This window comes from Sorex fumeus, unplaced genomic scaffold (genome assembly GCF_029834395.1).
Source record: "Sorex fumeus unplaced genomic scaffold, SorFum_2.1 ptg000003l, whole genome shotgun sequence".
NCBI classification, from domain to species: Eukaryota; Metazoa; Chordata; class Mammalia; order Eulipotyphla; family Soricidae; genus Sorex; species Sorex fumeus.
In genome coordinates, this window is record NW_026606060.1 from 20843083 (window position 1) to 20915171 (window position 72089).

Sequence of the window (72089 nt, forward strand, 5' to 3'; positions counted from 1 at the left end):
GCTGGAAATGTCAGGCCTTTATCTGCAAGTGCTCTGAGATATGCGGGTCCTGTGCTCATATGTGGATCCCAGTTCATGCTTTTTTTTTTCCCACCTTAGTTTTTATTTATTTATTTATTTTAATATTTATTTATTGAATCACTGTGGGAAAAGTTACTAAGCTTTCAGGTTTAAGTCTCAGTCATACAATGATCAAACACCTTTCTCTTCACCAGTACTCATTTTTCAACACCTAGAACCCCAGTATACCCCCCTCCCATCCCTCCAAATGCCTGTGAGGCAGATGATTTCTCCTTAACTCTCCTCTACATTGATTACATTCATCATTTCGACAAGATATACCATTATTGTTTAGAATTTCCCCCCAATCAGAATTGCTGAAAAGGCATTGTGAAATATTTTATTTTCTATAGTTGGTTATGAGAATCATATAATGTCACGCGGCCACGATTTGGGATTTCTGCAAAGTGCCAGATAATGACGAGATTGGTTTCTGTGTGTCTGGTGTTATGGCCGTGCCAGAGAGCCGCTCATGAGGGGTAATTCGTGACCTCGGTAGGGCGTGTAGGACATGCCAGTACCGTCCCCTTCCCATGAGACAGCAGTTGCCCCCTCACCGCCCGCTCATAACTGGCTTTCCTATAAGCTCTGAGGTGGTGGCCACCTTGCTGCCAGTGGGGAGAAAGGCGGAAGGGAGCAACACCCTTTCCCCCCTGGGGAGGCATCTCGCTGTAGTTTAATGCATGGTCCATTCACTTTTCTGCCGCAAGCTTCCAAGTTCTGGATTAAGTCCTTTTGCCTCTGGAGTCATGACCGTGCCAGAGAGCCGCTTGTGGGGGGGCTACTCATGACCTCAGTTAGGGCGTGAAGAATGAGCCGGTACCACCCTCCTTCCCATGAGACTGCAGTTGCTACATCACCTCTGGCTCATACCTGGCTTTCCAATAAGCTCTGAGCTGGCAGCCACCTTGTATGTAGACCAGATGCATTTCTGCCCAAAGCCACTGGGTTTCAAGATTTGTTTCTGAGTCTCTGGTATCATGGCTATTAATCAACTTGATCAGGAGCCAGAGAGGCCATTTGTAGGGCGGCGACTTGGGGTCTCGTTGAGATGGAGAGAAAGAGTCAGCTCCACCCTCATGTGGTGAGGCCCCGGGTGTCCCGTCAGTGCAAGTCCAAACCTGACTGTCCAGTGGTCTCTGGAGGATGGTGGTCTCAGGCCGCCAGGGGGAACAGGCCAAGGCACAAAACCTATTCCCACCTGGAGTGGCCCAGCGCCAGGAACCTACTGCAGGAACAGGATGCAATTCTGCCAAAAGCTTTTGGGTTCCGAGATTCGTTTCTGAGTCTCTGGGATCATGGCCATTAAGCAGTTTGATCAGGAAACAGAGAGGCCATGAATCCAAGTATATAGTTGAGCCAGAGGTGGTTTGTGGGTGTGTCTCCCACATACCTAACTTTTAGCCATTTACTTTCTTGGTAAACTTTGTCCCAAGTTTTTGGTGTCTGGCCAAAGGCACAGCAGCAATTTTGGGGTATCTGAAAGTCGGACGTTGCCATCAGGCTGCTGATGCACTCACCTCACAGGTACAGATTGACCTGCTGGCGGCAACATACCCCCCAGTTCATGCCTCTTGATGGGTCAGTTTCGCCCACAAATCGCTGTGTTATTTTGTGTGAGAAATTGCTATTATTAGCAGACACATTCAATGAGTGAAATGAATTGTACAAACATTTGGGGTCTTGGTTCATAAATGAGTGCTAAGGCAGAGAATATCTAACCCATTCTTCTCCTCATCTCCCCATCCTGAACCTGAGAAACTATTCCATTACTTCCCAGTCAACATAATAGCAAAAACTTTTCTTCCTCATCTTGAAACAGTTGTTTCTTTTCCAGCTCTAATTCATGACACAGATCTGAATATTCCTTGACATGCTTGGACTCTCTTCCTATATTTCATCCTCTTCCCCTGAGCTGGTGAGTTGAAAATGTGTTCAGATGAGAAAGGACAACTTGACCGAATCCTCATTGAATATTTCAGTCTCATCACTGGTGCATCCCTTGCTCACAAACCTCAAGTTCCTCCAAAGACACAGCAGCTCTCAGACATCAGATGAAAGACTCTGTGTCTTGAGAAGATTGAGGTGATAACACTACAGAACAGCCAATGGCTGCCCCCTCACAACAGATGAGGTTCACAGACATTAAATAAACACGCCTATGGGATTCAGTGTGCCACCTGGGGCGAGGTAGTCAGTGTGAGGTAGAGATAGGACTCACACAAGGAGAACTGTCACTCTGGATGGAGGTAGAGACCCATGCTGGGGGAGTCAGCATCCAGGTTCCTAAGAGTGCCATCCCACCACCCCATCAATACCACTATTCTTTCGTTCTGGAGGCTGTCCCTGGAACTGCAAACAATATTCCCTAGCAGTATCCTATGGTCCCACACCACTGAATTCAGCACCCAAAGATCAAACCAGAATTCCATGAATCATTTCCCCAAGCTGGGCAGGAGTGAGTGATAACTGAAGGAAAAACACCACAGTAAATTCTATGTACTACTAGATGAGACTCTAGACCAAACAAAATATTATCGAAAATATTTATTTATTTGGGGGTCCCTCATATCCTGTTTATAGGACCCCTTGGTTACTGTGAACAATACTCAGTCATCTGGCTGGGAAATGCAGTTCTAGGGCCACTTGACTTGAGGCATTTCTGATCAGAATAAAAGTAACAACAACTTCATCCTAAAGGCAAGGTCAGGCTCAACAAACAAGATGAGCATGAAGCCTGAGCAATAAGAGTACAGGGTAGGAAAGGAATGGGCACCCAATTGTCTGAGGTGCCCCTGAGGCAGCCCTGTTCTGAGGGTCCAGGAGTGTGAAGCTTCAGCTCTGGATCCCTCAGAGAAACACACAGGCTGGGGCTTAAACTACTCACATGGGATTCTCCCACTCTAGGCGGTTGGAGAGTGAAGTTGGAGAGTCAAGTTTGCTCAGGGTCACTTCCAGTGAGACCCTCCTCCTGTCAACAGGTGTAACTCCCTCCTATTGTCCAGCAGGTCTCTTCTGGGTGGGTGTCTGATAGGACAGAGGTGGGTTCCCTGATGCCCCTTTATCCCCATCCAATACCCCCCGTGTGACGTCCCTCATTTTACCTCAAGTGATTCGACAGATCTATCACCAACTATGAATATTAAATATGGGATCAAAACAGTTCATAGTACAAAGGCATGACAGGACTTCTATTACGTATTATTTTCTATATTTATTCGGTTATTTATTTTTATGGGATCACAGTGAGATACAAAGTTACAAAGTTATTCATGATTGGGCTTCAGTCATACAATGTTCCAACAGTCGTCCTTCAGTGTACATTTTTCGCCATCAAAGACAAAAAACTTCTATCCCAAGACCAGAAAATGGTGAAAATCTCACTACAACTCAGACTTCTAGACACTTCATACTTTCCTACCACACCACAGAGCCCCTGTCTCTGCTGACAACCGGCCTGTGACTCTCAGTATTTCTAAGATCCAGGGACTCTCTTGTGACTTATGGGGTCAGTCTTCCATCTAGTGGCCAATGTGTGATACAGAAACTCAATACGTTTCGGGTGCTGGTGACCTCTGTAGTCCTGGGGAACCCAGATTCTTTCTTAACGTCTTTGGAACAAACTGTAAAACCCATCACCAAAACAAAGTATAATGGAAATGGGCCTCGATTAAGCCAACTGGTTTGGCACCTTCAACCTCCATTCATCAGGGTTCCGTCAGAGAGAACAAGACAAACAGACACACAATGAGACAAACAAACACACAAGCAAGGACTGTCCACACATTCAAGAATTGTCTAAGCTTTAGGGGTGTGGGGCAGGCCCAGTGAGATAACAGGAAGCCGTTTATTCAATGTGATGTCGCTCCATCCAAACTGGGTCCCAACAGGTGAGTCTGTGTTTAAGTTGGCAGAGACATTAAGGACAGTTGGTAAGCAGATCCACATTCAGTGGGTGTGTGAGAGCAGAGGCCGGGGTATCTCACAGAAACAATCAGCAAGTACCCTAAAGTACAATGTCTGGGCACATTCTTGTCATTTTTTACCTGAGTTTCTCTCTACCCCTTAAAGAATCTTACCTGTTTTATTCTAGCCTTTTATGCGTGCTGCCTTTGGGTGCAATTTTGTGTGACTGAATATACACTCTCAGAACTGATATGTTTTGCCCAGGAAACTATCCCAACCTTGAGATATGTGATAAAGGGACAATTTCACACAAGTGTCTGTGAAAAAAACAAAGGAGTTCATACTGCTAATAAACTGTTAACTAGATGAGGAGAAAAAGCATGTGACTAGGACATTCTAAGAGATGTTAGTCAAAATGGGAAAGTACTAGGGACTCTGCTGCTATGATATGCCACAGATGTTATTTTTGAAAAAGAAAGAGGGTCTCAGATGTGAGGAGGATCCAGTAAGGATAAAGGTACACATGGAATGTGGGATGGCATAAAGCAGAGGGCTCCTGGATCTTCTCTTGAGTGACTAATCCAGCCTCATAATCCAGACATGCTCTGAGAATCACAGTGGCTGCATCACTGAGGATGCCTTGGAGACATGAGTTCTAGAACAAGCCCTGTGAGGATTTTTCCATTGACTCCATGAGACACCTATAGGGACAAATAAACCAGTAATGATTCATAAAGCATTCTTGATATGTCAGGATTCAACCACACGTTCTCATACATGGTCTTCTACATCACTGGTCCTGAGTGATTTATTTATTTATTTATTTATTTTTAATTCTTATTAGTGAAACACCATAAGGTACCGTTGTAGACTTACAAATTTTTGTGCTTAGGTTTCAATAATCGAATACCCATCCCTCCACCAGTGCCCATTCTCCACCACCAATGATCCCAGTATCCCTCCCACCCCATCCCCCTCATACCACCCTGCCTCTGTGACAGGGCATTCCCTTTTATCCTCTACCTCCTTTTAGGTGCTATGGTTTGCAAAAGAGGCATTGAGTGGCAATCATGTTTGGTCTATAGTCTACTTTCAGCATGCTTCTCCCATCCTGGGAGGATCCTCCCAACACCCTTTATTTGGCGCTCCCTTCTCTATCTCAGCTCCCTTTCCCCCTAGCATTTGTGGCTGGCCTCCAAGCCATGGAGCAAAATTCCTGGCACTAATCTCGGCTATTCTTGGGTGTTAGTCTCCTATTTTGTTAGTTTATGTTCCCCAGATGAATGCAACATTTCTATTTCTGTCCTTCTCTTTCTGACTCATTTCACTTAGCATGATGCTTTCCATGTAGTATCACTTGTATGTAATTTCATGACTTCATCTTTTCTAACAGCTACATAGTGCTCCATTGTGTAGATGTGCCAAAGGTTCTTTAACCAGTCATCTGTTCTTGGGCACTCAGGTTTATTCCAAATTCTAGCTATTGTAAAGAGTGCTGCAATGAACAAACAAGTGCATATATCACTTCGACTATGCTTTTTTGCCTCTCTGGCATATATTCCCAAGAGTGGTATTGCTGGGTCAAATGGGAGCTCAATTTCTAATTTTTTGAGAATCATTCATACTGTTTGCCAAAAGGGTTAAACCAGTCAGCATTCCCACCAGCATTAAGGAGGGTCCCTTTCTCACCACATCTGCATAAGCACCAGTTGCTTTTATTCTTTTGGATGTGGGCCAGTGTCTATGGTGTAAGATGATATCTCATTGTGGTTTTGATCTGCATCTCCCTGATGATGAAAGATGTAGAGCATTTTCTCATGTGCCTTTTTGCCATTCGGATTTCTTCTCTGAGAAATTTTCTGTTCATTTTGTCGCCCCATGTTTTGATGGTTGAAGGTTTTCTTCTTGTGGAGTTCAACCAGTACTTTGTATATCCTCGATATCAACCCCTCGTCAGATGTGCTTTCGGCGAATATCCTTTCCCATTCTGTAGACTGTCTTTGTATTTTGGTCAATGTTTCTTTTGAGGTGCAGAAAATTCTTAGTTTAAAGATAGTTCAATTTGTCTATCACTGTTTTCACTTGCTTTGCCAGTGGTGTGACATCTTTGAAGATAACATTTGCCTCACTGTCATGGAGGGTTTTGCCAACTTTGTCTTCAATGAACCTTATGAACTCCGATCTAATATTGAGGTCTTTAATTCATTTTGATCTTACTCTAGTACATTTTGCTAGGCAGAGATCTGAGCCCATTTTATTGCATGTAGGCGTTCAGTTTTGCCAGCACAATTTGTTAAAGAGACTTTCCTTTCTCTACTTCACGTTTCCTGCTCCCTTATAAAAAATTAGATGATCATATGTTTGGGGGGAGATGTCAGTATATTCAACCCTATTCCATTTGTCTGCAGCTCTGCCTTTGTTTTAGTATCATGCTGTTTTAATTATTACTGCTTTGTAGTAGAGTTTGAAGTTAGGGAGTTTGATTCCTCCCATTTTCTTTTTCCCATGAATTGCTTTAGTTATTCGTGAGTGCTTAATGTTCCATATGAATTTCAGGAGTGTTTGCTCCATTTCTTTGAAGAATGTCATGGGTATCATCATAGGGATCACATTAAATTTGTATAGTGCTTTGAGAATTATTGCCATTTGGACAATGCTAATTCTCCGGATCCATGAGCAGGGGATATCTTTCTATTTCCTCGTGTCCTCTTTTATTTCCTGAAGTAGCGTTTTGTAGTTTTCTTTCTACAGGTCCTTTACTTTCTTAGTTAAGCTAATTCCTAGGTAGTTGATTTTCTGGGGCACAGTTGTGAACGGGATTTTTTTTCATGTCACTTTCTTCTCTTTCACTATTTGAGTATAGGAAAGCCATGGACTTTTGGGTATTGGTTTTATAGCCTGCAATTTTACTGTAAAAGTCTATTGTTTCTAGGAGTTTCTTGGTAGAGGTTTTAGGGTTCTCTAAGTATACTATCATATCATCTGCGAATAGTGAGTGCTTGATTTCTCCCTTTCCTACCTGGATGCCCTTACTATCTTTTCCGTGCCTAATCGCTATGCAAGTACTTCCAGTACTATATTGAACAGTCGTGGAGAGAGTGGGCATCCTTGTCTCATCCCTGATCTTAGGGGGAAGGCTCTCAGTTTTCCCCCATTGAGTATGATGCTTTTTGTAGGGATTTGGTAGATGGCTTTAACTATATTGAGGAAAGTCCCCTCTATACTTATTTTGGCTAGGGTTTTCATCATAAACGGTTGCTGGATCTTGTCAAATGCTTTCTCTGCATCTATTCCTATGATCCTATGGTTTTTAATTTTTTCTTTTATTGAAATGATGGATTATGTCGATTCATTTACAAATATTAAACCATCCTTGCATCTCCAGAATGAATTACACATGGTCATGATGTATGATCTTTTTGATGAGTTGTTGAATTCTATTTGCTAGTATTTTGTTGAGAATCTTTGCATCTGTGTTCATCAGGGATATCGGTCTGTTGTTTTGTTTTCTTGTGGTTTCTTTGTTTCCTTTTGATATTAGAGAGATATTTACTTTATAGAAACTCTTTGGGATAGTTTCTGTTTTTTGATTTTCCTAGAAAAGCTTGAGAAGAACTGGCACTAGGTCCTCTTCAAATGTTTGGAAAAATCTGGACCTGGGCTTCTGTTTTGGGGAAGACTTTTGATTGTAGTTTCAATTTCCTTGATGTTAATAGGTCTATTCAGGTACTCTAGATCTTCTTGATTCAGCCTTGGGAGATTATAGGAATCCAGAAATTTATCCATTTCTTCTACGTTCTCTTGTTTCGTGGCATACAGACTTTCAAAGTAGCCTCTGGTGATCTTTTGAATTTCTTTGGTTTCTGTTGTGATATCCCCCTTCTTATTTCAGATTCGGTTTATTAGGGTTCTATCTCTCTTTCTTTGTGAGTCTTGTTAGTGGTTTATCTATCTTATTTATTTTCTTTTAGAACCAGCTCTTGTTTTCATTGATCTTTCAGATCATAGTTAGAATGATCAATGCCGCCGATAGAGACACAATACTGTATGCAGCAAGGTCAAAGAAGGAAATCACATTCAAAGGAGCACGCCTTAGAATGCAAGCCCGAATGCAATGGTGGGATATAGTGAAAAAAACTCACTGAAATGAATACTTCACCAAGAATACTCTATCCGGCTAAACTCTCACTCAAACTCAAAGGAACGGTACACTATTTTCTAGATGAACAGCAGCTCTGGAACTTCATAGACTCAAAACCAAACCTAAAAGAAGGGCTAAAGGGGCTACTATAAGACATGACACACACTACAAACATATCAGACACTTATAGAAAGATGAAACAATAGCCCATATCAGTAATCTCTCTCAATGTCAACGGTCTAAATTCACCAATTAAGAGACTCAGAGTGGCAAAATGAATTCAGAGACAGAACCCAACATTCTGCTGCCTACAAGAAACTTATCTCAACAGAAAGAACAAACACAGACTCAAAGTGAAAGGATGGAAAACAATGCTGCAAGCAAAGAGCTCCCTCAAAAAATCTGGGTTGGCCATATTAGTATCCGACAACTTCAATTTCAGGTCGAAAAAGATTAGAAGGGACAGTGAAGGCTATTTTCTCTTCATCAAGGGATACGTACAACAGGAAGAAATCACACTCTTGTACGTATATGCACCTAATGAGGGAACAGCTAAATATTTAAAACAACTGCTAACAGATTTTAAGGAGGACATTGGTAGCAACAGAATAGTAACTGGAGACTTCAACATCGCCTTATCACCTCTGGATAGATCAACAAGAACAAAACTCAACAAGAAAACATTGGCTTTGAAAGAAGTAATAGATGAGAGAGGGCTTATAGACCTATACAGGGCTTTACAACCCCAAAAGAAAGAATACACATTCTTCTCCAGTTCACACGGAACATTTTCCAAAATAGACCATGTGCTAGGCCACAAAACATACCTCAGTAGAATCAGGAGGATAGAAATAGTATCAACAATCTTTTCAGATCACGATGCACTGAGAATAGAAGTGATCACACACAGACACGGAGAACCAAAAAAACACCTGGAAATTAAACAACTCAATGTTGAACAACGAGTGGATCAGGAAGGAAGTCAGAGACGAAATCAAAAAATACCTGGAAGCAAATGAGAATGAAGAGACGAGCTGCCAGAACCTATGGGATGCAGCGAAAGCCGTGTTAAGGGGAAAATTTATAGCTCTGCAAGCATTTCTCAGGAAGGAAGAAAGGGCCCACATAAACAACTTGACTTCACAGCTCAAGATCTTAGGAAAGGATCAACAAAAGGAGCCCAAAGTAGACAGAAGGAAAGAGATCATAAAACTTAGAGCAGAAATAAACGACATAGAAACCAAAAAAAAATCTGAAAGATCAATGGTTTGTTAGTATTTTTGTTTGTTAGTTTTTTCATTTGTTAGTTTGAGGCCACAACTGGCAGTGCTCAAGACTTATTCCAGGCTTAGGGATCACACCTGGAAGGAAAAATATGGGGCACCAGGGCTGTAATTTTGTTGACCACATACAAGGCAAGAACCTTATCTGCTGTACTCTCTTTGACAGTTATGAAGACCTTGTTTTTTTCTTAATAAAATGTACATTTCACAGTAAATTCCATCATACCTTAAAATCCTGAAAAAGTTGGGTCAAAAATCTGATACTTAGATAGTAATATATCCGTTACAAATGTGGTCAAAACTGGTAGTGTGAAGTGGGTTTGCTCATCAGCAGTCAGTTCACGACAACTGGTCATTCAGAGCTCACAGCCCCCTGCATACCTGCTGCTCTACCAGGCCAGACCTGTGCCTCTGACCAGGCCCTAATGTGGGGTGTCTGCAGTACAGCTGGAGCTCTCAGGGTCCAGAGCCACAGCTGCAGCCTCCTCTCCTGAGATCCCCAGTGCCTTCCTGCCTTTGACTCAGTGACTCTGCTTCTGCTCACCAGCAAAGAACAAGTATGGCCATCTGGGGCAGGCCAGGCAGGAAGGTTCATGTTCAGGGCTGTATCGCTGTGCGAGGAAGCTGTGTACCTTGGTAGCAGTAGTAAGCACCAAAATCCTCAGGCTCCACCCTGCTAATCTGAAGAGTGAATACAGTCCCTGAACCACTGGAACTGAACCTGTCTGGGACCCCAGGCTGTCGTTTAGAAACTAGATAGAACAGGAGCCTTGGAGGTTGGCCTGGCTTCTGATGGAGCCAGTTCAGATAGGTTTTTCCATTACTATGCAGGAGGCTCTCACTAGACTTGCAGGAGATGGAGGTTGGTTCTCCCTTGATGATGGACAGGGAGAGTGGCCGCTGAGTCATCACAATATCACTTCTGAATCCTGAAAAATTGATTTTTAAAAGTGTAAGATTACATTCAAACATCAGATCAATTTGTTGCTTTATTCTGCAATTTATTTTAGGTAAAATATTGTTTTCTGAGAAAGTCATTACTTGAATGATTTATACTCATATAGCAGAAGGATATCATCACAGTGAAGAGATCTTAGGGATGGGGAAACAGGCCTCTATACCTTCCCTGGGCCATCTCCACTTTCCTGCTGCTTCTCTCACACAGTCTGACATGCAGACAGAGCACACAAGGAGACCAGTGGGTCCCACAAACACGCCCTCCTGAACCCATTCTTTCTCTTCTCCCTGCTCCCCTTACCTGGGATGCACATCAGCAGACCCAGAAACTGAGCATGGAACCTCATTTTGAGAGTTGATCTGAGAAGACTTGATAGCTGAAATCAAGATAGAACTGACTCTTATGTGAGACTGTCCAATATAGATCTTCCCCTGGGGACAGCATGCAAATAAAAGGGTGGGTGCATCAGTGTAAAAAGATCTAAAGAGTCGCTTCTCTTGAGAAAAGTGACTCCTGTGTCTTCTAGTCTATGAAAATTAGCGGAAATATTAAGTTAGCCTGCATAGTAGTGGTTATATGGTTTATTTGCTTGCTCGGGGACCACACACAGCAGTGCTCGGGGCTTACTCTTGGCTCCTCACTCAGGAACTCCTCCTAGAAGTACTTGGGGACCACATGAGATGCCGCATGCAAGGCAATCACCTTCAACACAGCGCTATGACTCTGGCCCCCTCACTGTGTCTCTCAATTTGTATATTTCTGATTTATCAGGAGCTCTAGTCATGTAAATATGTGTCTAGGTCAACCTCAGGCAAGCAATTGACAGAAAAATCTTTGTCCTATATAACTTCTCTTTTTTATTTTATTTTATTTTGTCGTTTTTGCTATTTTTGGGGTTTCACACCTGGTGATGCTCAGTGCTGACTCCTGTTTCTGCAAGCAGAACTCATTCCTGGTGGTTCTCGAAGGACCATATGGGATGCCAGGATTTGAACCCAGGTCGGCTATGTTCAAGGCAAATGTCTTATCCGCTGTCATATGGCTCTGACCCCTAGTCTCAACACTTAGCATGGACATGGGAGAATCAAATTTGTCTGTTTCTGTTGTAATCAGGTTAATTTTTTCACATTGTTATAATAAAGAATTTGGAATTGTGTTTTCCTAGGTCCTAATGAATTGAATTCATGGTGACACATATGTTCAAGGAATTTGACACAGAATAAAATAAATCCACTTCTTGCTGAAGTTGCAAACTATATCCCAAAGTGTCTATTAAGGTCATTCAAGTTGAACTACATTTTACTATATTTAAAGAAAGAGAAGTATTATACATGCATCTATAAGGCTTAAATTCAGTTACAGCCATATATCACACTGGAGCAAATTGTCTCTCTAGAGGTCAATGCAGGGGGAGCTTTTGCCATAGCAGACCCTGGGATGTGAAACCCAGGATCTGTTAGGGATTCAACCCAGAGTCTCTTAGGGGGTTCCACAACCAGCGCAGTTTATTGAACTTAAAATTTTAGGGTCTAAATCTTAAAAACTTCCAAACCATCCTTGTTTCAACAGTGTGTGGATGATGTTTTCTTTAATTATGTAAGACGGTAGCAGACTATAACAAATCGCTTAAGCAGTACATGAACACTTGTTCCAACAGGTGACTCCCCCTACTTTGTTAGGAAAACCCCCAAATTTCTGTGTCCTTGGCTTGTGCTTTTGCTTAGGTCTGTTAGCTTGTGGGGCTGGTTTGAGGAGGTGCCCTGCTAGGCTGTCTGGTGCCCTGCAGTCCTGCAGCCCTGACAGTCCACAGATAGTGAAGAAAATTCAGCCCCTCTTTCTCTCTCTCTCTCTCTCTCTCTCTCTCTCTCTCTCTCTCTCTCTCTTTTTCTTTCTTTCTTTCTTTCTTTCTTTCATTCTTTCTTCACTCCCTCTCTTCCTCCCTCCTTTTCCCCCTCCTTCGCCCCTCCCTGCTTTTTCCTCTGTCCCTCCCTCCCTCCCCCCTCCCTCACTCCCTCCCCCCTCCCTCACTCCCTCTTCCCTCCCTCCTTTCCCCCCTCCCTCGCCCCTCCCTACTTTTTCCTCCCTCCCTCCCTCCCTCCCTCCCTCCCTCCCTCCCTCCCTCCCTCCCTCCCTCCTTGCCTCCTCTTTCTTTCTTTCTTTCTTTCTTTCTTTCTTTCTTTCTTTCTCTCTTTCTTTCCTCTGTTTTTGGTCCAAACCCTATATTCTCCCGGCTCTGTGCTCAGTGATTACTCCTGATAGAACAGGGTACTATAGAATCCAGCCACATGCAAGATACCTGTCTTACCCTCTGTAGGACCTCACTGGATCGTGCATTGCTAAATATTATAGAGAACTTAATTTTGTACATAAATATATGTTAATACTAATTCTTGTTTGAAATTTCTCTGGAGACCTTTTCTCCTTAGCATAAATCGTAACTGATATAAGAACCCAGATTCCTCATCTTTAATAACTCTATTGTAGCATAGCGGTAGGGCGTTCGCCTTACAAGCGGTCAACATGGCCGACCCGAGTTCGATTCCTCCGCCCCTCTCGGAGAGCCCGGCAAGCTACCGAGAGTATTCGATATGCCAGACACAGTAACAACAAAGTCTCCAATGGAGACGTTACTGGGCCCGCTCGAGCAAATCGACGATCAACGGGAGGGCCTTTACCTTTACCTTTACCTTTACCTTACATCACCAGAATGAACATGTCTTTGTTCCTGGAATGAGGATGAGGGGAGAGAATTGGGGTGTCAGGAGTCTCCTTGTGACATCTCTCACAACCTTCCTGTGGAATCACCGTGTTGGCTGCATCTGACACTCTCAAAGGGAAGGCACAAGCAGGAGCAGGTGGTCTAGCCCAGCCTCACACAGCTGAAATCTGGGGGTTTATATTCTGGTGTGTATCACTATGGCAGGGTAACTATCATGCTGTTGTCAGTAATGAGTGGCAATATACTCAGGCTTCTATCTGCTGATGGTGAGAGTGTAATCTGTTCCAGATCCACTGCCACTGAACCATGGAGGGACGTCTGGTCCTATATCGGTAGCCAAATAGATCAGGAGCCTAAAAGCTTTCCCTGGTTTCTGCTGATACCAGGCTAACACATTGCTAATGCTCTGACTGGCCTTGTAGGTGATGGTGACTTTCTCTCCCCGAGATGTAGACACAGATGGTGGCTGGTTCATCTGGATATCACACCTGGAGCCTTAGATCGAAAATATAAACACCCATTGGGGCCATTCATCTTACTTTAAGTCATTCTTCCGTAGCTCAGGTAGCACTAGGTGCAGTAAACCCCCATTTCCCTCCTTACCCGGGAGCCAGAGCAGCAGGAAGCTGAGAAGCTGCACAGGGGCCCTCATGTCCACTCTGGGTGTGACAAACACTGACCCTGCAAGGTGACACAGACTATTATTGATTGTACAGGCATGAGCTCTGAGGACTTGCAAATGAGAAGAGGTCTGGGCATGTTGGGCAGGCAGAGGGGGGAGGGTGTGTGTGGGGACCAGCCTAGCTGCAGGGAAGTCAGGGGTGTGGGTCCCTGTGGGGAAACAGAACTTTTCCCACAGAGAACATGCTTCTTCATGGACCCTAGGGGGGCTCCAGTGTGAACACAGAAGAGTGGTTCCCTGGTCCCCTGCTTATCTCCCCCGGAGACAGGTTTTGTCAGAACACACCACTATAGGCTTCTTCAGGAATTGTACACATTCATTTGATTTCGCAAGTGCGTATATAATTGAGGCAAGGGAAGTTTTTTCTTTCCTTTGGAATTGCATTATATTTTACTAAACTTTGTAAAGAATTAAAATTTTTTTTGTTTTTCTACTTGATGGGGAGGGGACTGTCAGTGCTCAGAGAACATGACAGTCACTGAATATCACGTAGCCATCGGGATGAGAAGTTCAATGCCAGGAACCAAGGACGCAAGTTCATTGTGATGCTACAGTGCTGGAACTGTCAGGCCTTTGTCTGTAGGTGTTCTGGGCTATGTGGGTACTTTGATCACATGTGGACCCCAGCTCATGCTTCCTGATGGGTCACTCTCCCTCACCAATCGCTCTACTATTTTGTGTGAGAAATTATTATTATTAGCACACAGGGATGCAATGCATGAAAAGAACATTGTGCTCAGAAGTGGCTGAGACAGTCCAACTTGACTGACTCCTCAGTATCCTTTGTCTCATCACTAGTGTGTCCATTGCTCGTAAACCTCCTTTTGCTCTGAAGACACAGCAGCTCTCAGACACCAAATGATAGACTTAGTGTTATGAGAAGGTTGAGGTGATAACACTACAGAACAGCCAATGACAGCTCACTCACAGCATATGAGATTCACAGACACTAAACAAACACGTCTATAGGTTGCAGGGTGCCATCTTAGGTGAGGCATTCAGTGTGGGGTAAAGACAGGACTCACACAGAGAATTGTCATTCTGGGCTGGGGCAGAGATCCATGCTGGGGGAGTCAGCATTCGGGTTCCTAAGGGTGCCATCTCACCACCCCATCAACATCACTTTTCTTTCATTCTGGAGACTGCCCCTGAAACTGTAAACTATGATCTCCTATGGTCCTCCACCACTGAATTCGGCACCCTACAGACTAAATCAGACCCCCATGAACCACTAGTCCAGCAGGACATACACATAACGAAGTACTGAGTATCCTGCAGAGGGTCTGAAATGTTTCCCAGGAAGCAGCAGTTCCCAGGAAAGCCCTGTAGTGATAAAGGAGTCTAGAGGAGACAGTTTGCTTTCCAGTGATCAGCCTGTGACTTTGCCCCCCCTCCCCCGCCGAGTTCTTCTGTCAGACAGGAGCACTCCCAGGGCTCCCCTTCTGCAGGGCCCAGGACAGGACCCTCCTGGGCCATTTGCTGCCTCACACCTGACTGAGTAGGAGAGATCTCCCCTCCCTGCTACCATTACTCTTCATGCAGCAGGATCCTGCTCCCAGTGGACCTCATCTGCCTTCCTGAGGGAGCTTCGAACCAATCCCTACTTACTGTTCCCTGCACCACATTTACCAAAAACTGGGGTCAGTTATCGATTGGATATAAGAGAAACCTGGGCCCTAGCTCTGCAGGCAGCACATCAGACTGAATGAACTGATTTTAAGGTATTAATGTAGTGGTTTTCCTGTTTTCATGTACACTAAGATGTCAGTGAGGACACTGGGTTGCCCTTTTCAGTCTCCCTAACGGTTTGCCATCCCAACATAGTGTGATGCAGGATAAACTAGGGTTTTAGTTCAGAACAGAAATGTAGAGAATCCACACACACTTCAGGCTTCATCAGAGAGGCATAGAAGTGTGGCAGTGATATGGAGGAGAGGGGAAGGGAACAGGAGGAGAAGAAAGAGTGAAATTTCAGAGCTGTTCTTCTGTCATGTTGCTATCAGAGACTCTAAGACCACAGACACCCCAGAATAGGAGCATCTGTGAGGAGGGGTATTGCCCAAGGGGTATCTGTCACCAGGAGCACTATCCTGATGATGGTGAGAGAGTCTTGTGTCTGGACTCAGTGTCCCTTTCCTGGCAGAACACCAGGACAGGCTATAAGTAAACTATAGCCAGGATAAAATTATGATCTTTCTCTGATTATTTGATTTCTGGGACTCCGTGCCAGGCTGTTTTGACTCAGGCCGCCCCAGAGGGGGCGGGTGAGAGCCCTCCCCACCCCAAGGGAACCAGGCCCAGCAGGTGACCTTCACTACCCAACCACCTCCACGTTCCTGGCCACTTTCCACACGCCCGATCGAGCCTCACATATGAGTGATCATATTCCTGGACCACGCGGTCACGTCAAATAATAAGACTCATAGAGGGAAATGTATATATATTTCTCCCCTTAGAGGAGAAATGCCCGGCAAGCTCCCGAGAGTATCCCACCCGCATGGCAGAGCCTGGCAATAAGCCCGCGGCGTATTCAACATGCCAAAAACAGTAATGATAATAGGTCTCATTTCTCTGACCCTGAAAGAGCCTCCAATTGTTGGGAAAGATGAGTAAGGAGAGGCTGATAAAATCTCAGGGCTGGGATGAATGGAGACATTACTGCACCTGCTCGAGTAAATCGATGAACAATGGGATGAGAGTGATACAGTGATGCAGTGATTTCATTTCTGTACCTGGTGTGGTACAGTAGCAGCTTACCAATAGTGCAGCTGTGTTTTGTCCCTCTAGGCAATCCTTGGCCGGCTGAGCAGAACATTTCAGTGTAAGAGCTGATGATTTGCAGCTTTTGGGGGGTTATTGTGCTGGAGACCACCAGGGCACACCCTCATGCCTGTGCCTGCCAAGGTCAGCCAGGTGGTACTCAGAGACTTTCTGGAATGCCCCATAGACACTCGGGGAATCTGTGGTGCCAGGAATCACCTGGGTGGATTGAGACACAAACCGCAAACCCTGTACTTTCTCTACTCATTGGCTTGGGCTTACTTCAGGATGAGATGCTCCTCACACTCTTGTGGCCCTGAAGGTGACAGGGACACCCTCCTAGAAACAGTCGGAAAGGCGGGAAGGAGGCCACACTGACATCCTGTTGTACAAGCAAACAGGATTATCCCTACATTAATACTTAGAAATTAGTAGATTGAACTTCTATCTGATGTTCAATGTCTTCTGATGTGTTCTCCTTATACTTTGTATAAAAACTGTAGTTTGCAAAGTTGTTTGTGATGATTTCTTATATACATTCTATATTCCAACACCATTCCCACCACCATTTCACCATCTCACCATTATTTCCATTATTTTCAATTTTACAAGTACCCCTTCATCCAGACCCCATAGAATTCCTTCAGTAACTCATTTTATATAGCTTGTTTTTTAAAAATTTGCCAAAAAATCAAAAAAGTTTTCTTAGATGAAAGTTAGTGAAAATTTTTGCATCTCGCCATGCAACCATTAAGCCCTTCTTAAGAGATCACTATAAAGTTGTACATATTAGCCTTCTGTGTTTTCATTTTGTTAATTAAGATTGTCTGTCTTCTATATCACCTCACATCCAATCTGTTGTGCTAGTCCTGGTTTATCAGTGTTGTGGAGTTGAGGTGTTGCTCCAGGAAGTTAAATATTGTTAATGGGATGATACAGTTACAGTTAAATATTTAACTGGGTCGCATATTTTGGTCATATGAGTGACTACTAGGGCCTCCATAAATAGAGGGAGATCAGGGGAGGTAGCCTACCCCGACCCTGTGAAAGCTTAGAGTTCAGTCTCAAAACCCACATATATGCCCCATATGACTTAGCTTTATGTTGAATCGAGAAGAATCTCTGAAACTTGTTGATGTCTTTCAAGATTTATTCACAAGTCTCTGGATCATGGCCAGTGAATCCTGATCAGTGAACAAAATATTCAACAGTTTTATGTCAAAGGACATATTTCAGTCAATAAACTGAGGATGAATACTAAGGCTCTTTTTCTCAGCAAGCAGAAAAAAGTGGTAAAGATGAAGAAAATAGAAAAGCCCCTTTTCCTACACTCTCCTTCTTCCCCACTACTGTGATATTTCCCTGAGGCAGACCCACTCAGAGGGTGCCGGGTGTGAAACATCAACTCAGGCTCCCTCACAGAAACACACAGGCTGGGGACTCACACCACACACACTGGATACTTTCACTCTAGGAGTCAGGAGAGGGAAGGTTAAGGTCTCAAAAGCTCCCTTTTCGTGAGACCTTCCTCCTGTCAGCAGTAGCCCATCCCTACTCTGAGGGATGACCCTGGAGTCTCTATACTTTCATCTAATCCCCCTATGTGACCACAGTTTACTGTAAGTGACTCTAAAGATATATGTCCAATAATGAGCAATAAAAATGGGATGAAAACGGTCCATAGAAGACATTGTAGGACAGAACTTCTGTGACTTTTATTTATTTACTTATTGAATCAGCATGAAATACACAATTACAAAATCATTTGTTCATGATCAGGTTTCAATCATAGAATGATTCAACAGTCAACACATCACTAGTGTACATTTTCCACCAACAATGACAAAATCACTTCTATCCCAATGTCAGAAAAGGGTGAAAATGTCACTGCAATTTAGACTCTAGCAGCCTTCATACTTTCCCACATCACTAACAGAACACCCTGTCCCTCCTGACCTGGTACCCTCTCAGTTTTCCTAAGATCCAGTGTCCCTCGCTTGTCACTTATGGGGTCTTTCTGCCATCTACTGGGCAACTCTCATACAGCAACTTAATAGGTTTCAAGTGCTAGTGCTGGTGGTCCCTGTGATCCTGGGGCATCCAAAGAGACTTTTCCCAGGTGTTTGGAAAAATGACAAACAGGTGTTCAGGAATTCACAAGGACATAGGTACATCCCAGGTGTTATAAACCCAGAAGATGTCATGGGTATTGTTTTAGAAAAAGCAGAAGGGTTGCAGAGACAAGTAGGAGCCTCTAAGGATAATGGCACATGTGGGGGCAGGATAAAAGAAAGCAGAAGGTTCCTGGGTCCTCTCTAGAGTGGCTAATACAGCCTTATTCCTCCTTCAGGATAACCTAGAACTGCTCTGAGAACCAGAATGGATGCACCACTGAGGAGCCCTCCTGACCTTGAACTCTAGACCAAGACTGATGAAGTTTGTTCCTATGACTCTATGAGAAAGCCAGGTATAATTCAATAATTTTTGACCCAAAATGCTTTTTTGGTGTATTAAAATTCAAACCCAGAGTTTCATTCATGGGAAACACGTTTTTTATATCGAAGTTACGTGCCTGGTCCTAGAGTGAATTTTGGCTTGTGCTTTTCCAATGTGCGAATTTCTCTACAAATTGTTCTGTAGGAGAGACTTGAAATGCAACTAGTACAACTCGGTAGTAGTTTTACTTCTGAGGTCATTATATTATTAAACTATGCAGTTGTGTCTTAAATGTAGCCTTGCCTCATATCATACATTGTACAAATCTGTTGTAGATTATTCACCAGTAACAAAGCGTTTGTAGGAAGTAATAAATAGTACCAGGATTATCAGGCTGCCAATTGTTAATCACAGAGTAGTTTTCCTGCTCATGTCACCAGTCTGGGGTGTCAGTGACAAACATGGATAAATCATGCAGTGGGTGATTGTAACCTGCCCTCATATGTACTCCTTCCTTGGTGTATTGGAGAAAGAAGCTGCATGGTTTTTTGGGGGGCGGGGGTCTGTAATGTTGTAAAGCATTAAAGAGTTGAAGAAAAAAAAACACAGAAACAATTGTAAAGTTTGTCCACCCTCTAGTCTTTGCAGTAATGTATGATGCCCGTTTTGAGCTTGCTGAGAGAGTTGCCTTTGCTTGCGGATGAATGACTTTGCTCCAACATGATTACTGAACATTTACTGGATGTTGCTTTGGAACTAAGAATATAATTAGGATGGGGGCTGGAGCGATAGCATAGCGGTAGGGCGTTTGCCTTGCACACAGCCAACATGGCCAACCCGAGTTCGATTCCTCTGCCCCTCTCGAAGAGCCCGGCAAGCTACCGAGAGTATCTCGCCCGCACGGCAGAGCCTGGCAAGCTACCCGTGATGTATTCGATATGCCAAACATAGTAACAACAAAGTCTCCAATGGAGACGTTACTGGGCCCGCTCGAGCAAATCGATGAACTACGGGAGACAGTGACAGTGACAGTGACAATTAATTTGTATCTGGGTACATCTGAAATTGATAGTTATTCTATTGTATGATTTTATCTGTAATCAGCAATGTGGCAAGGCCTCTGGTACACCAACCACCCTGACCAGGATCATAAAGGGCGTATCTGCAGTACACCTGGGGATCTCATAGTCCAGAGCCCACAGCTGCAGCCTCCTCCCCTGAGAGCCCCCAATACCTTCCTCTCACTTAGAATCTGAAACTCACTGCTGCTGTCTGCTTACCAGCAAAGAACACGTGTGGGCATCTGTCCCAGGCCATGTCCCAGGTTCGTTTTGGGGCTGTATCATTGTGAATGTAAACTTCATAAAGTGCATGCAGTAGTAAACTCCAATGTCCTCAGGCTACAACTTATACTGGACTTGTGCTCCCACTAAAGAGAACCTGATCATTTGTGTAAAATCAGTTGCTGAGAGCTACTTTCATATATTTACACTGACATGCACAGGACTCACTACTCCTGTTGACCACGGAACAGTAACTCAGTTATTGTCCCTGCACTTCTAAGATCCAGGCTCTCTGCCTTGTCAGTTCTGGGTTCTGTCACCCATCTGGTGACTGAAATGATTTCAGATGCTTATGCCAGTGATGCTGTTACAGATTTTTAATAAATGTTTGAAATAAATATTGCAATATATACTATCAGTTCAATTATTAGGAACAAAAATGACTCCCTGTCTAAATAAACTGCTCACATAGTTGAGAAGTAACGACTAACAGAGGACAGGAATTCACGCAGTTATGTATGTCACCAGGAATTAAGCGATAGTTTTTTCATTCTCACATGACATGGATGTAATTTAAAAAAGATTTTCAGGAAGGAGGAGGAAATGACAGGTGAGCACGGGTAAAATGTCAGGAAGCAGAGGGCTCCTGACCCCTGATATAGACTTCTCAGCCCAGCTTAAAGCCTATTCCGAGAACCAACCAGATCAGATCAGAGACCCGTAGATTCTACACCAGTAAGGAGGCCTCTGGGCCATCAGCTAATGGACTCGCTGGCTGTTTTCATAGGATGATGCCTATGCCCATCGCAGTTTCAAAACCAAATGGGAAGATCAAACTATTAGTGCCCAACAAAAATATTTTAATTTTTAGATGTCCTAATGAACCGGGACCTCAGACATGTGAAATGTCTTCCAAGTCATTTGCATTCCTGGGACTAGATTATTTTTAACATAATAAAACTGTGCTCTGTGAAGAGCTGTGCCCACATATGGACTTTGGATACTTGAAATGTATCATGTGAAATTAATAGCTGATTTTAAGTGTAATAAAAATAGTAGTTTAGTCCAATTTAATTCTTTCCACACTATTGGGTCACATAAATCATGAGGTTTTATGCAGTAAAACCCAGCCCTATCTCCAGGACAACAGTGTCCAATAGTTATTCCTGTTCCCTTCAGCCAACTGTGTGTTATACACGTGTCAGTGTGGATACTACATGTGGCAGATCTCTGGGAACTTCCCGGGTTTCTGCTATTGCTGGACACATATTGAGACTCTGTTGAGCCCCGAGGGAAGATGGATATTGGGCCCACAGGCTGCACTAGAACCTAGACATGGAGATTGAACTCCAGGGAGTCACTGTGTTGATTTTATCCCCAAGAACTTGCTGGTACCATTAATGTGCTAGAGCAGGCAGGGCTGTGACTCTGCATGGGCTGAGCCAAGTACTTATCTCAGTGCCCAGGTCACAGGCACCTGCCCGTTCTCAGCTGGAGCCAGAGCCCAGGGTTTGGGGGACTCAGAGCCCATGTTCAGGGAACAGCAACTCCATGGCCCAGGGGCTTCCTGCCCACAGGCCAGGATCAGTTTGGTAAAGGCTCTCTATGGTTGGTCTGTGCTTAGGGAAAGTGGAAAACAAAACGTGGAGTGCAGATCTGGGCATCTGTCTTTTGAAAAGAGGTCGACACAATCCCAACAAGGTCACCCCATATTTTATGTTCCCAATCTAGGGATCAACTCCCTTGACTGAGGGATTTTGATTCTGACATCTTAATGGGAAATAAAACAATTTTAGTGAAGGAACTGTGGTATACTACCCTGGATACCATAGAAGTTGTAAAGGGGTGTAAACTTCATTTCAATTGTGTGGGTGAGGTGGGAATTCAGGTAAGTAATAGACCATTAGAAAAGAAAAATGTCAACACCCTGTACTTAGACAAAAGTCTTATACTGAGGCCTCATGGGAAATACCCTGGATCACATTGTCTGAGCTCCCCTGCAGGGCCAGGCCTTGAAACCCTCAGAGGGAATGTAAATCTAAAGAAATCATTTTTACCTTAGGATATCATGTCATGGGAGAATGCACCCTGTGAGATGCCTTCAGTGAGAGGCTATGAAGCTGCTAACATGTCCTCAAAACGAGGTGGCAATATGTGTGATTATTTTAAAAAATGTCCTTTAAAGCATGGTTTCTAAATATCTTTATCCCTGAACAGATACACAGGAAAATAAGTGCTGGCAAACTTCATTAGAAGAAACTGTCCACCTGTCTTCAAAGGCATTCTTATGAGCAATGTCTGAGAGTTTTTTTGCCTCTAAATCCTTACCAACTTTTCGTAATTTGGTGTTTTTTCTAATTTTATCTTTTCTAGTAGATGTGTCCTGGGAGTTCCTTGTGGTCTTAATGTGTGTTTATTTAATAAAAGTGATATTGAAAAAAAATAAAGCATGCTTTCTAGACCTTCTAGAGTGCCCAGGACAGCACATATGAACTCTGAGACTGTCACCTACTTCACGATCACGATCACGACCACCCTGTTGTTCGTCGATTGCCTCGAGCAGGTGCCAGTAACGTCTTCTTCGTCCTAGCCCTGAGATTTTTTTTTTTAAGTGCCATATTCAAGGCTTTTTCAGGGTTAGGAGAATGAGACCCATCATTGTTACTGGTATTTGGCATATTGGGTATACCACGGGGAGTTTGCCAGACTCTGCCGTGTGGGCATGTTACATTTGGTAGCCTGCCAGTTTGACCGAATTAGGAATGAGATGATAAGATGTCGCGCGGAGCTGAGTGTGATGATCTCTGGATCCTGGCCGTTGTTGGAGTTACACGGCAGTTGGTGGGTGTAACTGTCTAGTTACTGGCAGGTCCAGTCCCAAACTGTACAGGCTTGGAGATCTCAGCCCCGGGTCCCACACACCTGGGTTCCTCTGTCAGTTCTTTTATGCGTGAGGCTCATCCAAGTGTGTGGAGAGTGCTCTCAGCAAGGCCTTGGCTGGGCCTCGGTGGTCTTCAGCTGTTGGGCCCTGGTGGAGACAGTCAGGCATAGGGTAGGAGACTCTGTCTTGTTCTCTCCCAGGAGCTGAGTGTGATGATCTCTGGATCCTGGCCGTTGTTGGAGTTACCTGCTTACTTCAGGAAAATAATCTCTGTAAATTTAATCAGCAGATCTGTTGTCATGTCTCTGCTGCTGTGATGAGATTGAGAATAATAGAGTTTAAACATGTTCATTCAACATGCACCAGAACTGTCCAGGTGCGCAATGATGAACAGTGTCATTCAGAATTCATACATGCTGGCATAGGCACTCTAGATGGCCTAGAAACCATGCTTTCAAAGACATTCTGATACACTCTCAGCAGTGGAGGTGCCAGGAGGAGCCTCTGGGGCAGCCCAGCCTCACAGAGCTGATCTCTGGGGGGTTTGTGTTCTGGCCTGTATCACTGTGGGAGGGTAATTATTAGACTGTTGACAGTAATAAGTGGCAGCATCCTCAGGCTCCAGGCTGCTGATGGTGAGAGTGAAATCTGTCCCAGATTCACTGCCGCTGAACCGGGATGGGACACCTGACTCTAAATTGGTCGCATAATAGATCAGGTGCCTGGGAGCTTTCCCTGGTTTCTGCTGATACCAGTGTAAACTATTGCCAATGCTCTGACTGGCCTTGCAGGTGATGGTGACTTTCTCTCCCAGAGGTGCAGACACAGGTGGACTCTGTGTCATCTGGATATCACACTGAGAACCTGGGGTTGAAAATAAAAACACACGTCATCACCACCATTCATTATACTATAAATTATTTTCCCTGAAGCACGGGTAGCATTAGATCCAGTAAACCCTCGTTTCCCTCCTTACCTGGGAGCCAGAGCAGCAGGAAGCTGAGGAGCTGCACAGGGGCCCTCATGTCCACTCTGGGTGTCACAGACACTGACTCCACTGACTCTGCAGGGTGACACAGACTAATATTGAGTGTCCAGGCATGATCTCTGGGGACTTGCAAATGAGTGGAGGCTGGGCAGGCTGGTAGGTGGGGGAGGGGGTAAGGGTGTGTGGGGACCAGCCCAGCTGCACGGAAGTTAGGGGTGTGGGTCCCTGTGGGTAATCAGAATTTTGTCAACAGGGAACATGCTCCTCCCTTGGTCCCACGAGGACCCCAGTGTGAGCATAAAGGGTGGGTCCATGGTTCTCTGTGTTAGCACAGCTTCTTTCTCTGCCTCAGATACAGGCTCTGTCAGACCACATTATAGACTTCCTCAGGAATTGTACACATTCCTTTCATTTCTCATCTGTGGATATAATTGAGGCAAGGGAAATTATCTCTTTGCTTTAGAATTGCATTATGCTTTACTGCACTTTCTAAAGGATTAAAATTTTATGTTTTCTTATTTGATGAGCAGGGGTGGGGGGGGGGGCCCTGTCAGTGCTCAGAGAACCTGATGGTCACTCTAAACATCACGTAGCTAGAGGGATGAGCTGTTCAATGCTGGGTACCAAGGACGCAAGGCTAGTGTGATGCTGCAGTGCTGGACCTGTCAGCCTTTCTCTGCAAGTGCTCTGGCTCAGGATGGTCCTGTGCTCACATGTGAACCCCAGCTCATGCCTCCTGATGGGTCAGGCTCCCTCACCAAGCACTATATTAGTTTATGAGGGAAATTGTTATTATTAGCAGACAGGAATTCAATGAGTGAAAAGGATTGTACAAATATTTGAGATCTTGAGTCATAAATGAGATCTAAGATAAAGAATATCTGATAGTCCAACCCTTTCTCCTACTCATCACTCCATCCTATACCTGAAAAACTATCCTTTACTTCCACATCAAGACAATAAAAATTTTCCTTCCTCATCTTGAAAAACTTATTTCCCATTTCTTGCCTCAGAACTGAAAATTCCTTGACCTCCATGAACTGTCTTCCCATCATTTATCCTCTTATGGTGAGCTGGCCACTTGAGACTGTGTTTTTATGCGGTGGCTGTGAGGGTCCTACTTGACCGACACCTTATTGAATATCTTCTGTCTCATCACATGTCTGTCCCTTGGTTGAAATCCTGCTGTTGTTCCAAAGACATAGGAGCTCTCAGACAGCAAATGAAAGTCTTAGTGTCTTGAGAAGATTGAGAAACAGTGAATGACACCTATTCATAGCACATGAGATTCACAAACACTAAAAAAAAACTGTATGAGATACTGGGTGCCAACTGGGTGAGGCAGTCAGCATGGGGTGAGGATAGAACTCACACAAGACGTGTCACTCAGGGCTGGGGCAGAGATCCATGCCGGGGAAGTCAGCATCCAGGTTCCTAAGTATGCCCTCCCACCACCCCATCAACATCACTGTTCTTTCATTCTGGAGATGCCCCTGGAACTGCAAATGCAGCTCTCCCTGCACAGTTCTATGGTCTCCACAACACTGAATTCAGTACCTGACAGACCAAACCAGACCCCCATGTACCACTAGCCCAGCAGGACATATATATGCCAAAGTACTGAGTTTCCTGGGGAGGGTCTGGAATGTTTCCAAGGAAGCAGCTGGTCCCAGGGGAGGCCTGCAGTGATCATAGTCTAGAGGAGATGGTTATCTCTACAGTTATCAACCTGTGACTGGGACTTCCCTGAGCTCCTCTGTCAAACAGAAGCAGCTCTTGGGGCTCCCTTTCTGCAGGGCCCAGGACAGGACCCTCCAGGACCATTTGATGGCTCACACCTGACTTGAGCAGAAGAGATCTCCCCACCCTGGAGCCATTGCTCTTCATGCAGTAGGATTCTGCTCCCAATCAGCCTTATCTGCCCTCCTTAGGAAGCTTCAAACCAATCCCTACTTACTGCTCCCTGCACCATATTTACCAAAAGCTGAGGTGAATAATGGACTGGATGTAAGAGAAACCTGAACCCCAGCTCTGCAGGCAGCACAGCAGACTGAATGAACTGATTTCCAGGTATTAATGTAAGAGTTGGCCTGTTTACATGTAAACTAGGATGTCAATGAGAATGCTGTGTGGCCCTTTTGCAGCCTCTCTGGATGTTTCCCATTGCACCGTAGTGTGGAACACAAAAATCCGGGGTCTTAGTTCAGAACAGAAATTCAGAGAATCCACACACACTTCAGGCTCCATCAGCGAAGCAGAGAAATGTGGTGGGGCTGGGTGTGGAGAAGAGGGGAAGGGAATCAGAGGAGAAGAGAGACTCATATTTCAGACATGTTCCCCTGTTATGCACTATCAGAGACCCCAAGTCCACAGAGGCCCCAGAACAGCAGCTGCTTGGGAGGGGGTAGTGCTCCAAGTGGGTTATCTGTCACCAGGGGCAAGTTCCTGGTGACGGAGAGAGAGTCTTGTGTCTGCAGTCACTGTTCCATCCCTGGTAGAGCACCAGGAGAGGCTATAAGCAAACTCTAGTCAGGGAAAAAGTTATAATTTCTTCTGATTATTTGATTTGTGTGTCTGGGTGTGGTGCAGTAGCTGCTCCTCAATGTTTCATGTGCGTCTTGCCCTACAAATAAATTCTTGGACAAATGAACCAACCACTTCAGTATAAGAATTGATGATTTGCAGCTTTTGTTGGTTTATGGTGTTGGAGAGCACCAGGGCACGCCCTCATGACGGTGCCTACTAAAATCAGCCATGTGGTACTCGGAGACTCCTATGAATGCCCCATACATACTCTAGAAATTTGTGGTGCCAGGATTCACCGCAGTGAATTGAGGCATAACCGCAAGCCTTGTACTTTCTCTCCTCACTGGCTTGTTCTTATCTCAGGATGAGATGCTCCTCACACTCTGTGTGGCCCTGAATGTGACAGGGACTCTCTCCTGGACGAAAAAGGGAGGTTGGACAGGGCCACACAGTGTTTGCACTGACACCTACTGGACAGGCAAACCGATCATCCCTACATTAATACCTGGAAATTATTTCATTCAGATGCATTCCCCTTACACTTTATGTAAACACTGTAGTTTACCAAATTGTTCATAATGATTTCTCATAGATGTTCAGCATTCCAACACCATTTCCACCAGCACTGCACCATCCCACCACCATTATTTCCAATTTTTTAAGCATCTTTTCAGCCTGACCCCATAGAATGCACAAAATAATTCACTTTATATTGCTTGTGGTAAATAACTTGCTGAAAGAATGACCAAAAATGTTTCCTTAGAGGAACTTTATTGAAGAGTTCTGTGTCTCACCATGCAGTCATTAAGCCCTTGTACAAGAGATTACTATGATGTTGTGACAGTATAGCCTTTGCTTTTACATTTTGTTAATTGAGATTGGTTGTTTTCTACATTACATCACATCCAATCTGGTGTGCTACTCCTCATTTATCCGCATTGTAGAGTTTTAAATGTTGCTCCTAGAATCAAAAATGTGTTATGGAATGATACTGATACACTTAAATATTTAACTAGGTAGCTGCTTTGGGTCATGTTTATGACTACTGGGGATTCCCAAACTATAGGGAAGTGGGGGCAGGTATTCCATCCCAACCCTATGACAGCCTGGAGATTTCAGTCAGAAAACCTTCAAACCTGAGTTTTTCAAATTTTTGAGGCTTATTGATGAGCAACTGACTCTGGCTGGGTGCATGGCAGTGATTGTGAAATGTGAAGGTTTTTTGACTGCTTGGGGTTCACCGAGCCCCCTCCAGGCTGCCCCTTATTACACAGGACTATGGGGGCTCTGGAAGAATCTCTGCAACTTATCGATCTCTTTCAAGAATTTATTCATGACCTCTGCCTTCTCTCCCTTTGCGGCTCGGTGGTTGCCATCCTCCAGAGGCCATTGTACAGTAAGGTTTGGACTCACAGTGATGAGACACGCCAGGCCTCACAGGATGGGGGTGGATTCAGCCCTTTCCTCCCTGCCCAGAGAGACCCTGAGTCGCTGCCCACAAATGGCCTCTCTGACTCCTGATCAAGCTACTTAATGTCTATGAACCCAGAGACTTAGAAACAAATCTCGCAACTCAGCAGGTTTTGGCTGAAATCCCTCCAGATTCAGTTGTTAGAATTTTGGAATTCCAAAATCGCATGACCACTACTGTGGCCACAAGACATAGTATGTTATTTATGGTAAACAATAGAAAACAAATTATCTTCTGTTGCCTTTTCAGCAGGTCTGTGTGTTGGGGTAAATTCCCAGAAAATAATGGTGTGTCTGTCATCAAAATATCGAATGAAGTCAAAGTAGAGAGAGAGTAATGTAGAGTCATCTGCCCCACAGGTAGGGGGAAGGTGTAGGATTGTGGGGATACTAGGGTTTTGGGTGGTGGAAAATGGACACTGGTGAAGGGATGGGTGTTTCATCATTGTATGACTAAGACTTAAACGCAAAAGCTTTGTGGCTGCTCTCACAGTGATTCAATAAAAAAATTTATAGAAAAGGAAAAAAAAGTGATGTGTAGTTCATGCCCTGTTCAATCAACATAATCAATGGCTGAATAAATAGCAATATTCCTACACTAAAAAAAGAAAAGGGAAAAAAACATTTTATTCATGAGTCTCTAGATCATGGCTGGTGAATCCAGATGAATTTTCTAATAGGAAAACAAAACATTCAACAGCTTTATGTTTAGGGACATGTTGGTCGTTTAACCAGAAACCACGAATGAATACTAAGGCTCTTTTTCTCAGCAATCAGAAAAGCAAGTGGTGAAGATGAAGAAAATAGCAAAACCCCTGTCCCCCCTCATCTCTTCTTCCCCCACTACCCTGATCTGCCCTGAGGCAGACCCTGCTCCAAGGTGCTGTGGTGAAGCATGAGCTCAGGCTCCCTCACAGGAATATACAGGCTGTGGGCTCACACCCCCACACAGGGGATTCTCACATTCTGGGAGGCTGGAGAGTGAAGTCCAAGGTCCAATAAGGTCACTTCCGGTGACAACATCCTTCTGTCAGCAGGAGCCCCTCTCTCCTTTTGTCCAACAAGTCATTCCTGAGTGGGTGATCTGGGGACAGAGGAGTTTTCTTATTGCCTGTACACTCACACCTAATCCCTCTTTTGACCTCATTTTACATAAGTGACTCTACAGATCTATCTCCAATTATGAGCAATAAATAGGGGATCAGAAAAGTCCACAGAAGACAGACAGGACAGAAATTCTGTGACTATTATTTATTTATTTATTGACTCTAGTGGCACCAAAGATATATTTCCAATAATGAGCAATAAAAATGAGATGAAAACAGTCTGTAGAAGACAGGCATGATAGGAGTTCCGTGACTTTTATTTATTTATTTATTGAATCACCTGGAGCTGGAGCGATAGCACAGCGGTAGGGCGTTTGCCTTGCATTCAGTCAATATGGCCGACCCGAGTTCAATTCCTCCGCCACTCTCGGAGAGCTCGGCAAGCTACCGAGAGTATTCGATATGCCAGACACAGTAACAACAAAGTCTCCAATGGAGACGTTACTGGGCCCTCTCGAGCTCGAGCAAATTGAATCACCATAAAAAACACAATTACAAAATCATTTGTAATTGATCAAGTTTCAATCATAGAATGGTTCAACAGTCAACACTTCACTAGTGTACATTTCCCACCAACAATGACAAAATCACTTCTATCCCAATGTCAGAAAACGGTGAAAACGTCGCTGCAACTCAGATTCTAGCAGCTTTCATACTCGCCCACAACACCAACTGAACACCCTGTCCCTCCTGACATGGTACCCTCTCAGTTTTTCTAAGATGCAGTGTACCTCTTTTGTCACTCATGGGGTCTGCCTGCCATCTACGGGTCAACTGTCATACAACAACTTAATAGGTTTCAAGTGCTGGTGCTGGTGGTCCCTATGATACTAGGGCATCCAAAGAAACTTTTCCCAGGTGTTTGGAAAAATGACAAACAGGTGTTCAGGAATTCACAAGGACATGGTACATCCCAGGTGTTATAAACCCACTAGATGTCATGGGTATTGTTTTAGAAAAAGCAGAAGGTTTGCAGAGACAAGTAGGAGCCTATAAGAATAATGGCACATGTGGGTGTGGATGGCAGAAAGCTGAGGGCTCATGGGTCCTCTCGAGAGTGGCTAATATAGTCACATTCCTCCTCCAGGATAACCCAGACCTGCTCTGAGAACCAGATTGGATGCACCACTGAGGAGCCCTCCTGACCTTTAACTCTAGACCAAGACTGATAAAGTTTGTTCGTAAAACTCTATGAGAAAGCTAGGTATAATTCAACCATTTTTGACCCAAAATGCTTTTTTGGTGTGTTATAATTAAAACCCAGAGCTTCATTAATGGGAAACATGTTTTTTTATATAGAAGTTACATGCCTGGTTCTATAGTGAATTTGGGCTTGTGCTTTTCCAATGTGCGACTTTCTCTCCAAATTATTCTGTAGGAGAGACTTGAAATGCAACCAGTACAACTCAGTAGTAGTTTTACTTCTGAGGTCATTATACTATTAAACTATGCAGTTGTGTCTTAAATGTAGCCATGCCTCATATCATACATCGTACATAACTGTTGTAGATTATTTACCAGCTAACAAATTGTTTGTAGGAAGTAGTAAATGGCACCAGGAATATTAGGTTGCCAATTGTTAATCACAGAGTAGGCCCCCTGCTCATGTCACCAATCTGGGGTGTCAGTGACAAATATGGATAAATCATGCAGTGGGTAATTGAAACCTGCCCTCATAAGTACTCCTTAGTGTGGGGAACAGAATCCCTCTCCCTTGGTGTATTGGAGAAGGAAACTGCATGCTTTTTTTTGGGGGGGGGGTGTAATGTTGTAAATCATTAAAGAGTTGGGAAAAAACACACAGAAACAATTGTAAAGTTTGTCCGCCCTCTGGTATTTGCAGTAATATATGCTGCCCGTTTTGAGATTGCTTAGAGAGTTGCCATTGCTTGAGGATGAATGACTTTGCTCCAACATGATTACTGAACATTTACTGGATGTTACTTTGGAACTAAGAATATGATTAGGCTGTTTCTTTATACCTGACTACTTATGAAAATGATAGTTATTCTATTGTATGATTTTATCTGTAATCAGCAATGTAGAAAAGACTCTGGTACACCAACCACCCTGACCAGGACTATGAAGGGTGTGTCTGCAGTACAGCAGGGACTCTCATGGTCCAGAGCCCACAGTTGTGGCCTCCTCCCTGAGGTCCCCAATACCTTCCTCTCTCTTAGAATCTGAAACTCACGGCTACTGTCTGCTCACCAGGAAAGAACACATGTGGGATCTGTCCCAGGCCATGTGCAAGGTTTGTTTCGGGTCAGTATCACTATGAATATAAACTTCATAAACTGCATGCAGTAGTAAACTCCAATGTTCTCAGGCTAACAACTTATACTGGACTCGTGCCCCTACTGAAGAGAACCTGATCATTTGTGTAAAATCAGCTGATAGCTACTTTCATATATTTATACTGACACGAACAGGACCCGCTGCCCCTGTTGACCCTGGGGCAGTAACTCAGTTATTGTCTCAGCACTTCTAAGATCCAGGCTTAATGCCTTGTAAGTTCTAGGTTCTGTCCCCCATCTAGAGGCTGAAATGATTTCAGATGCTTTTGCCAGTGATGCTGTTAGAGGTTTTTAATAAATGTTTGAAATAAATATTGCAATATATATTATCAGTTCATTTATTAGAAACAAAAATTACTACCTGTCTTAAATAAACTGCTCACATAGTTGAGAAGTAATGACTAACAGAGGACAGGAATTCAGGCAGTAAGTATGTCACCAGGAGTTAAGCGCTAGTTTCTTTCATTCTCATGTGACATGGATGTAATTTGAGAAAGATTTTCAGGAAGGAGGAGGAAATGACAGGTGAGCAAGTGTAAAATGTCAGGAAGCAGAGGGCTCCTGACCCCTGATATAGACTTCTCAGGCCAGCTTCAAGCCTACTTTGAGAACCATCTAGACCAGATCAGAGACCCATATATTCTACAACCAGTAAGGAGGCCTCTGTGCCATCAGCTAATGGACACACTGGATGTGTCCATAGCATGATGCCTGTGCCCATCACTGTTTCAGAAACCACATGGGACGAACAAACCATTAGTACCCAACAACAATTTTTTAATTTTTAGATGTCCTAATGAACTGGGACCTCAGTGACATGTGAAATGTCGTCCAAGTCATTTTCATTTCTGGAACTAGATTATTTTTATATTTATTTAGCACAGCGGTAGGGCGTTCGCCTTGCACGCAGCCAACATGGCCGACCCGAGTTCGATTCCTCCGCCCCTCTCGGAGAGCCCGGCAAGCTACCGAGAGTATTCGATATGCCAGACACAGTAACAACAAAGTCTCCAATGGAGACGTTACTGGGCCCGCTCGAGCAAATCGATGATCAACAGGAGGGCCTTTACCTTTACCTTTTATTTATTTATTTATTTATTTATTGCTTTTTGGGTCACACCGGCAATGCTCAGGGGTTACTCCTGGCTCATGCACTCAGGAATTGCTCCTGGCGGTGCACGGGGGACCATATGGGATGCTGGGAATCGAACCTGTGTCTGCCATGTTGGCTGCATGAAAGGCAAACGCCCTACCCGCTGTGTTATTGCTTCACCCCCTAGATTATTTTTATCATAACAAAACTGTGCTCTGTGAAAAGCTATGCCACATATAGACTTTGGATACTTAAAATGTATCATGCGAAAATAATAGCTGATTTTAATTGTAATATAAAATATTAGTTTAGTCCAATTTAATACTTTCCACACTATTGGAACACATTAATCGTGAGGTTTTATGCAGTAAAAAATAGCCAAATCGCCAGGACAACGGGTCCAATATTTATTCTTGTTCCTTTCAGCCAACTGTGTGTTATACACGTGTCAGTGTGGATACTACATGTGGCAGATCTCTGGGATCTTCCCGGGTTTCTGCTGTTTCTGGACACATGTGGAGATTCTGTTGAGCCCTGAGGGAAGCTGGATGTTGGGCCCACAGGCTGCACTAAAACCCAGAAAAGGAGACTGAACTCCAGGGCGTCACTGTGTTGATTTTGACCCAAGCTCTTGCTAGTGCCATTGATGTGCTAGAGCAGGCAGGACTGTGACACTGCACAAGCAGATCCTAGGTCCCATCTCAGTGCCTGGGTCACAGGAACCTGCCCCTGAGCCCCCACATTCCCGTTCTCAGCTGGAGCTAGAGCCCAGGGTCTCGGGGACACAGAGCCTGTGTTCAGGCAAAAGCAACTCCATGGCCCAGGGCCTTCCTGCCCACAGGACAGGACCAGATTGGCAAAGGCTCTGAATGGTTGGACTGTGCTTAAGGAAAGTGGAAAATAAAATGTGGAGTGCAGATCTGGGCATCTGTGTTTTGAAAAGAGGTCGATACGTCCCCACCACTGTCACCCCATATTTTATGTTCCCAGTCTAGGGATTCAAACCCAAGGAAAGTGAATATTGCTAGATAATTGGGCTTTTGGGCAATGATACTGGGAAAATATCATTAGTAATGTGGAATTTCCTAAGGTACAAATGATTTCCGTAGATTTACATTTCCTCTGAGGATTTCAAGTTCTGGCCCTGCAGGGGAGCTCAGGCACTGTGATCCAGGGTATTTCCCAAGAGGTATAAGACGTTGGTCTAAGTACAGAGTGTTGACATTTTTCTTTTCTAATGGTCTATTACTTACCTGAATTCCTGCCTGCCCCAACACATTGAAATGAAGTTTACACACCTTTACAACTTCTACGGTATGCAGGGTAGTATATCTCAGTTACTGTCACTAAAATTGTTTTATTTCCCACTAAGATGTCAGGATCAAAATCGCTTAGTCTAGGGAGTAGATCTCATCCCCCTCTGCTCCCCTCTCCCCACAAACAAACCGCAGGATTGTGAGGGTTTGTCCCATGGTGAGACACATGGTTTCTCCCTCTGACCCACATCAGACAGGACATCATGTCATGGGAGGATGCACCCTGTGAGACACCTTCAGTGTGAGGCTATGAAGCTGCTAACGTGTCCTCAAAACTGGGTGGCAATATGTGTGATTATTTTAAAAAATGTCCTTTAAAGCATGGTTTCCAAACGCCTTTATTTACCTGAACAGACACACAAGAGGATAAGTGCTGGGTCAAACTTCATTAGAAGAAACTGTCCACCTGTTTTCAAATGCATTCCTATAAGCAATGCCTGAGAGTTTGTATGCCTCTAAATCCTTACCAACTCTTCGTAGTTTGCTTTTTTCTAATTTTGTCTTTTCTAGTGGATGTGTCCTGGGAGTTCCTTGTGGTCTTAATTTGTGTTTACCTAGTAAAATTGATATAAAAAAATAAAGCATGGTTTCTAGACATTCTAGAGTGCCCAGGACAGCACATATGAACTCTAAATGAGACTGTCACCTACTTACTTCAGGAAAATAATCTCTGTAAATTTAATCAGCAGATCTGTTGTCATGTCTCTGCTGCTGTGATGAGATTGAGAATAATAGAGTTTAAACATGTTCATTCAACATGCACCAGAACTGTCCAGGCTGTGCAATGATGAACAGTGTCATTCAGAATTCATACATGCTGGCATAGGCACTCTAGATGGCTTAGAAACCATGCTTTCAAAGACATTCTGATATACTCTCAGCAGTGGAGGCATCAGGAGGATCCTCTGGGGCAGCCGAGCCTCACACAGCAGATCTCAGGGGGTTTATGTTCTGGCCTGTATCACTGTGGGAGGGTAATTATTAGACTGTTGACAGTAATAAGTGGCAGCATCCTCAGGTTCCAGGCTGCTGATGGTGAGAGTGAAATCAGTCCCAGATCCACTGCTGCTGAACCGGGGTGGGACATCTGGCCCTAAATTGGTCGCATAACTGATCAGGAGCCTGGGAGCTTTCCCTGGTTTCTGCTGATACCAGTGTAAATTATTGTAAATGTACTGACTGGCCTTGCAGGTGATGGTGACTTTCTCTCCCAGAGATGTAGACACAGGTGGACTCTGCGTCATCTGGATATCACAACGGGATCCTGGGGTTGAAAATAGAAACACACATCATCACCATCTTTCATTGTACTATAAATTATTTTCCCTGAAGCACGGGTAGCATTAGATCCAGTAAACCCTCGTTTCCCTCCTTACCTGGGAGCCAGAGCAGCAGGAAGCTGAGGAGCTGCACAGGGGCCCTCATGTCCACTCTGGGTGTCACAGACACTGACTCTGCAGGGTGACACAGACTAATATTGAGTGTCCAGGCATGATCACTGGGGACTTGCAAATGAGTGGAGGCTGGGCAGGCTGGTAGGTGGGGGAGGGGGTAAGGGTGTGTGGGGACCAGCCCAGCTGTGTGGAAGTTAGGGGTGTGGGTCCCTGTGGGTAATCAGAATTTTGTCAACAGGGAACATGCTCCTCCCTTGGTCCCACGAGGATCCCAGTGTGAGCATAAAGGGTGGGTCCGTGGTCCTCTGTGTCAGCACTGCTTCTTTCTCTGCCTCAGATACAGGCTCTGTCAGACCACATTATAGACTTCCTCAGGAATTGTACACATTCCTTTCATTTCTCATCTGCGGATATAATTGAGGCAAGTATAGTTTTCCCTTTGCTTTGGAATTGCATTGTGCTTTACTGCACTTTCTAAAGGATTAAAATTTTATGTTTTTCTATTTTATGTGCGGGGGTTGGGGGGGGCCTCTGTCAGTGCTCAGAGAACCTGACGGTCACTCTAAACATCATGTAGCTAGCGGTATGAACAGTTCAATGCTGGGTACCAAGGACGCAAGGCTAGTGTGATGCTGCAGTGCTGGACCTGTCAGGCCCTTATCTGCAGGTGCTCTAGCTCTTGTTGGTCCTGTGCTAACATGTGGACCCCAGCTCCTGCCTCCTGATGGGTCAGTCTCCCTCACTAAGCACTATATTAGTTTATGTGGGAAATTGTTATTATTAGCAGACAGGAATTTAATGAGTGAAAAGGATTGTACAAACATTTGAGATCTTGAGTCATTAATGAGTGATAAGATAAAGAATATCTGATAGACATCTTATTGAATATCCTCTGTCTCATCACAGGTTCACCCCTTGCTTGAAATTCTGCTGTTGCTCCAAAGACATAGGAGCTCTCAGACACCAGATAAAGTCTTAGTGTCTTGAGAAGATTGAGGAACAGTGAATGACACCTCCTCATAGCATATGGGATTCACAGACACTAAACAAAGACCTATATGAGATACTGGGTGCCACCTGGGGTGAGGCAGTCAGCGTGTGGTGAGGATATAACTCACACAAGAAGTGTCACTCAGGTCTGGGGCAGAGATACATGCTGTGGAAGTCAGCATCCATGTTGCTAAGTGTGCCGTCCCACCACCCCATCAATACCACTCTGAAACAGATCTTGGAACCCAGCGGCTTTTGGTAGAAATGCATTCAGTCCCTTCAGTAGTTTACTGCCATCGGGCCACCTTACCTGGGAATAGGTTTCATGCCTGGGCCTGTTCTCCCTGTTGACTTGGTGGCTGCCATCCTCCAGAGGCCAATGTACAGTCAGGTTTGGGCCCACAGTGAAGACACACGTGGGGCCTCATGGGATGGGTTTGGAGCCAGTCCTTTCCTCCTTGCCCCAAAGAGACCCCAAGTCACTGCCCACAAACAACCTCTCTGGCTCCTGATTAAAGAGCCTAATGGCCATGATCACAGAGACTCAGGAAAAAATCTTGGAACCCAGCAGGTTTTAGCAGAAATCCCTCCAGATTCAGTTGTTAGATTTTCGGAATTCCAAAATCGCATGACCACTACTGCGGCCACGAGACATAGTATGTTATTTGAGGTCAACAATAGAAAACAAATTATTTTCTGTTGCCTTTTTGGCAAGTCTGTGTGTTGGGGTAAAATCCCAGGAAATAATGGTGTGTCTGTCGTCAAAATATAGAATGTAGTCAAAGTAGAGAGAGAGTAATGTAGAGTCATCTGCCCCACAGGTAGGGGGAAGAGTGTAGGATTGGGGGGATACTAGGGTTTTGGGTGGTGGAAAATGGACACTGGTGAAGGGATGGGTGTTTCATCATTGTATGACTGAGACTTAAATCCAAAAGCTTTGTGCCTGCTCTCACAGTGATTCAATAAAAAAAATTTATAGAAAAGAAAAAAAAGTGATGTGTAGTTCATCCCAGACGCTGCCGAGTCTGGGAAACTCCCCGTGGTGTACCCAATATGCCAAATACCAGTAACAATGAAGGGTCTCATTCTCCTAACTCTGAAAATGCCTTGAATATGGCAGTTTTTCAAAAATCTCAGGGCTAGGACGAAAGAGAAGTTACTGGGGCCTGCTCGAGGCAATCGACGAATAACAGGATGGTTGTCATTGTGATTATAGTTCATGCCAGTTCAATCAACATAATCAATGGCAGAATAAATAGTAATACTCCTACACTAAAAAAAGAAAAGGGAAAAAAAAGAATTTATTCATGAGTCTCTAGACCATGGCTGGTGAATCCAGATGCATTTTCTAATAGGAAAAGAAAACATTCAACAGCTTTATATTTAAGGACATGTTGGTCGTTTAACCAGAAACCACGAATGAATACTAAGGCTCTTTTTCTCAGCAATCAGAAAAGCAAGTGGTGAAGATGAAGAAAATAGCAAAGCCCCTGTCCCCCCTCATCTCTTCTTCCCCCACTACCGTGATCTGCCCTGAGGCAGACCCTGCTCCAAGGTGCTGTGGTGGAGCACGAGCTCAGGCTCCCTCACAGGAATATACAGGTTGTGGGCTCACACCCCACACACGGGATTCTCACATTCTGGGAGGCTGGAGAGTGAAGTCCAAGGTCCAATAAGGTCACTTCCGGTGACATCATCCTTCTGTCAACAGGAGCCCCTCTCTCCTTTTGTCCAACAAGTCATTCCTGAGTGGGCGATGTGGGGACAGAGGTGTTTTCCTATTGCCTATATACTCCCACCTAATGCCTCTGTGTGACTTCATTTTACATAAGTGACTCTACAGATCTATCTCCAATTATGAGCAATAAATAGGGGATCAGAAAAGTCCACAGAAGACAGACAGGACAGAACTTCTGTGACTTTTATTTATTTATTTATTGACTCGAGTGGCACCAAAGATATAATTCCAATAATGAGCAATAAAAATGGGATGAAAACAGCCGATAGAATACAGGCAAGGCAGAAGTTCCATGACTTTTATTTATTTATTTATTTATTTATTGAATCACCATAAAATACACCGGGACCTTAAACCCAAAATCTTTGTGATTCAATTAAAAATTTTATAGAAAAGAAATAAAGTGATGTGTAGTTCATGCCCAGTTCAAGCAACATAATCAATGGCTGAATAAATAGCAATATTCCTACACTAAAAAAAGAAAAGGAAATAAAAAGAATTTATTCATGAGTCTCTAGATCATGGGTGGTGAATCCAGATGCACTTTCTTATACAAAAACAAAACATTCAACAGCTTTATATTTAAGGACATGTTTGTCTTTTAACCAATAAACCACGAATGAATACTAAGGCTCTTTTTCTCAGCAATCAGAAAAGCAAGTGGTGAAGATGAAGAAAATAGCAAAGCCCCTTTCTCCCCCTCTACCGTGATGTGCCACTGAGGCAGACCCTGCTCCAAGGTGCTGGGGTGAAGCATCAGCTCAGGCTCCCTCACAGGAATATGCAGGCTGTGGGCTCACACCCCATATAGGGGATTCTCACATTCCTGGAGACTGGAGAGTGAAGGAGAGTGAAGTCCAAAGTCCAAAAAGGTCACTTCCGGTGACATCAACCTTCTGTCAGCAGAAACCCCTCTCTCCTTTTGTCCAACAAGTCATTCCTGAGTGGGTGATGTGGGGAGAGAGGAGTTTTCCTATTGCGTATATACTCCCACCTAATCCCTCTGTGTGACCTCATTTTACATAAGTGACTCTGCAGATCTATCTCCAATTATGAGCAATAAATAGGGGATCAGAAAAGTCCACCAAAGACAGACAGGAAAGAACTCCTGTGACTTTTATTTGTTTATTTATTTATTGAATCACCGTGAGATACACAATTACAAAATTCTACATGATTGGGTTTTAGTCATGGAATGGTTCAACAGTCAACCCTTCTCTAGTGTAAATTTCCCACCAACAATGACAAAAGCACTTTTATCCCAATGGCAGAAAATGGTGAAAAGAACGTTGCAACTCAGACTTTAACAGCTTTTAAACTTTTCCACCACATCCATAGAACACCCACCCCTCCTGACAGCTGACCTGTTACTCAGTTTTTCTAAGATATGGCATCCCCCTTTTGTCAATTATCATGTCTGTCTGTCCTCTAGTGGTGTCATACAGCAAGTTAATAGGTTTCAGGTACTGATGGTCCCTGTGATCCAGGGGCATCCAGAGAAACTTTTCCCAAGTGTTTGGAACACACAATGTAAATTTTGTCACCAAGCTAGACTACATGGAAATTTACCGCACTAAAGCCAATCGGATTGGCACCTTCAATCTTTGTCCATCGGGTGTCTGTGACAAAAAGAAGTCAAGAGACACACAAGGGGACAAACATACATACAAGAACTGTCCAACCTTTTTCAATTTATTCAAAGCAAAGTCACTCCCCCACCCAGGGTCCCAGCAGGTGAGCCAGTGTTTCAGTTGGCAGGGAAATTAAGGACAGTTTTGAGCACATCCACATTCAGTGGGCATGTGAAGAGCAGAGGCTGGGGTATCTCACAGACACAATCAGCAGGTACCTTACAATACAAAGTCTGGACATTTTCTGATTATGCTATTGCCTCTGATGCCCTGTACAGTTCAAGGCCCTCTACTATTTGTTTTTCTCCATTTCAATGGACACCTATGCTGCCATTGTGTGTATATATTGTATGCCCAATTATACAATCTAAGACAAGAACCATTTTACCTAGGGGATTATTCTAACCTGACTAATGCAGTCTAATTTCTCCCTCCACGATAAAACAGACCAGGTCCGAGAACCACAGTGGAATCACCACTGAGGAGTCCTCCTGACCTTGAGTTCTAGACAAACAGGTGACCAAGAGTTTAGAAGAGCTCTCAGTCACACATAGGTATTCTCCAGGTGCTACGATGCCAGGAGATGTCATGGTGTTATTTTGGAAAAAGGCAATTCTGAAGATACTAATGACTTCCAGAAACTTATATTGACTCTGAGTGTTTCAAGAGTCTTAGAAGCAGGAAGCACAGTCACTGTGATCAATTGTATATTCCTTGTGGGGGACAGAGAATAAGATGTTGGGCTAACCTGTAGAGATGAAATTTTTCTCTTTCCCATGATTTCTCTTTTGCCTTCAATGTCTCTAAAACTTTCATGTCAGACACTAAATCTAAACTTCACTTCACATTCAAATGGTAATGAATACAAAAAGCAAAGGTCCAGTGGATCTAATGTGTTTTTTTCAGTAACAGCTATGGCCCAGATTTCCACAGTCACGGGAGCAGATCTAAGTGGCTGCCCAAGTCTGCAGTTGCTGAGCCCTGGCAACATGCTGTTTCTCCCTCTGGCTCACAGGAGAAGGTTCCTAGGCAGGGCGACCAGGCACCCTGTGGGGTGTACTTGGTGTAAGGCTGTAGGTGTGTACCTATCACAACACTTTGGGGTGATAATGTGTGTGTTTGTTATATTAAAAACCTATTAAAACAATGATTGGTGGAGTTTCTGGAGTGTCATTTACCTCACATAGGAACTCAGAGTGACATTTCACCCATGGTCTTTAGGAAAAATTATCTCCATAAAAAAATCAGAGATTTAGAATGATATCATTAGGGAGAGAGTCCAAAGACTAGATGAGTCCCATAACTTCCATCACATTATGGCTTAACTGCATTTGATGCTCTCAGCAAGGGAGACCCCAGGACTAGCAGCTGGGCCAGCCCAGCCTCACACAACTGATCTCTGGGGGGTTATGTTCTGGCCTGTATCACTGTGAGAGGGAAACTACTATGCTGTTGACAGTAATAAGTGGCAGCATCCTCAGACTTCAGGCTGCCGATGGTGAGAGTGAATTCTGTCCCAGATCCACTGCCACTGAATCGGGAAGGAACATCTGGTCCTAAACTGCTGGTACCATAGATCAGGAGCCTGGGAGCTTTCCCTGGTTTCTGCTGATACCAGGCTAAATTACGGTAATTATTCTGACTGGCCTTGCAGGTGATGGTGACTTTCTCTTCCAGAGATGCAGACATGGATGGAGTCTGGGTCATCTGGATATCACACCAGGAATCTGGGGTTGAAAACAGAAACACACATCATCACCACCATTCATTGTACTTTAAATTATTTTCCCTGAAGCACGGGTAGCACTAGGTCCAGTAAACCCTCGTTTCCCTCCTTACCTGGGAGCCAGAGCAGCAGGAAGCTGAGGAGCTGCACAGGGGCCCTCATGTCCACTCTGGGTGTGACAGACACTGACCCTGCAGGGTGACACAGACTATTATTGAGTGTCCAGGCATGAGCTCTGAGGACTTGCAAATGAGAGGGGGCTGGGCAGGCTGGGCAGACAGGGGGAGAGAGTGTGTGTGGGGACCAGCTCATCTGCATTGAGGTCAGGGGTGCGGGTCCCTGTGGGGAAGCAGAACTTTGCCCACAGAGAACATGTTCCTCCCCAGGCCCCAGGAGGGCCCCAGTGTGAGCACAGAAGGGCGGGTCCCTGGTCTTCTGAGAGTCATGACACAGCGTCTTGCTCTCTCTGCCCCAGGGACAGGCTCTGTCAGACCACACTGTCACATATACTCTCAGGAATTGTACAGACTCTTTTACATCACAGCTGTGGAAATAACTGCGGCAAGAAAATTTCTTCTTTGTTCTATAATCCCAAGATATTTTACTACCTTTGGGATAGAAATAAATTTTATGCATTTACTTTTCTTTGGTATGTATGTGGGTGGGGAGACTCTAATTCAGTGCTCAGAGTACCTGATTGTCACTCTGAACATGACTCCCCCTTCCACGGTCCATGGAAGCAATGCTCTGGAAATGTTAAAACTCCTTGCAGGTGCTCTGGTTCGTGTGGGCCCGAGGATCAATCGTGAGTCCCAGCACACACTTTGCCAAGATATCAGTTTCCGTCGCCAATTACTGGTGTTCTATTCTGTGACAGATTGTTATAATTAGCACACAGAAATGCAATGAATAAATAGAATTGAACAAAAGTTTTGTCATGATGCTTAAATTAGTTATAAGAGAATATTTGACAGCCCAGCTCATTCTCCTTCTAATCCCTCCATCCTTCACGTGTGAGATTATTCCACTACTTCCATCTCAGACTAGAGCAAGGGATTTTCCCTCTTCTTCTTTAAAAATTTGTTCTCTTTCCACCTCTATTTCATGACACAGATCTGACAATTCCTTGAACTCTTTCCTTCCTCTTTCCCTGAGTTGCCCAGTTGAGAATGTGTTCTGATGGGATAGCTAAGACAGTCCAAGTTGACTGACTTCTCATTGAGTGTCCTCTGTTCCTTCACTCGGTGCATCTGATATTCACAAATCTCTTGTTGCTTCTAAGACACAGCAGATATGAGACCAGATGTAAAACTTAGTGTCTTGAACAAGATTGAGGTGATAACAGTCTGGACGGCAAATGAGGAATCCTCACAGTAACTGGGATTCACAGACACAAGATGAACTTCTCTGTGGGGTGCAGTGTGCCACATGGGGTGATGCAGTCAGTGTGGGGTGAACTTTGAACTCACAAAGAGAACTATCACTGGCTGGGCAGAGATCATGCTGGGGGAGTCAGCATTTGGGTTTCTAAGAGTGTCATCCTAATACACCATCAACATCACTGTTCTTTCATTCTAGAGGCTGCCCCTGGAACTGCAAACCCACCTCTGTGCAAAGTCCTATGGTCTTTCTATCATTGAATTCAGTACCCGATAAACCAAACCAGACCCCCATGAACCACTAACCCAGCAGGACATGTACATGCCTAAGTACTGAGTATCCTGGGGAGGGTGTGGAATGTTTCTCAGGAAGCAGCAGGTCCCAGGGGAGTCCTGCAGTGATCGCAGAGTCCAGAGGAAAAGGTTTCCTCTCCAGTGATCAGCCTGTGACTGGGGCCTCCCCAAGTTCTTCTGTCAGACAGGAGCAGTTCCCAGGACAGGAACTGCAGAACCCAGGACAGGATGCTCCAGGGTCACTTGCTGTCTCACACCTGATGAGCCGGAGAGATCTCCCACCCTGCCGCCATTGCTCTTCATGCAGCAGGATCCTGTTCCCAATGGGCCACATTTGTCCTCTTGAGCGAGTATTGAACCAATCCCTACTTCCTGCTTCCAGCACCACATTTACCAAAAACTGGGGTCAGTAACAGACTGGATATAAGAGATTCCTGGGCCTAAACTCTGCAGGCACCACAGCAGACTGAATGAACTGACTTACAGATATTAATGTAGGGGTTGTTCTGTTTACATGTAACTGAGATGTGAGTGAGAGCACTGTGTGGCCCTTTGTGAGCTCCCTGTCTATTTCCCATCCCATCATAGTGTGACGCAGGAAAATCTGGGGACATGGTTCAGAACAGAAATTCAGAGAATCCACACACTTCAGGCTCCATTAGGAAGGCAGAAGAGTGCGGTAGTTTGTGGAGGAGAAGCAGACAATTGAATGGGAGGAGTATAAAGAGTGAGATTTCAGAGCTGTTCACTTTCATGTTGCTATCAGAGACCACACAGGCCCCAGAATAAGAGCAGTCGGGGGGAGGCATAGTGCTCCAAGTGGGATATCTGTCACCAGGAACACTGTCCTGGTGAAGGTGAGAGAGTCCTGTTTCTGCACTCACTGTTGCATTCCTGGCAGATCACCAGGACAGGTATAAGAAAACTATATAACCAGAATAAAATTATGATTTTTCCCTGATTTTTTTGATTTGTGTATCTGGATGTGGTGCTGTAGCAGCTCACCAATGCTGGAATTTTGTTTTGTTCCTCTAGGCAATTTTGTTTTATGTTTTTTTTCTACTTTGATTACATTCATTGTTTCGACAAAAGATGCACCATTATTATTTAGAGTTTACACCCCAAATCAGGCATGCTGAAAAGGCATTGTGAAATAATTTGTTTTCTACAGCTGGTCACAAGAATCAAATGATGTTGCATGGCCGTGATTTTGGATTTCTGGCATTTTACTTATTAAGCCTGGAAGTATTTCTGCTGAGAGTCAGATAATTATGAGATTGGTTTCTGTGCTCCGGAGCCATGGCTGTGCCGGAGAGCCGCTTGTGGGGGGCAACTCGTGACCTCTAGGCAATTTTGGCCAGCTGAACCAACCAGTTCAGTGTAAGACTGATGATTTGCAGCTTTTCGGTGCTGGAGACCACCAGGTCACACCCCCATGCCTGTGTCTACCAAGGTTAGCCAGATGGTACTCAGAGACTTCCAGGAATTCCCCACATATATTCAGGGAAACCGTTAGGCCATGAATCACCTGGGTGGATTGAGACATAAGCCACAAGCCCTGTGCTTTCTATCCTCACTGGCTTGAGCTACTCTCAGGATGAGATGCTCCTAACACTCTGTGTGGCCCTGAAGGTGACAGGTTTCTCTCCTGGGAAGCACTCAGGAAGGCTGGAAGGGGCGACACAGTGTCCCTACAGATATCTTAGTGGATAAGCAAACCTGATCATTCCTACATTATTGCTTAGAATTTAGTTCATTCAGTTTGATGTGTTCCCTTTATATATTCATATAAAAATGGTGCTTTTGTTTATGATGATTTCTTAGAGACTCTCAGCATTCCCACACCATCCACCATCATTATTTTCCATTTTCCCAAGAACTTCTTCAGCCTGATCCCGTAGAATTCCCTCAGTAATTCATTTTATTTACCTTGTCTTTAAATAATTTGCTAAAAGAATGATCAAAACAGTTTTCTTAGATGACAGTTAGTGAAGATTTTTGTATCTCACCGTACAGCCATTAAGCCCTTATATAAGAGATCACTATGACATTGTGGCAGGTTAGCCTCCTATGTTTACATTTTGTAAATTGAGATTGGCTGTCTTCTGTATTACCTCACACCCAATCTGGTGTGCTTCTCCTGCTTTATCAGTGTCGTGGAGTTGAGATGTTGCTTCAGGAAGTCAAAAATTTGGAATGGGATGATACAATTGCAGTTAAATATTTTACTGGGTGGAGATTTGGGTCATGTGCATGACTGCCGGGGCCTCTAGAATTACAGGGAGATGGGGGGAGGTAGCCCACCCCAACTGTGTGAAAGCCTAGAGTTCAGTCTCAAAACCCAAATATCCGAGTTTTTCAACAGATTAAGGTTTTGGATGAGACTCGTCTTGAACAGTGGGCTCCTGCAAGGAGCATGGCAGCCATTGTGGAATGTGGAGATTTTTTTTCTTTGAGAATTTTTATTAATTTTTAAAAATTTTTATTAGTGAGACACCATGAGGTAGAGTTGTAGACTCACAGATTTTTGCGCTTGGGTTTCAGCCATACAATGATCAAATACCCATCCCTCCACCAGTGCCCATTTTCCACCACCATGGATCCCAGTATCCCTCCCACCCCCCATCACCTCCATCCCACCCTGCCTCTGTGACAGGGCATTCCCCTTTGTTCTCTCTCTCCTATTGGGTCCTTTGGTTTGCAAAAGAGGCATTGAGTGGCAATCATGTTTGGTCTATAGTCTACTTTCAGCATGCTTCTCCCATCCTGGGAGGATCCTCCCGACACCCTTTATTTGGTTCTCCCTTCACTCACTGAGCTCCCTTTTCCCCTAGTATGTGTGGCTGGCCTCCAAGCCATGGAGCAAAATTCCTGGTACTAATCTCGGCCATTCTTGAGTGTTAGTCTCCTATTTTGTTACATTATGTTCCCCAGATGAATGCAATCTTTCTATGTCTATTCCTCTCTTTCAAGCTCATTTTGCTTAACATGATACTTTCCATGTAGTACCACTTGTATGGAAATTTCATGAATTCATCTTTTCTAACAGCTACATAGTACTCCATTGTGTAAATGTACCAAAGTTTCTGTAACCAGTCAACTGTTATCGGGCCCTCAGGTTTTTTCCAGATTCTGGCTATTGTAAAGAGTGCTGCAACGAACAAACAAGTGCAGATGTCACTTCGACTATACCTTTTTGCCTCTCTGGAATATATTTCCAGGAGTGGTATTGCTGGGTCAAATGGGAGCTCAATTTCTAAGTTTTTTAGAATCGTCCATACTGTTTTCCAAAAGAGCTGAACCAGTCAGCATTCCCACCAGCAGTGAAGGAGGGTCCCTTTCTCACCACATCCACTCCAGCAACAGTTGCTTTTGTACTTGTGGATGTGGGCCAGTCTCTGTGCTGTAAAATGATATCTCATTGTAGTTTTGATCTGCATCTCCCTGATGATTAATGATGTGGAGCATATTTTCATGTGCCTATTAGCCATTCGGATTTCTTTGAGAAACTTTCTGTTGATTTCGTGGCCCCATTTTTTGATGGGGTTGGATGTTTTCTTCTTCTGGAATTCAAGCAGTACTTTGCATATCCTTGATATCAACCCCTTGTCGCATGTGTATTTGGCGAATATCCTTTCCCGGAATGTGGAGATTTTGACTGCTGGGGTTCACCCACTCTCCTCTGGGCTGCCCTTATGACTCAACCTTACATTGGGTCCAGAAGAATCTCTGCAACTTTTTGATCTCTTTCAAGATTTATTCAGGAGTCTCTGGATCATGGCTGATGAATCTGATGCACTGTCTGATCAGGAAACAAAATATTCAATAGTTTTATCTCAACAGCCATGTTGATCTTTTTGCCAATAAGCCAAGTATGAATACTAAGGCTCTTTTTCTCAGGAAACAGAAAGGTAAGTGGTGAAGATGAAGAAAATAGCAAACCCCCCATCCTCACTCTCCCCTTCTCCCCCCCCCCCCACTACTGTGAGGTGCCCCTGAGGCAGACCTTACTCAGAGGGTGCTGGTTGTGAAGAATCAGCTCAGGCTTCCTCACAGGAACACACAGGCTGCGGGCTCACACCCTACACACGGGATTCTCACACTCTGGGAGGCTGGAGAGGGAAGATCACGGTCCCTCAAGGTCACTTCCTATGAGAACTTTCTCCTGTCAGCAGGAGCCCCTCTCTCCTCTCATCCAATAGATCCTTCCTGAGTATAGAGCTGTGGGGACAGAGGGGATTCCCTGGAGTCTCTATACTACCACCTAATCCCCTTCTGTGACCTAATTTTACTTTAAGTGACTCTAAAGATCTATCTCCAATAATGAGCGATAAATATGGGATCAGAAGAGTCCACAGAAGACAAGCAGGACAGAAATTCTTTGACATTTATTTATCTATTTATTTAACGAATCACCATGAGATACACAATTGCAAAACCTGTACATGATCAGGTTTCACTCATAGAATAGTTCAACAGTCAACCCTTCACTAGTGTACATTTCCTACCACCAATGGAAAAAAAGCACTTTTTAAAAAAATTTTTCTTTCTTTTCTTTAATTTTATTGAATCACCATGAGGTAGTTACAAGCTTTCATGTTTGGATTACAATCACACAATGATCAAACACCCATCCTTTCACCAGTGCATATTCCCCACCACCAATATCCCTGGTATACCTCCCCTTTACCACCCTCCCTCTGCCTCTACGGCAGACATGATTCCTCATACTCTCTCTCTACTTTTGGGCATTATGGTTTGGAATACGACCCTGAGAGATTCTCATGTTTGTTCCTTTATCTACTTCCTGCACACATCTCCCATCCCGAACGATTCCTCCAGCCATCTTTTTCTTAGTGATCCCTTCTCTATTCCAGCTGCCCTCTCCCCTTTGCTCATGAGGCAGGCTTCCAGCTATGAAGCAATCTATCTGTCCCCTGTATCTACTGTCTTTAGGTGTCAGTCTCATGTTTTGTTGTTTTATACTCCACAAATGAGTGCAGTCCTTCTGTGTCTGTCCCTCTCTTTCTGACTCATTTCACTTAGCATGATACTCTCCATGTCTATCCATTATAAGCAAAGTTCATGACTTCATCTCTCCTGACAGCTGCATAGTATTCCACTGTGTAGATGTACCAAGTTTCTTTAACCAGTCATCTGTTCTAGGGCACTTGGGCTATTTCCAGAATTTGGCTATTGTGAACAGTGCTGCAGTGAATATATAGGTCAGGGTCACGGTCACAGTCATCCTGTTTTTCATCGATTTCCTCGAGTAGGCACCAGTAACATCTCCTTCGTCCTAGCCCTGAGATTTTAGAAAGTGTCATATACCGAATATGTAGGTACAGATATTGTTTCTACTGTGCTTAGAAAAGCGCTTTTATCCCAAAGTCATAGAAAGATGAAAATGTCGCTGCAACTCAGACTCTAATAGAGTCTTTCATACTTTCCCACCACACCCATAGAACCCCTTTCCATGCTGACAAGTTAAGTTACTCTCTCAGATTTCTAAGATACAGCAACCCGTTTTGTCACTTATGGGGTATGTCTGCCATCTACTGGTCAACTGTTATACAGCAATTTAATAGGTTTCAGGTGCTGGTATTGGTGGTGCCTATGATCCAGGGGCATCCAGAAAGACTTTTCCCAAGTATTTGGAACACACAATGTAAAGTTCGCCACCAAGCCAGACTATGTGGAAATGCACCATGCTAAAGCCAATTGGATTGGCACTTTCAACCTTTTTCCACCAGGGGTCGGTGACAAGAATGAGAACAAGAGACACACAAGGAGACCAACAAACACACAACAAGGACTGTGCAAGCATTACAGGGCCTACGAAGCGCCCTAAGTTCACAGGTAGCTGATTATTCTATGAAAAGTCGCTGCCAAAAGGTGAGATAGGGTTTAAGTTGGCAGGGACATTAAGGACAGTTGGTGAGCACATTCACATTCAGTGGTGCATGAAGAGCAGAGGTTGGGGTATCTCACAGAGACAATCAGCATGGACCTTAAAATACAGGTTTCTGATGCTCTAATTATATTCTTGCCTTTGATTCCCTGTACAGCTCAAAGACCATAAACTTACACTCCTTTTCAAGACGTGTCTATGCTGCCATTGGGTGTATATTTCGTATGCCCAAGTATACCATTTAAGACCTAAACCATTTTACCCAGGAGTCTATCCTGACCTTCGGTTTTTTACTATGAGTACAATTTCCTACCAGACTATTGGGAAACAAAAACTGATTCCTATCCTTTATAACTTGTTTAAAAAGCTGAAAACAATGACAAACAGATGACCAGGAGTTTACAAGGCTCTCAGTCACACATAGGTACAACCCAGGTGCTATGATTCCAGGAAAAGTCATGGGTATTGTTTTGGAAAAGGCAGAAGTTCTCAGAAATGAGGAGGAGCCTGTAAGGATAATAGCACACATAGGGGTGGGATGGAAGAAAGCAAAGGGCTCCTGGCTCCTCTGTAGAGTGGCTAAAGCAGCCTCATTCCTCCTTCCAGGATAATTCAGACCTGTTCTGAGAACCACAGTGGATACACCACTTAGGAACCCTCCTGACCTTGAGCTCTAGACCAAGACTGATGAAGTTTGTTCCTATGACTCTATGAGAAAGCCAGGTATAATTCAACCATTTTGACACAGAATGCTTTCTTGGTGTGTTATAATTCAAACCCAGAGCTTCATGGGAAGCACGATTTTTATATATGAGTTACATGCCTGGTTCTAGAGTGATTTTTGGCTTGTGCTTTTCTAGTGTGTGACTCTCCCCGAAAATGATTGCATAGGAGAGACGTGAAATAGAACTAGTACAACTCGGTTTACTTCTGAGGTCATTATAATTTTAGACTGTGGAGTTGTGTCTTAAATGCAGCCATGTCTCCTATCATACACATAGGACTCTGTTGTAGACTATTTATCAGCTAACAACTTGTTTGTAGGAAGTAATAAATAACATCAGGACTACCAGGTTGCCAACCCTCTAGTCTTTGCCGTAATATATACTGCTCATTTTGAGATTGCTGAAATTGCTGCCTTTGCTTGAGTACGAATGACTCTGTTCCAACATGATTACTGAACATTTATTGGATGTTTCTTTGGGACTAAGAATGTGATTAAACTGTTAATTTATACCTGACTAGTGACTCTAATGTATGATTTTATCTATAATCAGCAATGTGCCAAGGCCTCTGGTACACCTACCACCCTGCCCAGGATCATGAAAGGTGTGTCTGCAGTACAGCAGGTGCTCTCATGGTGCAGAGCTTACAGCTGTGGCCTTCTCCCATGAGACCCCCAATACCTGCCTCTCACTTAGACTCTGGAACTCATTGCTGCTATCTGCTTACCAGCACAGAACAAGTGTTAGCATTTGGCCCAGATCATGCTAGGAGTTTCGTTTCAGGGCTGTATCACTGTGGATGGAACCTTCATAAACTGCATGCAGTAGTAAACTCCAATGTCCTCAGGCAGATAACTTATACTGGAATTGTGTCTCCACTGAAGAGAACATGATAATTTGTGTACATTTCAGCCTCTGAGAACTATTTTCATACATTTATCCTCACATCCACAGGACCCACTACCCCTGTTGACCACGGGACACTAACTCAGTTATTGTCCCGGAAATTCTAAGATCCAGGCTTTCTGCCTTGTCAGTTTTGGGTTCTGTCTCCCAGTTAGTGGCTATTTTCTGATACAGCAACTGAAACGATTTCAGATACTTGTGCCAGTGATTCTGTTAGAGACCTTTTATAAGTGTTTGAAGTAGATATTACAATACATATTATCGGTCCAGTCAGTAAGAACAAAAATGACTCCTCTTCTAAATAAACTGCTCAACTAGTTGGGAAGTAACGACTAATAGGGGACATGAATTCAGACAATATATGTGTCACCAGGAGTTAAGCTCTAGTTTCTTTCATTCTCACATGATAAGGAGGTAATTTGAGAAAGATTTTCAGGAAGGAGTAGGAAATGACAGGTGAGCATGGGCAAAATGTCAGGGACCAGAGGACTCCCTGACTCCTGATGTAGACTTCTCAACCCAGCTTCGTGCCTCCTCTAAGAACCATCCAGACCAGATCAGACACCCATAGATTCTACACCAGTGAGGAGGCCTTTGGACCATCAGCCTATGGACATGCTGGCTTGTCCATAGGCTGATGCTTCTTCCAATAGTTGCTTTAGAAACCAAATGTTAGAAACAAAACCAAGCATTAGAGGTCAACAGCAATATTTTAATTTTTAGATATTCTAATGAATTAGAGCCTCAGACATTTGAAAGATGGTCCCATCATCTGCATTCCTGGCACTAGATTATTTTTAGCATAATAAAATTGTGTCTGTGAGTAGGTGTACCCACATATGGACATTGGACTTGAAATGTATCATTTGAAAATAATAGCTTTTTTAAAATGCAATTTAAAATATTAGCTTTGTCCAATTTAACACTTTTCACGCTATTGAGCCACATTAATCATGAGGTTTAATCATAATTTAATCATGAGGATTAATCATAATCATGAGGGGCCTGAGCGATAGCACAAGCGGTAGGGCGTTTGCCTTACACGCGGCCAACATGGCCGACCCGAGTTCGATTCCTCCGCCCCTCTCGGAGAGCCCGGCAAGCTACCGAGAGTATCTCGCCTGCACGGCAGAGCCTGGCAGGCTCCCCGTGACGTATTCGATATGCCAAACACAATAACAACAAAGTCTCCAATGGAGACGTTACTGGGCCCGCTCGAGCAATCATGAGGTTTTATGCAGTAAAATCCAGCCATATCTCCAGGACAGCATGGATCAATTATTATTCCTGTCCCTTACAGCCAATTGTGTGTTATACATGTGTCAGTGTGGATGCCACATGTGGCAGATCTCTGGGAACTTCCATGGTTTTTGCTGTGGTTGGACACATATGGAGACTCTGTCAAGCCCCTGAGGGAAGATGGATGTTGGGCCCACAGGCTGCACTAGAACCCAGACACAGAGACTGGACTCCAGGTATTTCCTGTGTTGATTGTGTCCCCAAAGTCTTGCTGCTGCCATTGATGTGCTAGAGCAGGCAGGGCTGTGACACTGCAAGAGCTGAGCCAAGATCTCATTTCAGTGCCCGGGTCTCAGGCACCTGCCCCTGAGCACCCCATTCCAGGTCTCATCTGAAGCCAGAGCCCAGGGTCTGGGGGACTCAGAGCCCGTGTTCAGGGAGCAGCAACTCTATGGCCCAGGGCCTTCCTGCCCACAGGCCAGGACCAGTTTGGCAAAGGCTCTGAATGGTTGGTCTGTGCTTAGGGAAAGTGTAAAACAAAACGTGTAATGGGCGTCTTATCTTTTGAAAAAAGCTCAACATTTTTACCACCAATGTCAGCACATATTTTATGTTCCCATTCTAGGCATTCAAATCCAAGGAAAAGCAATATTCCTGGATAAATGGTGGGCTTTTGCGGAACGAGATTATGAAAAACTAATCAGTAATGTGGAGTTTCCTAAGTTAGCAATGATTTCTGTAGATTTACATTCCCACTGAGAGCATCAAGTTCTGGCTGTGCTGGGAAACTCAGGCACTGTGATCCAGGTATTGCTTAGGAGACCTTAATATAAACGTGGGCTAAGACATAAGGAGAGGAGAAAGGCAATATTAACTTACAGTACAAGTTCAATGTCCTAGAAGGATGAGACCTTACAAATTGGTTGGGGAAGAGAGCAAAAAGAAGTAGTTACAGACAAACAAAGTAATGGCAGTGACTCGGGAGCACTGTGATGGGTGCAACCTGATAAACCTAAGCTCCATGTACTCCAACACTTTGTGACATCTCTCACAACCTTCCTGTGGAATCACTGTTTGCCTGCATCTGACACTCTCAAAGGGAAGGCACCAGGAGGAGCAGGTGGTCCAGCTCAGCCTCACACAGCTGAACTCTGGGGTTTTATATTCTGGTGTGTATCACTCTGGGAGGGTAACTATCATGCTGTTGACAGTAATGAGTGGCAATATCCTCAGGCTTCAATTGAAAGAATCCATATTAGGGCATTAAATTCTTGCATGCTTCAGCTAACCTGCTACACTGCTTTCTGTTAAACTGCTTGGCTGCTTCACATTTGGGGGAAGGGAGGGAACCTGGAATGTGAACTGGGCACAACTACTTGTAAACCCAAGAATGGCAGGCTTCAGGTGTATTTACCATCCCAGGGATGTACTGTCTCAGCAAAGACCCCTGTCGACGTCTTGGGTAAAGGATAACTTAGGATGCGTGCAGACTGCCCATTCTCCAGGAATGTATTGTCTTAGCTAAATGTCCTGGGTAATGGATAACTCAAAATGCGGGAGATGACCTAAGGCTTAATGATTCCAGCTATAACCTTGCTTGTACTGACAATCAATGTACGTAAAGGCTGATCTTTGAATCTATAGGCTAAGGAGTGATGTAATTTTAAATGGATTGGTCAAGAAAGTATATGTTGTTACAAATCTATTGGCTATGAAATGCGCGGGCTTTGTTGTAATGGTTGATGAAGGTCTATATAAGATCCCCTTTGAAGAAGCTCGGGGCTCTATCGGCCGCTGCCCACTCTGAGGTATGCGGTGAGCCCCAGCATGCTGGTCTAAATAAACCCCGATTTTACTCCTGCAGGAATTGTGTCTGTCTGGTCTCTCCGCACCTCCCAGGGCCAGGGGACTCCCGATCTCAACACAATCTGCTGATGGTGAGAGTGTAATCTGTCCCAGATCCACTGCCACTGAAACAGGGAGGGACTTCTTGTCCTATACTGGTAGCCAAATAGATCAGGAGACTAAAAGCTTTCCCTGGTTTCTGCTGATACCAGGCTAAGACATTGCTAATGCTCTGACTGGCCTTGTAGGTGGTGGTGACTTTCTCTACCAGAGATGTAGAAACAGATGGAGGAAGGCTCATCTGGATATCACACCTGGAGCCTTAGATCGAAAATATAAACACACGTTGTGGCCATTCATCTTACTTTAAGTCGTTCTTTTGTAGCCCAGGTAGCACTAGATGCAGCAAACCCTCATTTCCCTCCTACCCAGGAGCCAGAGCAGCAGGAAGCTGAGGAGCTGCACATGTCCACTCTGGGTGTGACAAACACTGACCCTGCAGGGTGACACAGACTATTATTGAGTGTCCAGGCATGAGCTCTGAGGACTTGCAAATGAGAAGGGGTCTGGGCAGGTTGGGCATGCAGAGGGGGGAAGGTGCGTGTGGGGACCAGCCTAGCTTCAGGGAAGTCAGGAGTGTGGGTCCCTGTGGGGAAACAGAACTTTCCCCACAGAGAACATGCTTCTTCATGGGACACAGGGGGGCTCCATTGTGAACACAGAAGGGCAGTTCCCTAGACCCCTGCTTCCCTCCCCCGGAGATAGGTTTTGTCAGAACACACCACTATAGGCTTCTTCAGGAATTGTACACATTCCTTTGATTTCTCAAGTGTGTATATAATTGAGGCAAGGGAAGTTTTCTCTTTGCTTTGGAACTCCATTATATTTTACTAAACTTTGTAAAGAATTAATATTTTATGTTTTTCTATTTGATGGGGTGAGGACTATATGTCAGTGCTCAGAGAACATGACAGTCACTGAATATCACGTAGCCATCTGGATGAGCACTTCAATGCTGGGGACCAAGGTCGCAAGGCCATTGTGATGCTGCAGTGCTGCAACTGTCAGACCTTTATCTGCAGGTTCTCTCGGCCATGTGAATCCTATGCTCACATGCAGACCCCAGCTCATGCCTTCTGATGGATCAGTGTCCCTCACCAATCACTCTACTATTTTTTGAATATTTTGTGAACTGTTATTTTTAGCACACAGGAATGCAATGAGTGAAAAAATCAATGTGCTCAGAAAAAGTGACTGAGATAGTCGAAGTTGACTGCCTCATCATTGAATATCCTCTGTCTCATCACTGGTGTGTCCCTTGCTTGTAAACCTCCTGTTGCTCTGAAGACCCAGCAGCTCTCAGACACCAGATGATAGACTTAGTGTTTTGAGAAGATTGAGGTAATAACACTACAGAATAGCCAATGACAGCCCACTCAGAGCATATAAGATTCACAGACACTAAATAAATACATCTATGGGTTGCAGGGTGCCATCTTAAGTGAGGCATTCAGTGTGGGGTAAAGACAGGACTCACACAGAGAACTGTCACTCTGGGCTGGGGCAGAGATTCATGCTGAGGGTGTCAGCATCTGGGTTCCTAAGTGTGCCATCTAACCACCCCATCAACATCACTATTCTTTCATTCTGGAAGCTGCCCTGGAACTGCAACTATGATCTCCTGTGGTCCTTTACCACTGAATTGAGCACCCGACAGACTAAACCAGACCCCCATGAACCACTAGTCCAGCAGAGCATACACATGACGAAGTACTGAGTATCCTGCAGAGGGTCTGGAATGTTTCCCAGGAAGCAGCAGGTCCCAGGGGAGCCCTGCAATGATAAAGGAGTCTAGAGGAGACAGTTTGCTTTCCAATGATCAACCTGTGACTGGGGCCTCCCCGAGTTCTTCTATCAGAGAGGAGCAGCTCCTGGCGCTCCCCTTCTGCAGAGCCCAGGACAGGACCCTCCAGGGCCATTTGCTGCCTCACACCTGACTGAGAAGGAGAGATCTCCCCTCCCTGCCACCATTGCTCTTCATGCAGCAGGATCCTGCTCCCAATGGGCCTCATCTGCCCTCCTGAGGGAGCTTCAAACCAATCCCTACTTACTGTTCCCTCCACCACATTGACCGAAAACTGGGGTCAGTTATGGACTGGATATAAGAGAAAACTGGGCCCCAACTCTGAAGGCAGCACAGCAGACTGAATGAACTGATTTTTAGGTATTAATGGAGGGATTGTCCTGTTTTCATGTACACTACGATATCAGTGAAGACACTGGATTGCCCTTTTCAGCCACCCTGACTGTTTCCCATCCCAACATAGTGTGATGCAGGATAAAATCCGGTTTTAGTTCAGAACAGAAATGTATAGAATCCACACACACTTGAGACTTCATCAGGGAGGCAGAGAAGTGTGGGGAGGTTGTGGAGGAGAGGAGAAGGGAACGGGAGGAGAAGAAAGAGTGAAATTTCATAGCTGTTCTTCTGTCATGTTGCTATCAGAGACTCTAATACCATAGACACCCCAGAATAGGAGCATCTGTGGGGAAGGGTATTGCACAAGGGGATATCTGTCACCAGGAGCACTATCCTAATGATGGTGAGAAAGTCTTGTGTCTGGACTCACTGTCCCTTTCCTGGCAGAGCACCAGGACAGGCTATAAGCAAACTACAGTCAGGATACAATTATGATCTTTCTCTGATTATTTGATTTCTGGGACTCCGTGTCAGGCTGTTTTTACTCAGGGCGCCCCAGAGGGGATGGTGAGTGCCCTCCCCACCCCAAGGCAACCGGCCCCAGCAGATGACCTTCACTACCCAACCGTTGCCATGCTTCAGGCCACTTTCCACACACTCCAACCAAGTCTCACATATGAGTGCACATATTCCTGGACTACGCAGTCACTTTACATCATAAGACTCATAGAGGAATATATATATATATATATATATATATATATATATATATATCTTAGAGATCTTGGCAAGCTCCTGAGAGTATCCCACCCACGCAATAAGACTGGCAATAAGCCCATGGCATATTCGATATGCCAAAAACAGTAACAATAACAGGTCTCATTCACCTGACTCTGAAAGAGCCTCTAATCATTGGAAAAGATGAGTAAGGAGAGACTACTAAAATCTCAGGGCTGGGATGAATGGAGACGTTTCTGTGCCTGTTCGAATAAATCGATGAACAATAGGATGACAGTGATACAGTGATACAGTGATACAGTTTTATGTCAAAGGTCACATTGTACATTTCTGTACCTGGTGTGGTGCAGTAGCAGATTACCAATACTATTGCTGCGTTTTGTCCCTCTAGGCATTTCTCGGCTGGCTGAGCAGACCAATTCAGTGTAAGAGCTGATGATTTGCAGCTTTTTGAGGGTTATGGTGCTGGAGACCACCAGGGAACACCCCCATGCCTGTGCCTGCCAAGGTCAGCCAGATGGCACTCAGAGACTTCCCGGAATGCCCATAGACACTCGGGGAAACTGTGGTTCCAGGAATCACCTAGGTGGATTGAGACATAAACCGCAAGCGCTGTACTTTCTCTCCACACTGACTTGGGCTTGTCTCAGGATGAGATGCTCCTCACACTCTGTGTGGCCCTGAAGGTTATAGGAACACAATCCTAAAAAGAGTCAGAACGGCGAGAAGGGGGCCATACTGACATCCTATTGTACAAACAAACAGTATCATCACTACATTAATTATTAGAAATTATTAGATTGAACTTCTATCTGATGTTCAATGTCTTCTGATGTGTTCCGCTTATACTTTATATAAAAACTGTGGTTTGAAAGTTGTTTGTGATGATTTCTTATATACATTCTATAGTCCATCACCATTCCCACCACCATTCTACCATCCCACCACCATTATTTCCATTATTTTCAATTTTACAAGCACCCCTTCATCCAGACCCCATAGAATTCCTTCAGTAACTCATTTTTGTATAGCTTGTTTTTAAATAATTTGCTAAAAAAATCAAAAAAGTTTTCTTAGATGAAAGTTAGTGAAGAGTTTTGTATCTCACCATGCAACCATTAAGCCCTTCTTAAGAGATCACTATGAAGTTATGACATATTAGCCTTCTGTGTTTTCATTTTGTTAATTAAGAATGGCTGTCTTCTATATTACCTCACACCCAATCTGGTGTGCTACTTCTGGTTTATCAGTGTTGTGGAGTTGAGGTGTTGCTCCAGGAAGTCAAAAATTGGTAATGGGATGATACAGTTACAGTTAAATATTTAACTGGGTCGCAGATTTGGGTCATATGAGTGACTACTAGGGCCTCCAGAAATACAGGGAGATGGAGGGAGTTGGCCCACCCCGACTCTGTGAAAATCTAGAGTTCAGTTTCAAAACCCACATATATGCCCCTTATGACTCAGCTTTATATTGGATCGAGAAGAATCTCTGAAAATTCGGAGCCGCGTGGGACGGGCACAGAGGCCCAGCTCTGGGCAACAAAGCTGAACGGCTCCAATTCCAACAGGTACAGCCCGCCCCCAAGGGCCTGGGTTCCTCTCTGGGCACGCGCAGCTAGAAACAGCCCCGAGACAGCCGGTTTTCAACCCCTGAGCCGCGTGGGACGGGCACAGAGGCCCAGCTCTGGGCAACAAAGCTGAACGGCTCCAATTCCAACAGGTACAGCCCGCCCCCAAGGGCCTGGGTTCCTCTCTGGGCACGCGCAGCTAGAAACAGCCCCGAGACAGCCGGTTTTCAACCCCTGAGCCGCGTGGGACGGGCACAGAGGCCCAGCTCTGGGCAACAAAGCTGAACGGCTCCAATTCCAACAGGTACAGCCGCCCCCAAGGGCCTGGGTTCCTCTCTGGGCACGCGCAGCTAGAAACAGCCCCGAGACAGCCGGTTTTCAACCCCTGAGCCGCGTGGGACGGGCACAGAGGCCCAGCTCTGGGCAACAAAGCTGAACGGCTCCAATTCCAACAGGTACAGCCGCCCCCAAGGGCCTGGGTTCCTCTCTGGGCACGCGCAGCTAGAAACAGCCCCGAGACAGCCGGTTTTCAACCCCTGAGCCGCGTGGGACGGGCACAGAGGCCCAGCTCTGGGCAACAAAGCTGAACGGCTCCAATTCCAACAGGTACAGCCCGCCCCCAAGGGCCTGGGTTCCTCTCTGGGCACGCGCAGCTAGAAACAGCCCCGAGACAGCCGGTTTTCAACCCCTGAGCCGCGTGGGACGGGCACAGAGGCCCAGCTCTGGGCAACAAAGCTGAACGGCTCCAATTCCAACAGGTACAGCCCGCCCCAAAGGGCCTGGGTTCCTCTCTGGGCACGCGCAGCTAGAAACAGCCCCGAGACAGCCGGTTTTCAACCCCTGAGCCGCGTGGGACGGGCACAGAGGCCCAGCTCTGGGCAACAAAGCTGAACGGCTCCAATTCCAACAGGTACAGCCGCCCCCAAGGGCCTGGGTTCCTCTCTGGGCACGCGCAGCTAGAAACAGCCCCGAGACAGCCGGTTTTCAACCCCTGAGCCGCGTGGGACGGGCACAGAGGCCCAGCTCTGGGCAACAAAGCTGAACGGCTCCAATTCCAACAGGTACAGCCCGCCCCCAAGGGCCTGGGTTCCTCTCTGGGCACGCGCAGCTAGAAACAGCCCCGAGACAGCCGGTTTTCAAACCCTGAGCCGCGTGGGACGGGCACAGAGGCCCAGCTCTGGGCAACAAAGCTGAACGGCTCCAATTCCAACAGGTACAGCCGCCCCCAAGGGCCTGGGTTCCTCTCTGGGCACGCGCAGCTAGAAACAGCCCCGAGACAGCCGGTTTTCAACCCCTGAGCCGCATGGGACGGGCACAGAGGCCCAGCTCTGGGCAACAAAGCTGAACGGCTCCAATTCCAACAGGTACAGCCCGCCCCCAAGGGCCTGGGTTCCTCTCTGGGCACGCGCAGCTAGAAACAGCCCCGAGACAGCCGGTTTTCAACCCCTGAGCCGTGTGGGACGGGCACAGAGGCCCAGCTCTGGGCAACAAAGCTGAACGGCTCCAATTCCAACAGGTACAGCCCGCCCCCAAGGGCCTGGGTTCCTCTCTGGGCACGCGCAGCTAGAAACAGCCCCGAGACAGCCGGCTTTCAACCCCTGAGCCGCGTGGGACGGGCACAGAGGCCCAGCTCTGGGCAACAAAGCTGAACGGCTCCAATTCCAACAGGTACAGCCCGCCCCCAAGGGCCTGGGTTCCTCTCTGGGCACGCGCAGCTAGAAACAGCCCCGAGACAGCCGGCTTTCAACCCCTGAGCCGCGTGGGACGGGCACAGAGGCCCAGCTCTGGGCAACAAAGCTGAACGGCTCCAATTCCAACAGGTACAGCCGCCCCCAAGGGCCTGGGTTCCTCTCTGGGCACGCGCAGCTAGAAACAGCCCCGAGACAGCCGGTTTTCAACCCCTGAGCCGCGTGGGACGGGCACAGAGGCCCAGCTCTGGGCAACAAAGCTGAACGGCTCCAATTCCAACAGGTACAGCCCGCCCCCAAGGGCCTGGGTTCCTCTCTGGGCACGCGCAGCTAGAAACAGCCCCGAGACAGCCGGTTTTCAACCCCTGAGCCGTGTGGGACGGGCACAGAGGCCCAGCTCTGGGCAACAAAGCTGAACGGCTCCAATTCCAACAGGTACAGCCCGCCCCCAAGGGCCTGGGTTCCTCTCTGGGCACGCGCAGCTAGAAACAGCCCCGAGACAGCCGGCTTTCAACCCCTGATCCGCGTGGGACGGGCACAGAGGCCCAGCTCTGGGCAACAAAGCTGAACGGCTCCAATTCCAACAGGTACAGCCCGCCCCCAAGGGCCTGGGTTCCTCTCTGGGCACGCGCAGCTAGAAACAGCCCCGAGACAGCCGGTTTTCAACCCCTGAGCCGCGTGGGACGGGCACAGAGGCCCAGCTCTGGGCAACAAAGCTGAACGGCTCCAATTCCAACAGGTACAGCCCGCCCCCAAGGGCCTGGGTTCCTCTCTGGGCACGCGCAGCTAGAAACAGCCCCGAGACAGCCGGTTTTCAACCCCTGAGCCGCGTGGGACGGGCACAGAGGCCCAGCTCTGGGCAACAAAGCTGAACGGCTCCAATTCCAACAGGTACAGCCCGCCCCCAGGGCCTGGGTTCCTCTCTGGGCACGCGCAGCTAGAAACAGCCCCGAGACAGCCGGTTTTCAACCCCTGAGCCGCGTGGGACGGGCACAGAGGCCCAGCTCTGGGCAACAAAGCTGAACGGCTCCAATTCCAACAGGTACAGCCCGCCCCCAAGGGCCTGGGTTCCTCTCTGGGCACGCGCAGCTAGAAACAGCCCCGAGACAGCCGGTTTTCAACCCCTGAGCCGCGTGGGACGGGCACAGAGGCCCAGCTCTGGGCAACAAAGCTGAACGGCTCCAATTCCAACAGGTACAGCCCGCCCCCAAGGGCCTGGGTTCCTCTCTGGGCACGCGCAGCTAGAAACAGCCCCGAGACAGCCGGTTTTCAACCCCTGAGCCGCGTGGGACGGGCACAGAGGCCCAGCTCTGGGCAACAAAGCTGAACGGCTCCAATTCCAACAGGTACAGCCCGCCCCCAAGGGCCTGGGTTCCTCTCTGGGCACGCGCAGCTAGAAACAGCCCCGAGACAGCCGGTTTTCAACCCCTGAGCCGCGTGGGACGGGCACAGAGGCCCAGCTCTGGGCAACAAAGCTGAACGGCTCCAATTCCAACAGGTACAGCCCGCCCCCAAGGGCCTGGGTTCCTCTCTGGGCACGCGCAGCTAGAAACAGCCCCGAGACAGCCGGCTTTCAACCCCTGAGCCGCGTGGGACGGGCACAGAGGCCCAGCTCTGGGCAACAAAGCTGAACGGCTCCAATTCCAACAGGTACAGCCCGCCCCCAAGGGCCTGGGTTCCTCTCTGGGCACGCGCAGCTAGAAACAGCCCCGAGACAGCCGGTTTTCAACCCCTGAGCCGCGTGGGACGGGCACAGAGGCCCAGCTCTGGGCAACAAAGCTGAACGGCTCCAATTCCAACAGGTACAGCCCGCCCCCAAGGGCCTGGGTTCCTCTCTGGGCACGCGCAGCTAGAAACAGCCCCGAGACAGCCGGTTTTCAACCCCTGAGCCGTGTGGGACGGGCACAGAGGCCCAGCTCTGGGCAACAAAGCTGAACGGCTCCAATTCCAACAGGTACAGCCCGCCCCCAAGGGCCTGGGTTCCTCTCTGGGCACGCGCAGCTAGAAACAGCCCCGAGACAGCCGGCTTTCAACCCCTGAGCCGCGTGGGACGGGCACAGAGGCCCAGCTCTGGGCAACAAAGCTGAACGGCTCCAATTCCAACAGGTACAGCCCGCCCCCAAGGGCCTGGGTTCCTCTCTGGGCACGCGCAGCTAGAAACAGCCCCGAGACAGCCGGTTTTCAACCCCTGAGCCGCGTGGGACGGGCACAGAGGCCCAGCTCTGGGCAACAAAGCTGAACGGCTCCAATTCCAACAGGTACAGCCCGCCCCCAAGGGCCTGGGTTCCTCTCTGGGCACGCGCAGCTAGAAACAGCCCCGAGACAGCCGGTTTTCAACCCCTGAGCCGCGTGGGACGGGCACAGAGGCCCAGCTCTGGGCAACAAAGCTGAACGGCTCCAATTCCAACAGGTACAGCCCGCCCCCAAGGGCCTGGGTTCCTCTCTGGGCACGCGCAGCTAGAAACAGCCCCGAGACAGCCGGTTTTCAACCCCTGAGCCGCGTGGGACGGGCACAGAGGCCCAGCTCTGGGCAACAAAGCTGAACGGCTCCAATTCCAACAGGTACAGCCCGCCCCCAAGGGCCTGGGTTCCTCTCTGGGCACGCGCAGCTAGAAACAGCCCCGAGACAGCCGGTTTTCAACCCCTGAGCCGCGTGGGACGGGCACAGAGGCCCAGCTCTGGGCAACAAAGCTGAACGGCTCCAATTCCAACAGGTACAGCCCGCCCCCAAGGGCCTGGGTTCCTCTCTGGGCACGCGCAGCTAGAAACAGCCCCGAGACAGCCGGTTTTCAACCCCTGAGCCGCGTGGGACGGGCACAGAGGCCCAGCTCTGGGCAACAAAGCTGAACGGCTCCAATTCCAACAGGTACAGCCCGCCCCCAAGGGCCTGGGTTCCTCTCTGGGCACGCGCAGCTAGAAACAGCCCCGAGACAGCCGGTTTTCAACCCCTGAGCCGCGTGGGACGGGCACAGAGGCCCAGCTCTGGGCAACAAAGCTGAACGGCTCCAATTCCAACAGGTACAGCCCGCCCCCAAGGGCCTGGGTTCCTCTCTGGGCACGCGCAGCTAGAAACAGCCCCGAGACAGCCGGTTTTCAACCCCTGAGCCGCGTGGGACGGGCACAGAGGCCCAGCTCTGGGCAACAAAGCTGAACGGCTCCAATTCCAACAGGTACAGCCCGCCCCCAAGGGCCTGGGTTCCTCTCTGGGCACGCGCAGCTAGAAACAGCCCCGAGACAGCCGGTTTTCAACCCCTGAGCCGCGTGGGACGGGCACAGAGGCCCAGCTCTGGGCAACAAAGCTGAACGGCTCCAATTCCAACAGGTACAGCCCGCCCCCAAGGGCCTGGGTTCCTCTCTGGGCACGCGCAGCTAGAAACAGCCCCGAGACAGCCGGTTTTCAACCCCTGAGCCGCGTGGGACGGGCACAGAGGCCCAGCTCTGGGCAACAAAGCTGAACGGCTCCAATTCCAACAGGTACAGCCCGCCCCCAAGGGCCTGGGTTCCTCTCTGGGCACGCGCAGCTAGAAACAGCCCCGAGACAGCCGGTTTTCAACCCCTGAGCCGCGTGGGACGGGCACAGAGGCCCAGCTCTGGGCAACAAAGCTGAACGGCTCCAATTCCAACAGGTACAGCCCGCCCCCAAGGGCCTGGGTTCCTCTCTGGGCACGCGCAGCTAGAAACAGCCCCGAGACAGCCGGTTTTCAACCCCTGAGCCGCGTGGGACGGGCACAGAGGCCCAGCTCTGGGCAACAAAGCTGAACGGCTCCAATTCCAACAGGTACAGCCCGCCCCCAAGGGCCTGGGTTCCTCTCTGGGCACGCGCAGCTAGAAACAGCCCCGAGACAGCCGGTTTTCAACCCCTGAGCCGCGTGGGACGGGCACAGAGGCCCAGCTCTGGGCAACAAAGCTGAACGGCTCCAATTCCAACAGGTACAGCCCGCCCCCAAGGGCCTGGGTTCCTCTCTGGGCACGCGCAGCTAGAAACAGCCCCGAGACAGCCGGTTTTCAACCCCTGAGCCGCGTGGGACGGGCACAGAGGCCCAGCTCTGGGCAACAAAGCTGAACGGCTCCAATTCCAACAGGTACAGCCCGCCCCCAAGGGCCTGGGTTCCTCTCTGGGCACGCGCAGCTAGAAACAGCCCCGAGACAGCCGGTTTTCAACCCCTGAGCCGCGTGGGACGGGCACAGAGGCCCAGCTCTGGGCAACAAAGCTGAACGGCTCCAATTCCAACAGGTACAGCCCGCCCCCAAGGGCCTGGGTTCCTCTCTGGGCACGCGCAGCTAGAAACAGCCCCGAGACAGCCGGTTTTCAACCCCTGAGCCGCGTGGGACGGGCACAGAGGCCCAGCTCTGGGCAACAAAGCTGAACGGCTCCAATTCCAACAGGTACAGCCCGCCCCCAAGGGCCTGGGTTCCTCTCTGGGCACGCGCAGCTAGAAACAGCCCCGAGACAGCCGGTTTTCAACCCCTGAGCCGCGTGGGACGGGCACAGAGGCCCAGCTCTGGGCAACAAAGCTGAACGGCTCCAATTCCAACAGGTACAGCCCGCCCCCAAGGGCCTGGGTTCCTCTCTGGGCACGCGCAGCTAGAAACAGCCCCGAGACAGCCGGTTTTCAACCCCTGAGCCGCGTGGGACGGGCACAGAGGCCCAGCTCTGGGCAACAAAGCTGAACGGCTCCAATTCCAACAGGTACAGCCCGCCCCCAAGGGCCTGGGTTCCTCTCTGGGCACGCGCAGCTAGAAACAGCCCCGAGACAGCCGGTTTTCAACCCCTGAGCCGCGTGGGACGGGCACAGAGGCCCAGCTCTGGGCAACAAAGCTGAACGGCTCCAATTCCAACAGGTACAGCCCGCCCCCAAGGGCCTGGGTTCCTCTCTGGGCACGCGCAGCTAGAAACAGCCCCGAGACAGCCGGTTTTCAACCCCTGAGCCGCGTGGGACGGGCACAGAGGCCCAGCTCTGGGCAACAAAGCTGAACGGCTCCAATTCCAACAGGTACAGCCCGCCCCCAAGGGCCTGGGTTCCTCTCTGGGCACGCGCAGCTAGAAACAGCCCCGAGACAGCCGGTTTTCAACCCCTGAGCCGCGTGGGACGGGCACAGAGGCCCAGCTCTGGGCAACAAAGCTGAACGGCTCCAATTCCAACAGGTACAGCCCGCCCCCAAGGGCCTGGGTTCCTCTCTGGGCACGCGCAGCTAGAAACAGCCCCGAGACAGCCGGTTTTCAACCCCTGAGCCGCGTGGGACGGGCACAGAGGCCCAGCTCTGGGCAACAAAGCTGAACGGCTCCAATTCCAACAGGTACAGCCCGCCCCCAAGGGCCTGGGTTCCTCTCTGGGCACGCGCAGCTAGAAACAGCCCCGAGACAGCCGGTTTTCAACCCCTGAGCCGCGTGGGACGGGCACAGAGGCCCAGCTCTGGGCAACAAAGCTGAACGGCTCCAATTCCAACAGGTACAGCCCGCCCCCAAGGGCCTGGGTTCCTCTCTGGGCCACGCGCAGCTAGAAACAGCCCCGAGACAGCCGGTTTTCAACCCCTGAGCCGCGTGGGACGGGCACAGAGGCCCAGCTCTGGGCAACAAAGCTGAACGGCTCCAATTCCAACAGGTACAGCCCGCCCCCAAGGGCCTGGGTTCCTCTCTGGGCACGCGCAGCTAGAAACAGCCCCGAGACAGCCGGTTTTCAACCCCTGAGCCGCGTGGGACGGGCACAGAGGCCCAGCTCTGGGCAACAAAGCTGAACGGCTCCAATTCCAACAGGTACAGCCCGCCCCCAAGGGCCTGGGTTCCTCTCTGGGCACGCGCAGCTAGAAACAGCCCCGAGACAGCCGGTTTTCAACCCCTGAGCCGCGTGGGACGGGCACAGAGGCCCAGCTCTGGGCAACAAAGCTGAACGGCTCCAATTCCAACAGGTACAGCCCGCCCCCAAGGGCCTGGGTTCCTCTCTGGGCACGCGCAGCTAGAAACAGCCCCGAGACAGCCGGTTTTCAACCCCTGAGCCGCGTGGGACGGGCACAGAGGCCCAGCTCTGGGCAACAAAGCTGAACGGCTCCAATTCCAACAGGTACAGCCCGCCCCCAAGGGCCTGGGTTCCTCTCTGGGCACGCGCAGCTAGAAACAGCCCCGAGACAGCCGGTTTTCAACCCCTGAGCCGCGTGGGACGGGCACAGAGGCCCAGCTCTGGGCAACAAAGCTGAACGGCTCCAATTCCAACAGGTACAGCCCGCCCCAAGGGCCTGGGTTCCTCTCTGGGCACGCGCAGCTAGAAACAGCCCCGAGACAGCCGGTTTTCAACCCCTGAGCCGCGTGGGACGGGCACAGAGGCCCAGCTCTGGGCAACAAAGCTGAACGGCTCCAATTCCAACAGGTACAGCCCGCCCCCAAGGGCCTGGGTTCCTCTCTGGGCACGCGCAGCTAGAAACAGCCCCGAGACAGCCGGTTTTCAACCCCTGAGCCGCGTGGGACGGGCACAGAGGCCCAGCTCTGGGCAACAAAGCTGAACGGCTCCAATTCCAACAGGTACAGCCCGCCCCCAAGGGCCTGGGTTCCTCTCTGGGCACGCGCAGCTAGAAACAGCCCCGAGACAGCCGGTTTTCAACCCCTGAGCCGCGTGGGACGGGCACAGAGGCCCAGCTCTGGGCAACAAAGCTGAACGGCTCCAATTCCAACAGGTACAGCCCGCCCCCAAGGGCCTGGGTTCCTCTCTGGGCACGCGCAGCTAGAAACAGCCCCGAGACAGCCGGTTTTCAACCCCTGAGCCGCGTGGGACGGGCACAGAGGCCCAGCTCTGGGCAACAAAGCTGAACGGCTCCAATTCCAACAGGTACAGCCCGCCCCCAAGGGCCTGGGTTCCTCTCTGGGCACGCGCAGCTAGAAACAGCCCCGAGACAGCCGGTTTTCAACCCCTGAGCCGCGTGGGACGGGCACAGAGGCCCAGCTCTGGGCAACAAAGCTGAACGGCTCCAATTCCAACAGGTACAGCCCGCCCCCAAGGGCCTGGGTTCCTCTCTGGGCACGCGCAGCTAGAAACAGCCCCGAGACAGCCGGTTTTCAACCCCTGAGCCGCGTGGGACGGGCACAGAGGCCCAGCTCTGGGCAACAAAGCTGAACGGCTCCAATTCCAACAGGTACAGCCCGCCCCCAAGGGCCTGGGTTCCTCTCTGGGCACGCGCAGCTAGAAACAGCCCCGAGACAGCCGGTTTTCAACCCCTGAGCCGCGTGGGACGGGCACAGAGGCCCAGCTCTGGGCAACAAAGCTGAACGGCTCCAATTCCAACAGGTACAGCCCGCCCCCAAGGGCCTGGGTTCCTCTCTGGGCACGCGCAGCTAGAAACAGCCCCGAGACAGCCGGTTTTCAACCCCTGAGCCGCGTGGGACGGGCACAGAGGCCCAGCTCTGGGCAACAAAGCTGAACGGCTCCAATTCCAACAGGTACAGCCCGCCCCCAAGGGCCTGGGTTCCTCTCTGGGCACGCGCAGCTAGAAACAGCCCCGAGACAGCCGGTTTTCAACCCCTGAGCCGCGTGGGACGGGCACAGAGGCCCAGCTCTGGGCAACAAAGCTGAACGGCTCCAATTCCAACAGGTACAGCCCGCCCCCAAGGGCCTGGGTTCCTCTCTGGGCACGCGCAGCTAGAAACAGCCCCGAGACAGCCGGTTTTCAACCCCTGAGCCGCGTGGGACGGGCACAGAGGCCCAGCTCTGGGCAACAAAGCTGAACGGCTCCAATTCCAACAGGTACAGCCCGCCCCCAAGGGCCTGGGTTCCTCTCTGGGCACGCGCAGCTAGAAACAGCCCCGAGACAGCCGGTTTTCAACCCCTGAGCCGCGTGGGACGGGCACAGAGGCCCAGCTCTGGGCAACAAAGCTGAACGGCTCCAATTCCAACAGGTACAGCCCGCCCCCAAGGGCCTGGGTTCCTCTCTGGGCACGCGCAGCTAGAAACAGCCCCGAGACAGCCGGTTTTCAACCCCTGAGCCGCGTGGGACGGGCACAGAGGCCCAGCTCTGGGCAACAAAGCTGAACGGCTCCAATTCCAACAGGTACAGCCCGCCCCCAAGGGCCTGGGTTCCTCTCTGGGCACGCGCAGCTAGAAACAGCCCCGAGACAGCCGGTTTTCAACCCCTGAGCCGCGTGGGACGGGCACAGAGGCCCAGCTCTGGGCAACAAAGCTGAACGGCTCCAATTCCAACAGGTACAGCCCGCCCCCAAGGGCCTGGGTTCCTCTCTGGGCACGCGCAGCTAGAAACAGCCCCGAGACAGCCGGTTTTCAACCCCTGAGCCGCGTGGGACGGGCACAGAGGCCCAGCTCTGGGCAACAAAGCTGAACGGCTCCAATTCCAACAGGTACAGCCCGCCCCCAAGGGCCTGGGTTCCTCTCTGGGCACGCGCAGCTAGAAACAGCCCCGAGACAGCCGGTTTTCAACCCCTGAGCCGCGTGGGACGGGCACAGAGGCCCAGCTCTGGGCAACAAAGCTGAACGGCTCCAATTCCAACAGGTACAGCCCGCCCCCAAGGGCCTGGGTTCCTCTCTGGGCACGCGCAGCTAGAAACAGCCCCGAGACAGCCGGTTTTCAACCCCTGAGCCGCGTGGGACGGGCACAGAGGCCCAGCTCTGGGCAACAAAGCTGAACGGCTCCAATTCCAACAGGTACAGCCCGCCCCCAAGGGCCTGGGTTCCTCTCTGGGCACGCGCAGCTAGAAACAGCCCCGAGACAGCCGGTTTTCAACCCCTGAGCCGCGTGGGACGGGCACAGAGGCCCAGCTCTGGGCAACAAAGCTGAACGGCTCCAATTCCAACAGGTACAGCCCGCCCCCAAGGGCCTGGGTTCCTCTCTGGGCACGCGCAGCTAGAAACAGCCCCGAGACAGCCGGTTTTCAACCCCCGCGTGCGGGACGGGCACAGAGGCCCCAGCTCTGGGCAACAAAGACTGAAACGGCTCAATTCCATACAGGTACAGCCCGCCCCAAGGGCCTGGGTTCCTCTCTGGGCACGCGCAGCTAGAAACAGCCCCGAGACAGCCGGTCTTTCAAACCCCTGAGCCGCGTGGGACGGGCACAGAGGCCCAAGCTCTGGGCAACCAAAGCTGAACGGCTCCAATTCCAACAGGTACTAGCCCGCCCCAAGGGCCTGGGTTCCTCTCTGGGCACGCGGCAGCTAGAAACAGCCCCCGAGACAGCCGGTTTTCAACCCCTGAGCCGCGTGGGACGGGCACAGAGGCCCAGCTCTGGGCAACAAAGCTGAACGGCTCCAATTCCAACAGGTACAGCCCGCCCCCCAAGGGCCTGGGTTCCTCTCTGGGCACGCGCAGCTAGAAACAGCCCCGAGACAGCCGGTTTTCAACCCCTGAGCCGCGTGGGACGGGCACAGAGGCCCAGCTCTGGGCAACAACGCTGAACGGCTCCAATTCCAACAGGTACAGCCCGCCCCCAAGGGCCTGGGTTCCTCTCTGGGCACGCGCAGCTAGAAACAGCCCCGAGACAGCCGGTTTTCAACCCCTGAGCCGCGTGGGACGGGCACAGAGGCCCAGCTCTGGGCAACAAAGCTGAACGGCTCCAATTCCAACAGGTACAGCCCGCCCCCAAGGGCCTGGGTCCTCTCTGGGCAACCGCGCAGCTAGAAACAGCCCCGAGACAGCCGGTTTTCAACCCCTGAGCCGCGTGGGACGGGCACAGAGGCCCAGCTCTGGCCAACAAAGCTGAACGGCTCCAATTCCAACAGGTACAGCCCCGCCCCAAGGGCCTGGGTTCCTCTCTGGGCACGCGCAGCTAGAAACAGCCCCGAGACAGCCGGTTTTCAACCCCTGAGCCGCGTGGGACGGGCACAGAGGCCCAGCTCTGGGCAACAAAGCTGAACGGCTCCAATTCCAACAGGTACAAGCCCGCCCCCAAGGGCCTGGGTTCCTCTCTGGGCACGCGCAGCTAGAAACAGCCCCGAGACAGCCGGTTTTCAACCCCTGAGCCGCGTGGGACGGGGCACAGAGGCCCAGCTCTGGGCCAACAAAGCTGAACGGCTCCAATTCCAACAGGTACAGCCCGCCCCCAAGGGCCTGGGTTCCTCTCTGGGCACGCGCAGCTAGAAACAGCCCCGAGACAGCCGGTTTTCAACCCCTGAGCCGCGTGGGACGGGCACAGAGGCCCAGCTCTGGGCAACAAAGCTGAACGGCTCCAATTCCAACAGGTACAGCCCGCCCCCAAGGGCCTGGGTTCCTCTCTGGGCACGCGCAGCTAGAAACAGCCCCGAGACAGCCGGTTTTCAACCCCTGAGCCGCGTGGGACGGGCACAGAGGCCCAGCTCTGGCAACAAAGCTGAACGGCTCCAATTCCAACAGGTACAGCCCGCCCCCAAGGGCCTGGGTTCCTCTCTGGGCACGCGCAGCTAGAAACAGCCCCGAGACAGCCGGTTTTCAACCCCTGAGCCGCGTGGGACGGGCACAGAGGCCCAGCTCTGGGCAACAAAGCTGAACGGCTCCAATTCCAACAGGTACAGCCCGCCCCCAAGGGCCTGGGTTCCTCTCTGGGCACGCGCAGCTAGAAACAGCCCCGAGACAGCCGGTTTTCAACCCCTGAGCCGCGTGGGACGGGCACAGAGGCCCAGCTCTGGGCAACAAAGCTGAACGGCTCCAATTCCAACAGGTACAAGCCCGCCCCCAAGGGCCTGGGTTCCTCTCTGGGCACGCGCAGCTAGAAACAGCCCCGAGACAGCCGGTTTTCAACCCCTGAGCCGCGTGGGACGGGCACAGAGGCCCAGCTCTGGGCAACAAAGCTGAACGGCTCCAATTCCAACAGGTACAGCCCGCCCCCAAGGGCCTGGGTTCCTCTCTGGGCACGCGCAGCTAGAAACAGCCCCGAGACAGCCGGTTTTTCAACCCCTGAGCCGCGTGGGACGGGCACAGAGGCCCAGCTCTGGGCAACAAAGCTGAACGGCTCCAATTCCAACAGGTACAGCCCGCCCCCAAGGGCCTGGGTTCCTCTCTGGGCACGCGCAGCTAGAAACAGCCCCGAGACAGCCGGTTTTCAACCCCTGAGCCGCGTGGGACGGGCACAGAGGCCCAGCTCTGGGCAACAAAGCTGAACGGCTCCAATTCCAACAGGTACAGCCCGCCCCCAAGGGCCTGGGTTCCTCTCTGGGCACGCGCAGCTAGAAACAGCCCCGAGACAGCCGGTTTTCAACCCCTGAGCCGCGTGGGACGGGCACAGAGGCCCAGCTCTGGCCAACAAAGCTGAACGGCTCCAATTCCAACAGGTACAGCCCGCCCCCAAGGGCCTGGGTTCCTCTCTGGGCACGCGCAGCTAGAAACAGCCCCGAGACAGCCGGTTTTCAACCCCTGAGCCGCGTGGGACGGGCACAGAGGCCCAGCTCTGGCCAACAAAGCTGAACGGCTCCAATTCCAACAGGTACAGCCCGCCCCCAAGGGCCTGGGTTCCTCTCTGGGCACGCGCAGCTAGAAACAGCCCCGAGACAGCCGGTTTTCAACCCCTGAGACCGCGTGGGACGGGCACAGAGGCCCAGCTCTGGCCAACAAAGCTGAACGGCTCCAATTCCAACAGGTACAGCCCGCCCCCAAGGGCCTGGGTTCCTCTCTGGGCACGCGCAGCTAGAAACAGCCCCGAGACAGCCGGTTTTCAACCCCTGAGCCGCGTGGGACGGGCACAGAGGCCCAGCTCTGGCCAACAAAGCTGAACGGCTCCAATTCCAACAGGTACAGCCCGCCCCCAAGGGCCTGGTTCCTCTCTGGGCACGCGCAGCTAGAAACAGCCCCGAGACAGCCGGTTTTCAACCCCTGAGCCGCGTGGGACGGGCACAGAGGCCCAGCTCTGGGCAACAAAGCTGAACGGCTCCAATTCCAACAGGTACAGCCCGCCCCCAAGGGCCTGGGTTCCTCTCTGGGCACGCGCAGCTAGAAACAGCCCCGAGACAGCCGGTTTTCAACCCCTGAGCCGCGTGGGACGGGCACAGAGGCCCAGCTCTGGGCAACAAAGCTGAACGGCTCCAATTCCAACAGGTACAGCCCGCCCCCCAAGGGCCTGGGTTCCTCTCTGGGCACGCGCAGCTAGAAACAGCCCCGAGACAGCCGGTTTTCAACCCCTGAGCCGCGTGGGACGGGCACAGAGGCCCAGCTCTGGCCAACAAAGCTGAACGGCTCCAATTCCAACAGGTACAGCCCGCCCCCAAGGGCCTGGGTTCCTCTCTGGGCACGCGCAGCTAGAAACAGCCC

At 48.2% G+C, this 72089-nt stretch overlaps 3 gene segments (V, D, J or C); all 3 read right to left on the reverse strand.

The window, feature by feature from the left end:
- Window positions 1–23629: 23629 nt before the first annotated feature.
- On the reverse strand, window positions 23630–24134 carry LOC130028478 (immunoglobulin kappa variable 1-12-like). The segment is given in 2 exon segments: window positions 23630–23973; window positions 24086–24134. Coding segments are annotated over 2 exon segments (393 nt in total).
- A 10715-nt stretch (window positions 24135–34849) lies between these two features.
- On the reverse strand, window positions 34850–35330 carry LOC130028494 (immunoglobulin kappa variable 1-12-like). The segment is given in 2 exon segments: window positions 34850–35169; window positions 35282–35330. Coding segments are annotated over 2 exon segments (369 nt in total).
- A 5735-nt stretch (window positions 35331–41065) lies between these two features.
- On the reverse strand, window positions 41066–41551 carry LOC130028510 (immunoglobulin kappa variable 1-27-like). The segment is given in 2 exon segments: window positions 41066–41385; window positions 41498–41551. Coding segments are annotated over 2 exon segments (369 nt in total).
- Window positions 41552–72089: the final 30538 nt, after the last annotated feature.